Raw genomic sequence first — 72089 nt, 5'->3', positions numbered from 1 at the left:
ATCGAGTGTATCTGTCCAGCAACAAATTTTATTGAGTCACAGGTAACTGTAATAGAAACTGATACATAGACTTATGGCAGTGCATTAGTGCAACAAAAATAACAACAGAATGATGTTACATTCTGTTTCTCAGATGTCTAGAATAAGATATTTAATTTCAATATCCTCAAACTATACAGATATTTCATTGTTATAGTTGAAAAGACATATCTTTCATGTCATGTAAACAGTTTTTACCATTATTTTATTGAAACAAATAGTAAAACACATTTGGGAACTACTTACCAAATGAATAATTGGTACAATTCGTGTCCTAAGTGGTACTGAAACAACTAAAGAAAATAAAAAGACCATGAATAAAGAAAGTAGCCGGCAGTTAAAAATAGTAGCAGGATATGTTTCCCCAACATTAAACAAAAATGGTTAGTATTGTGGTAAGCAGTGACTTAATTTGAACTGCCACACTTTTTTGATGAAGCTGTATTACAGTTACTGAGACATTGTTGGATCGTAGTAAACTGATGCATAGAAACATTTTAACAATGAATACCGCAGACAGCAGGTTATACTTTGAGTAGACATATCGTTTTCTGTAAAGCAATAACATAAATACACTAAACTCAACACAGGAAAAATTACAAATTAATACAATAATTTAATACCAACTAGATAGCATGTAACTACATATTTTAATTTTTAGACACTTCTCATCAAATGACAACAGCTGTGTTATTGAGTGTAAAAGTTATTTTAAAAGCTCTATAATCTCCCCTCTGTTCTTGATTTTTGTTAGTACTGTGATCACAAAAACATAGATTAAGCTATAGTTCAGGGTAAATTACACCTTCAAGTACGAAAAGTATGTGACACAGTTAAGAGGCTATGAGGCAGGCGCCCATTTCAGCAAAAACAATCTGCCCCACGAGATCGTCTGTGGATAAAATAGTACCTACTACACTTTCAAAGAAAGAAAAAAATTTACAGTTAAATATAGCATTAACAACGTCACTAGAAATACAACTTAAATAGTTGTACATATCAGAGAAAAAAAGAAAAACAGTTTTAGTCTTCATAGGTTTGAAAAAAGCCACTTAGCACCTAAATATGGTGGTTGGACAGGAATTTGATCTCTACTTTTCGGTGGCTTAATTACAAGGATACCTCGTTTGGGTATTAAATTTACATGAAAAGAGTATGTTTCATAGGGTGAACAGCAAATAACTAAGAATAAAAAGTCGAGCATTGTGAAACAGCGCAGTGGTCCACCACAGCCAGATGCGAACTATCCATCATGACTATTTCTGTCTTTATCGGCATTTCTTTGCCCACATGGAAGCGCGCTGGCAGCACCGATACAGCCTGCTATCCACCGTTCCCCATTACAGATCTCTCTTCGTGCTTGATAATCCAAAGTACATTAAACCAGAGGAGACAGTAAATCGCAGGACGACAGACTTTTTCACCACTTAGTCACAAATTGAACAAAGACGAAGAGATACGCAATGACGAGGGCAACTCCTGAAACCACAAGTTGGCGATCGATTTCGACGAGTCCTGCAGCTGTGAAATTCCGTTTTGTTCCCTGCTACGTCACATGGAAGATGGCATCCACTTCGTCAGAGAGTGATGGTGGCAGCACTGGCAGCATCCACACGATCACATCGGCACGTCTTGCCGCGTCCTTAGCTTTTTCACAGGACAGCTCCAGACATACTATCTTCAAGCAGTGGTAGGCTAGCCATGACATCGACGTTATCAAAGATTTGCTGTACGGCAGTAAACGAGTAATATGTGGTTTCTCAATGACGATAACCACTTCGTATGAGCTGCAAATTGCACCAATAGGCAACATGCCTCTCGCACATGATACAACCTTACTGACGACGTGGTAGACTGCGGCGCTACTTACAATGGTGGAGGACCAGGTTGATACATCTCCTCCAAGAGATGTGCATTAAGACTCCTCAATCTCACCCACAGCTCCACCACCAGCAATACGAACTGGAGAACTACAACAGAATCTACAAACAATGGGAACATCATGTGTAAAGACACAATAATGGAGCTTTGAAACAGACTCAGTGCAGCGCCACTCGTCAGTGCAACGTTAACGAGTATCAGAAAGAAAGATATCAATTTACTTCAAGTTGCCTGCTTTTGCAGATATGTGGTCGTCTACAAAACTTGAGCTCTTCAATAGAGGAGCGTATATGGTGAAGCCTAGTTATAGGTTATAGTGCATATCCAAAAAAATCAGAATGAGCTTCCCTTCTGCTATAATGACATGGTGATGTAAATGGTAAATGGTATGGAGGGTAAACTAACATGCATTCAAAATTTTCACACCAATACAATTCTGAGATCAGCACAGTAGTGCACAACTAGGAACCAGAATGATGTCATACAATCACGTGTAAGGCCCTACAAATTCACTTACAGTGGATGGGTGAAGTGGTGTCTTCTTCCACAGGAGCTAATCCTAATACTAGCCACAATTTGCATAATGAATCCAAGATATAGTATTAGGAGTGACCTGGATAAAATAGGAGCAGAAGCTGGGCACACGAATGTGGGGTTTGTGGAGGTCTTTCACTGCCATGATCAGCCCTGGGTAAACACTGCTGTAAGGCATGTTAACACTGAGCTGAACGGGATGCTCCAGATCCCAGCAAAGTCTCATATGAGTGTTGATCCAGTTGATGCTATTGGTAGGTGGGGTTACACTACACATGGCCTGCACCTTAATAGGAAGGGGAAAGATAAGTTAGCTTCTCTATTAGCAAATACTGTAAGGGGGGCCTCAATCACACAAGGGGTGATCCCTGTGGTTATTGAGACCAGGCAGGCGGGTTTTTTTAGGTTAAAGCCAAACTCCAGACAGACAAAAACCAAGGAAAATAGAAGAAAAGAAACTTTATGCACAGCAAATAGGAATAAAGCTAAGGATGGTATCAACTTACCAAAATATCAGGGGAATAAAAAAATGTCAGTATAAATGGGTATAAGTTAGCATCTTACACTTGTAGATCTAGTATGGATAAAAGAGGAATTGCCATTTTCATAAAACAAGGATATAAGTACAGAACTGTTGAAGTAAGCAAATTTTGTGTTGATCAGCACTTTGAGGTTTGTACATGTGAACTTCAGCTAGATAATGTTGTGTTGATATTAGCAACAATGTACAGGTCTGCACTAGGAGTTGGGAGCTATTCATAAAAAGTTTGACTCCCTATTATCCTGTCTGTCAGACAAAAAGAAGAAGTTATTAATCTGTGGTGATTTCAATGTTAACTTTCTAAGCAATTCTGATAGGAAAAGTGAACTAGACGTGTTGTTAACAACAGAATCAGTGATCGACTTCGCTAGACAGGACAGTAGTACACTAATAGATAATGTATTTGTACAGCAATAGGATGTAGAACAAACAACATTCTTTCCCTGTGGTAAATGGATTTTCTGACCATGATGCACAACTGATTAACTTACAAAACCTAGCAGGGCGTACACTTCAGAAACCATTAAGTAAAGGTGTGAGGGTGATCAACGTGGTATCTATAGATCAGAGAAAGTTTTGGAAATGTAAACTTGGAAGATGTGTATAATGAGCCAAATGCTAATGATAAACGTAGCATATTTCTTGATAAATTTATATCCCTTCTTGAACATTGTTTTCCAAGGAAAATTACTAAATGTAACACCACAAATTTTTCAAAGAAACCTTGGATTATTACAGGTATTAAAGTGTCTTCAGAAAGAAAAAGAAAACTGTATGAGACAGCAAGAACTAGTAAAGATCCAGAATTAGTTTTACACTATAAAAATTATTGTAACATACTGAGAAACGTTGTAAAGAAATCAAGAAATATGTGTGTTAGAGAAGAAATTAACAACTCCAGCAATAAAATCAAATCAGTATGTAATGTTGTTAGAAGGGAGACAGGAAAAGTAACCACTGGGGTAAGTAGTATTACTGTTAAAGAGAATGAGACCATCTTAACCAACAGTACACAGGTAGCCAAAGTATTTAACAATCACTTCTTAAGTGTAGGAGAAAAAATTGGTTAGAATAGTTCAAAAGAAAAAGCCAGGCAGTACATGGAAGAGTCAGTTTCGAAAACCTTTAGTCAGATTAAGTTTCATCTAACAAACTTTTGTGAAATAAGGAAAATTATTAAATCTTGGAAAAATAAATGTTCTGATGGAGTAGATGACATCTCTAACGAGTTATTAAAACAACGTGGAACAATTACAGCTGATGTTTTGAGTCAAATATGTAATGCGTCACTGACTGATGGTATTTTTCCAGACAGGTTAAAATAAGCCATTGTCAGGTCGCTCTACAAAAAGTGGGGAAACCACAGATGTCAATAATTACTGGCCAGTATCCTTACTTACAGCATTTGAGAAAGTAATGCACTCAAGTGTGCTTAGCCATCTCAACAGTAATGGGATACTTAGTAAATCACAGTTCGGATTTCCGAAATGCTGTTCGACTGAGACAGCAATATACAATTTCACTGTCCACATAATAGAGTCTTTAAATAGTAAAATGTCACCAGTAGGAATATTCTGTGACTTATCTGAGGCATTTGATTGTGTGAACCATGACATTATATTAGAGAAATTACAATTCTATGATATAAATGGAATAGCATATGAGTGGTTTAAGTCATAGCTATAGAACAGGAAGCAAAAAGTCTCTTTATATGCTTCAAATGATTCAAAGGAATTTGCCACTTCATCTAACTGGGGTGAAATTACATTAGGTGTTCCACAAGGTTCGATCATGGTTCCCCTCCTGTTCTTAATATATGTGAATGAACTCCCTTCTTATCTGAAACAAGATGCTGAACTGACACTGTTTGCTGATGATACAAGCATAATTATGAATCCAGTAAAAGAAAGTCCGTTAGAAAGTGATACAAATAAGGTCTTGGGAAAAGTTATTAATTGTTTTTCTGCGAATGGGCTTGCTCTGAACTTTGAAAAAACACAGTACATCCAATTTGCTGCTGTAAAAAGTATAATTCCTTCAACAAACATAACACATCAAAAGAAGTCAGTAGCCAGGGTAGAGCATACTAAGTTTTTGGATGTACATATAGATGAGAATCTTACTTGGAAAACTCATATTTTGGATCCCCTAAAGCGACTAGGTTCAGCAACTTTTGCAATCAGAATGATTGCCAATTTTAAGGATGTAGAAATTAGTAAGCTAACATACTTTTCATACTTCCACTCTCTGATGTGATACGGAATAAAATTCTAGGGCAACTCAACGGTTAGGCAAAATGTATTCACTACTCTAATGAAAGTAGATAGAATAATGTGTGGGATTCATAGTCGCACATCTTGTAGGCATCTATTTAAAAGGTTAGGAATTCTTACAACTGTTTCACAGTCCATTTACTCAGTAATGAAATTTTTTCTCAACAACATGAACCAGTTTCAAATCAACAGCGACATTCATGATTACAACACCAGAAAAAAGAGAGACTTACACTGTCCTTTACTTAACCTATCTTTGGCACAGAAAGGGGTAAAATATGCTGCTATAGAACTTTTTGATAAATTACCAGATGAAATAAAATATCTGACAGACAACAGTAATAGTTTAAAAAAGAAATTGAAATCGTACCTCCTTGACAACTCATTCTATACCATAGATGAATTCTTGAATATGAGTAAATAAATCTGGAGATTTAATATATGCATTTTGTGCCATTTAAGGGAATGGGATAGATAACAGAAATATTTAGGTAAAACACTATAATGAAAAAAAAAAGAACTTGGATCCTGTGAGCTTTTCTTGTGCATTTGACCATTCCACATCATAACGGTTTTTCCGTGCTATTAATCAACGGAACAAGGAACTAAGTAACTAACAGCAACAATGTGAAGCGGAAATTTACCATAGCCACGATACCTGCATTGTCGCTGTGTTTGTTTCTATTATAAATTTGTTTAGTCTTTTTACACACTGTACTAACAAGTTAACATTGTTAGAAGCTAGATCAGTTAACTGCCGTTGCTCTTTTACTATGACATTTTGACTCCAACAATCTGTCCTTGTGCACTAGAACGGTGTTCGTGTTCACTCTTATGTAGTGGTGGTAGCGTTATTAGTGTAATCCTTTCACAAGCTCATCATGTCTATTCATCGACATAGGTTCATTTGCTAACACCAATTTTTCCTCTTTACAATTTGTGAGATACACATTAAAGCCAATTTCATTCCTGTAATACATGTGCATCCATGCTTCCTGTTATCTTTCCATAATCCCCAAACGAGGAGATGTAATCTTCAACAAACCTTTAGAACATATCTGAGTTATCGTTGCATTATGTCCATTCATTGTGAATAATGTTTGCCTGCTTAGTTGTTTGGAAAAATGCTTGCCTACTATGCAGCAGGCCTGGGTTCGATTCCCAGCCACGTTGGAGAATTTCTCCGCTTGTGGATTGGGTGTTGTTTTGTCCTCATTATCACGTCATCATCACGGACGCGAAAGTCGCCCAGTGTGGCGTCACCTGAAATAAGACTTGCACCCTGTGGCCAAACTTCCCTGAATGAAGCCTCATGGCCAACGATGCACATGATCGGTTTATTATCGAGGACAAGAGTCTTCATAAAGTTGTGGATAGCCACGTTTAATTTTTGAAGATTGGAAGCATAATCAGCTGAAGAGGTATCTGCAGTGTAGCAGTGGTTATCAATTTTGTTCCTTAATAGCTTGTAATGTTATAAACAGAATGAGTTACTTCAAATACCCGCAACCTTTGTAAGAAGAGCCTGTAGAAGCAAAGGATTTTCGAAACAAATGATAGTTAAAACGCTCCTGTTTTTCAAATGGTCTGATGACATTTTGCCTCTCTCTTCTGCACTAATTTTCATCTCTTCATACCTACTGTTCTCAGTATCATTCGTCATCTATTTTAAGTATTTTTTAACTTTCCCTAACTGTACATTTTCTGTTTATTGTTTCTTCCCCCGCCAGTCAACAAATTTGTCCTTTTTTCTGATAGGAGTTCCCAATTATCTTTGAAGCATATGTTTCCAAATTTCGTCAGTCGTACTAATTTTTCAGGTACACCATATTGTAATACACATATTCTTCTCATGTCTTCCATCAGTTGTCTTATGAAAAAAGTCTGTGTCAATGAACTTCAGCAATGAGGCACTGCCATTTCTGGCAAAAAACGCTGACTCAGTAGCTGTCAGCACTTTTTATCTGCAGTGTCATCTTACTGCTGAGACTATTCACACATCACATTCCACTGACAGTAGTTACGGCCCTTTCTTATCTCCAAGACCGTTCCAAGAGTAATGTCATCCATCCAGCCACATGACAGCATCAAGGAGGGGTGGCAAAGGGTAACCCCCGCCCTGCCTGCAGTCTGGCAATTTTCATGACTCACCCACCCCAACATACCACCCCAAGTGTTCCTGCTCTACAAGCAATGGCATGCAATTTCAGCTCCCTATCCCTTGAGCATTTTTTTAAAATAATAATGTGATTGTTTGCTCAACGTCATTTGCTGTGTACAATGAAGTGCCGCCAACAGCAGCGGGAGTGTTCATCTGTTAAGAAGAAGCCTAGCTGTATTTATTACATCAATCTGTCTCTAATTATCATCATCATTATTATTATTATTATTATTAAGTTTGTGTGCTTCATTACCCTGAGTTTTTTGCTACAACTGTTACAGAATCTGACAGAATGCCCACTATTGTTAAACTATGCCATCATATGAGCAGAGCAGCTTCTATGACTGCTTCATCTGATGCCGAATGAGGATACTCAGATGCTTCCATAGTCGCAGCGCACAGGATGCCTTCCAATCCTTTTGGACCTGATGTCATCATTACCAGTTGTTTTGAAGTATATTTCAAAAAAAGGTTCTTAAACAGAAGCATGTCTCTGAAAAAGTGTATAGTTACTGAAGTGCGGGAGACTAGTCAGTGGAAGCTATGACTGTTTAAGTTAGAACAGGTGCAGCAAAATCAGCATCTCTCAGAAAAGTTTAAGGCCAGAACTGACAGTCGGAAAGATCTGTCACGCTCTATGGATGGAGGCAGAAAAGAAGAAGAATCGTAAGACGGGGGTGGGGGGGGGGAGGGGGGAGATATATATTATTACTGACTTCATTAACTGTTATACACAGGAACTGGAGTGAGCAGGACGAATTTGTATATGTTGGGTAAGCAGCCAATATGTTTAACTGCGAGTGCAGTATGAGTTGGGAAGCCCAGTTTATTAGAGGTAATATTCTTAAAAGCATCAGAAATCAGAAAGTATAGCCTGAAAGAGATAAAAGCGTACTGTCAAGTATCACACACTACTAACATCCGTAGGACCTCAAAAGGACGAATGAGAGACTCAAAGAGTTAGGAATACAAGAATATTATTGAACTAGCATAAGAAGAAGCACATAGCAATATGGGTTGAAGATCAGCAAAAAGGCTGAACAATCTACCTCTTGAGTACATATATTAAGACGACCTGAATGACTAATAGTAGGGTACTGCCATATCTGACAAAAAAAGCTGACTAAGCAGGTGCTCACACTTTTTATCTGCAGTGCCATATTAGCACTGAGACAATTGTACATGTCATATTCTGATAATTGCAGCATAGGCACTTACTTATCCATGATCTCCAAGGTCATTCCAGGAATTGCAGGAGTCATTACATACAGCTGCATCCCAAGCAAGGAGGGGAGTAGAGGGGATATCCCCTTCAATTTGTATGAAGCACCATGGTCCCCAATGCCTCTGCATCCCTAATATCACAATACTACAACTAATATGTATGAAATTCTGTATGTGTTAGTGTTGCTTAAAATGCCTGTCACAGCAGGAAGTGCAAGCAATTACAGTAAGCGTTCATCTATCTATAGTTCTTTCTATGTTTTGTGTGTGTCATACTTAGCTTTTTGCTTCTGTTCTTTATAACAGCTGCAGCAGGTTGTAGGTCTTTTTTCTTTTTTAAATATCCATGCCTAGCGTTCTCTAACTGCGCTTACATCTTGACAATGACAATGATTGATGAAGATGTTAATGTTAGCTGTAGCTACTTGAAAAAAAAAGTTTTTTTTTTTTTTTGGCCACAGCATGATGTGACATGAGTTTTGATGACGAAGTGACTGAAGCAACTTGCACGTGATTGGCAAGTTGTGGCTTTTGGGGGACTCTGGCTCTCCGGCGCCAGTCCCTAGAAACGGCATAAGGTTAAATCGGTCAGGGGGAAGCCTGGACGGCTCGCTTAAGAATTGGCAGCGGCGAGCAGCGCGAACACAGACAGATTTCGTGTGCAACATGGTAGGCAAGTTCCTAGCTTACTTTGTGAGCTTAAGTTTTACGGAACCTCATCGACCGCGTGTGTGGGTTGGAGGCAGTTATGCCCTGGATGGAATCCTGCAAGTCGCTGCTCTTTCATACCTAAATGGAGTTTAGTGTTGTTTTCTTATTTGAGTAATTGATAATGTAAGGCCATGCCTGTGCTGAATGGAATTGGATCTGTTATATTAATGCACCTACCAGTGTGTCATCGGTCAGTGTTACTAATTGCAGTTTTGTTGTAGTCTATCTGTCATGCAAGTGTAAGAAAATTCCCTGTGATAGGTTTCGTGAAGGGAATAAATTGTGGCAAGATCTGTGCGGGAGACAAGGTGGGACATATGTGCGTTTTTGTTATTGTACCAGTAGGCGCCAATATAATTACTCGTGAATACTAGTGCTTTTTAAGAAGTGTTAAATTTAACCGTACTGGTAACTGCTTTCCCATTAATTAATTGAGTTTTGCGCGCTGGCCATTCTTGTGTGAAGCTTTATTTGCGCAGGTTACGTTTCCTTTTCATGTGCACCGGCAGGGCAGCTTTGGCGGCAAACGAGACGCTCCTGTTCCCCAAGCCCAGAGCAGAGGCGAGTGTATTTGTTGGCATGGCGGCACTTCCGTGGTCACCATGCCAACAAAATCGAAAGTAAATAGTTCTCTGGGTTGACTGGCAGTCTGCCATCCCTACCAGCCGTGTTGTGGTGGTTTAAGTAAAGTTGATCGTTTAATATGTGACTTGGGGGATGTTGCCGTTCATGATGGAATCAGTAGTGAGATCTGTTTGGTGAATTTAGAGAGCTCAAGAGGCTGAGGCTTGTTTGTCAAGCCTGAGGTTCTTTCTCATTATACCTCTGTAACTGTTCTTCTAAAGCTGGCACTTTTATTACAACTTTTCAGCTCGTTAAGTTTCAGACCTGTTACTTATCAATATAAACTGCCAAGCCTTACCTTGATCCACAGTAGTTAGCTACGACACCTGCTTGAAATTTCACTGCTCATTCCTTGTTGATCTTGATAGCCGTCTGCTGCAGCTCACATCTTTCTTTGAATTTTGGGCAATTGTATAGTTATTAAAGGTTGTGGCAAAGTTTCTGTTGGTGTGTACCAGTTGAAGTACATTTCAACTGTATGTACTACAACTTATCGTGGTTTTGGGCAGTCGTGTATTTATTAAGGTTGCATGGGGGCTTAATTAAATTAGAATGCAAATATATGTATATATATATATATATATATTTTTTTTTAGTAGCTGTATGTCCGATTACGCAAGTCTCGTAAACGGCTGGCCCTGACTGGTTTTAGTACGCAATCTGACTGCTTAGAATGACAACAAAGAATGTAAGAAAATTTCTGTTAGCACAATTAATTAATTAAGTCCCCAGCAACTATAAAACCTACGAAACAACAAACACAAGTGTAGCTGTTCTGTATGTGGTAGTATGACTCAACGCACATCTGGCACGGTTCTTCTTCAACAAGACAAGAATTTTTAAATACCAATTATACTGACGTGATAAAAGAAAATTAGAAATACTATAATTGCGCAAGAAAACCAGAATTACACTCTAATACAAGAACACACGCCAGATGCTTTGTTGACTGAACCTGTAATGACACATTATTCAGGACGCTGAAGGAATAAAAGAAAATACTGTTTATTACCTCCATATATATTGACGAAATGCACTCTGACCATCACAATATCTCCATTAGAACATCTGCTATCTCTCCCATCAAACCACTGCATAAAACATGGAACAACACTCTCCACTCCCACATCTCACTCTGACTTCACGACAAGCAGTGTCCACTACAACTTCTCGGCGAGAACTGCTTGCCGCTACCTCTCAATAAGCACTGCCAATGGAGGCGGCGGAACAATACTCTCTGGCGCGATCTCTGGCGCTGTGGCTCAGTGTAGCCACCTTTCATATGCCCCTCCTCCACGGGCTAGAATTTGATGGTATTTTTGCCAGCATTGGTGGTGAAAATACCACCAAATTCGTCAAAAAAAAAAATACAGACAAAAATAAAAGATAATATTAATACGTAAATATCATATAACTAGATAAAATTTTGGCTTTGCACTGACCTTACAATAGCCTAATATATAAAATACAGTAAGGAATACAAATTCTTTCATACATATGACTTTACATAATAGTTTACACAAATATCATGTGGTTAAACAATTCAATCGATAGCGTCAGCAATGATGAATATGAGCAGGTAAGAGTCTTATAACTTTTCACAAACAGTAATACACAAAAAATTAGTTTATACAAATATTCACATAAAATGTTTTCATAACAAGTAGTTGACAGTTCCAGCAGTAGCACCCAGCATTGTGGAACAGGTGCAGACTCAAACAGGTGACATCATTTCAGTAGAAGCAGTTCATCAGTGGCACCCAGCAATGTCGAATAGGTGCAGACTCCAACAGGTAACATCATTTCAGTAGAAGCAGTCCATCAGTGGCACCCAGCAATGTCGAGTAGGTGCAGACACCATCAGGTGACATCATTACAGTAGAAGCAGTCCATCAGTGGCACCCAGCAATGTGAAGAATGTGAAGTAGGTGCAGACTCCAACAAGTGACATCATTTCAGTAGAAGCAGTCCATCAGTGGCACCCAGCAATGTCGAGTAGGTGCAGACACCATCAGGTGACATCATTTCAGTAGAAGCAGTACATCAGTGGCACCCAGCATTGTTGAGTAGGTGCAGACAGCATCAGGTGACATCATTTCAGTAGAAGCAGTCCATCAGTGGCACCCAGCATTGTGGAACAGGTGCAGACAGCATCAGGTGACATCATTTCAGTAGAAGCAGTCCATCAGTGGCACCCAGTAGTGTTGAGCAGGTGCAGAAAGCAGTCCATAATATTCACTATCACTGATCACACTGTTCATCAGCAGAAATTAAACATGTCCTAGTGGCACCAATCATGTAGAAAAAGTACAAGTAACAGTCCATAATATTTACTATCACTGATCACACAGTTCATCAGCAGAAATTAAACATTTCTAAGTGTCACACATCATGTTGAAAAGTGCAGGTAACAGTTCATAATATTCACCATCACTAATCAGACAGTTCAAGCATGAACAATAGTTTGAATACACATACAAATGCTTTTACAATGCTCTTACACTAAACATACAAATTCTAATAAACACACAAATGATATCAGATAATTGTCATATTACTATTACAAATACTCAAATATCAGTAAACCTATAATATTTATGAGTGTCAGTGCAAGGCACTACAAACAAATAAAATAATATTTAGGAGATAGGTGGGTAGGATTAGGAAAGGAAAACACACAAAACACACTCACTCATCTTTCATCCACATTAAGTACTACTGTGTAATTGAATAGTGTTAACTGTGTACATGCACTTCTGTCAAAATTTCATGTTCATCATGTGTATCAAGTAATAGTGGCAGCAATGTATAACAGTCAATAATAGTTAAGTCAACGTCATAGTCATCATGTCAAGACCAATGTTTGCCAAGCCAGATCAAAATGTACAGTTGCTGAACAACTGTCAGTGTGCCAAGATATGCAACTTCCTCTCTCCTAAAAAAAGTACATACTGCTTGGTGATTTAACAAAGTGTGTGTAGACACTCTTCCTTCCATTTTAGTGTTCTAGTCTGCTATCTTCATCCTCCTTGTTCCATATAGACCAACACAAAAAAAAATATATGCACCTCACTTATTTTACCTCTTATACACCAAAACTCCCATCAACTTCATATAATCTCAATACCTCAATAATACCTCTTCAATACGTCGATACATATAAACCTTATTGCCAGTTTCATTTCACTTCCATAACAACTCTTTCCTCTAGTCAGTTTCCTCGAACAAGTACAGATAAAATCCTAATGCAAACCTCCACATCCCATACAATCCGAAGACACACTGTCAACACACAACCTCTGTGTAATCCATCTGACCAAAATCTTCTACTCATTATGAATTATAAACAAAGAATGCATACATGACCTCTAACAGACTTAGTTCGAATAACTCTCAGTAATTAAGTACGATTATGGAGTGTGAATGATCCTAATATTTCACAGTGTGTACACCACTTCAAGAATTATGGCAAATAGAAGCAAACATGTGGAGTATTTCTTGTGTCAAGTGTCACTTCCTATTTCAATTGCTCACGAAAAATGCAGTGTAATAACTGTGTTGGTATGTCATGTCGTTAGCTTCCTTCCTATTGGCATACATTTATACAGCTTTCATAAAACCTCCAGCTCATGTGACTTCTATGAAGTTTCTTGTACTAATGTCGTTCGTCGAATTATAGCAGTTCATTTTCTTATCTTAAAAATATAAGGCACTGAGCGTAAGCAAAGCAAGCAATAGCGAGTAAATATACCAGTAGTGAACAGAATGTCAACAAGTGGATGCAGCACAATTCTTACAACGAGGCTCTGCCAAATAAACAATCTATAATTAATACAATAGTGTGACCTAAACTCTATGTTTGTACACAGTATATCAGCATTTCTATATACCAAATTAAAGAGTAGTTGTGACAACAAACAGAGATGTATAAGTATACAATCCATACGCATAGCAGCAAACAGGTAATTAGCATCGTATCATCGTAAGCAAATAAATGTTCATATGTAATCTTAATAAATAAACATGAAGGCGCAAGCAGATAAATCACAAAGTATAACTTACATACCTAACCACATCAGCACAATTAATCGGGTGACAATTATAATTTAAATAAATAAGCACAGCAGGCACATAATTAAAAAATATGACATCAGTGAAAAAGCATAGCAGCCAAGCGATGCATAATATACACAAGTTACAACTCAGTTCATTAATAATCATTGTCAAAATCAGTTAATGTACGCAAGCACGTCGCTTCACAAGTAATTTCATAGAACATGTAATTAGCACAAAGTATGAATCACGTAATCGCGAGCAGTAGATTACGTCTAAAGTACGTACCTAAGTGGAAATATGTTACCTGAAAAATAAACTCAGTTAATAATTACCTTTTTAGTTTATTACTTTCTTCTTCGAAATGACATTTTTCCTGAAATTTTCTCGATAGCAAGTCGTCTTAACGTCGGACACGCACAGAATTTACCTGAAGTTCTTAAATATTTTATAGAACCGTATCCTGAAAAATACTGAATGTTAATACATAATTCATCAAGTCATTATAGCTTTATACTGATTTTATTCGGAGAAAGACTGTGTATTTGTTTACGGCTGTCAGTGCATTCGCACTGAGCGCTCGATCAGCTGTAGGCCCGTGACGTAGAAAGCAATTGTTTGCGGTCAACGACTGCCCTGTGCGGCACGCAGACTTGACTGTTGCTTTGAGTATATGCCGCCGCCAAAACACAGTGCGGTATCCTTGTACTCTCTGCGTGTTTACATGTAGCTGTTAGTTTCTCACAAGTATGTCATTCTACAAAAATTTTTCAAAACTATATCATTCCACAAAAATTTTAACGTTAGATATATGATGTATTCCCTTAGAACGTCGTGATTTGAGAGTTTCTACTTCAACAGTGTTATCATGAATAATTTTGCGAATTCTATATGGGCCATTATAAAGCAGAAAAAATTTGCGACACAAGCCTTTTCCTTTGTGAGACAAACGACGAGACTTAATTAACACTTTCTGACCAACTGACACCGAGCGAGGTGGCGCAGTGGTTAGCACACTGGACTTGCATTCGGGAGGACGACGGTTCAATCCCGTCTCCGGCCATCCTGATTTAGGTTTTCCGTGATTTCCCTAAATCGCTTCAGGCAAATGCCGGGATGGTTCCTTTGAAAGGGCACGGCCGATTTCCTTCCCCATCCATCCCTCACCCGAGCTTGCGCTCCGTCCCTAATGACCTCGTTGTCGACGGGACATTAAACACTAATCTCCTCCTCCTCCTCCTGACCAACTGACAAGATTTTTAAACGACCAGGACGCTTAGCTGATTTCTCTCTTCTAGCAGCCACAGATGCAATATTTTGTAGAGCCAGATTCACAAATTCAGAATGCCGCAGTTTCCGTGAAGGCGGAAAAGGAACGATTTCAGAAATGCGATTTGTCGGTGCTTTAATTTTTAATATCAGTATAGGCGGTAAAGAAGTTGAGTCATTAGGAAGTTCATTCAGAATATTTTGAAAAATATGAAGATACTGATCCCACGTTCTGTGATTCTGATGACAATAAAGACGACACAATTTATTGATTTCCTTCATCCATCTCTCTGAAGCGTTAGATTGAGGGTGAAAAAGTGAAATGAAAATTGGTTTAATTTTACGACGCCGTAGAGTACGAAGCCAAATTTTAGAACGAAACTGTGATCCATTATCTGATATAACCTTATCAACATGACCAACTTCTTTATGAAAATGGTTAATGAAAGCATTAGACACTGAACGAGCTGTTGCTTTGCGTAAAGGTGTAAAACACACATATTTTGATGTCAGCTCCACTGCTACGAAAATGTACGCAAAACCATTAGTAGAACGAACCACTGGACCGAACAAATCAACTGCAGCCATGTTCTTTAATTTCGCTGGAATGATAGGAAACAACGGTGCCCTGTGAGAAACTGTTGGCGGCTTAGCCTTTTGACATAATTTGCATTTGGCAAGAACAGATCGAATACGTTTTTCCATATTACTGAAGTAGCAATTTTCTCGTAATTTATGAAAGCATTTTCTGGGACCAAAGTGTGCATAACTGAAATGTGTGTACCAAATCAATTTATTGACCCACTCATCAGGAATACAAACTAACCAAACAGAGTTGTCGACCGATTTTCGTTTGAAAAGAATGTCATTGCGAACTAAATAATGCTGTCTAATCGCTACGCTTTCCTTTCTCCTCCACTTCGCCTTAATGTCCTTCCAGATTGGATCCTTATTTTGCTCCTTAGCAATGTCCTGGAGCGAAGACGAAATAAAGTTCTCAAACGCAACACCTTGAATATACATCAAACAATAATTGTTTTCCTTGCAGTCCTCTTCAGCACTTTGTTTCAAACCCATACGTGCACGTGATAAAGCATCAGCAACAATATTTGAAGAACCCTGTATGTAAACAATACTAAAATCAAATTCCTGTAGGTACAACGCAGATAGTTCACATACACGAGGTGTGGCCAAATCGTCCAATCTAACAAAGTGTCTAAGAAAATTACAGACACCAAGAAAACTAAGAACCTCACGTTTTGTGGTAGGAACAGCATAATTACGAATAGCGTCTAATTTCTCTGGATCAGGAAGAATACCTTCTGTAGAAATAATATGACCGAGAAATTTCACCTGAGAACGACCAAATTCAGATTTTTCCAAGTTTACTGTAATGCCAACTCTTGCAAAGATACGTAACAATGAATCCAAAATCTTGTTGTGCTCACTCCAAGAATGTTTAGCAATAAGAATATCGTCAACATATGAAGTAATGTTGTCACGAAGATAAACAGGTAAAATTTCGTTTAAACTACGAATGAATGTCACAGCAAATATAGTAAGTCCAAATGGTAATTTCCGAAATCACTTTTAGGTAAAATAGTCATATCCGGTTATTTTTTACACGCTCTCTAGATAGATTGATAGTTGAAGAGTTGTTTCGATAGATGCAAAGAATAGTGAAAGAGTAGGCAGCGGTGCAGAAAACTAAAAGAGAAATAGCACCACTACAGCTCGGGGCCCTATGCTCGCTACGGCACATATTCACTTAAGAGTAGTGAATCCCCTGAGGACTTTAATAGCCGCACATAAATTCTAGTTTGTGACTTAGTGGCAAATTTGGCGGAAGTGCGTACGTAAATTGAGCTAACCATGAACATGGATGTATGTCATTCTTAGATTTGCGAAAGATCTTAAATTTCCGAACAGTTAAGAAGTGTCTATAGTCAAAGTTTTCTCCTCGTGGCGACAAAGACCTACCGCGTCTGTCCCAGTCCGAATGTCGATTATTGTCAAGTTCGCGCGCCTGGCGCTCTCTAGTTGCATCTCGTAAATGGAATAAATTACTATCTTCAAAACCCGCTGCTATCGGTGATTCCAAATTTCTTCTACCGTCCTTTCCTACGATTTTGCTTTCAATTTGTTTGGCTTGCTTTCCTAATGCCTCAGATTCCCTTTTAACGCGTTCATTAAATTTTCCGTGATTTTCAACATGTTTATTTACGCTCTGGTACTCTTCGGTTTCTGCAAATGGTAATGGAGCTGTATCATCCGAATCTCTGTCCCCATTTAAACTAAGACTTGTCAGTTTATCTGAAATCTCAACTCTTTCCGATAAGTCACCTATTTGTTCTTTCTGTTTATTTACGTCTTCCGTAAGTGTCGCGACTCGGGTTTCAGTATTGTCACATTTAGTAGTTAACTGTTCACACTGTTGCTTTAAGTTATTTATTCTGTCATTTGGTACGGATTCCTCGATTCTTTCAAGTATTTCTTCCTTATCGATTGCACGTTGTAAATTTACTTCTGAAAATTTTTGTACTATCACGCGATCTTTTTCTTCCTGTTCTCTGTCCTGTTCCTCTTGCCTAATCTCTACTGCAATTAAACTATTGTTGTGAGCATTCAAAATCGGTTGTACTTCTTCTCTGATTTCATTCTTTGATTCATCTTTCATGTTTTTGAAACATGTCCCTGTTCGTGAGTCTAACTGTGTTTCCATTGTTTCCATCTCGGTTTTACTTGTTCCTATTTGTGAGCCTAACCCTCTTATTATTGCACTTAATTCAGATCCCATTGAGTCTATCCGTGACCCCAAATCTAATGTTGCACTCATCAACCGCTGCATATCTTCTGTCGTTAATCTCGTATTCTGAGAATTTTTCGATTGTGAAAATTTTTGAACTGTTTCTGGACTATTTTCCCGACTTATTAAATTGTTTTCAACACCATTATTCATCATACTGTTGTCCTGTGTTGGCGAGTTCGCCATGTCAACAATTTCGTTATTCTGACTATTCATCATTTTTGCCTGTTTCATTGACTGTGTAATCATTTACAAATATACAAAACTCGTCATTATATGAAAATTGCACACAATGACTCTTTATCTCCAACAATACCATTTACATGAAATGTTTCCCTCAAACACGATTAACGAACAATTGAAATAATTGCACTAGATTGTCAAACGCGTATACAAGACAACAAAATTAAATTATGAAATACCATTAGAAGAATGACAATTACCAAATCTACACATGCAATCTAGACTACAATTACTAAACTACAAATTACTACAACAATACTACTGTCTACTATTTTTACAATCAGAAGATTCCAAGGGACGATCCTGGCAGGGTCGCCACGTGTATGGGGGCTTAATTAAATTAGAATGCAAATATATATATATATATATTTTTTTAGTAGCTGTATGTCCGATTACGCAAGTCTCGTAAACGGCTGGCCCTGACTAGTTTTAGTACACAATCTGACTGCTTAGAATGACAACAAAGAATGTAAGAAAATTTCTGTTAGCACAATTAATTAATTAAGGCCGCAGCAACTATAAAACCTACGAAACAACAAACACAAGTGTAGCTGTTCTGTATGTGGTAGTATGACTCAACGCACATCTGGCACGGTTCTTCTTCAACAAGACAAGAATTTTTAAATACCAATTATACTGACGTGATAAAAGAAAATTAGAAATACTATAATTGCGCAAGAAAACCAGAATTACACTCTAATACAAGAACACACGCCAGATGCTTTGTTGACTGAACCTGTAATGACACATTATTCAGGACGCTGAAGGAATAAAAGAAAATACTGTTTGTTACCTCCATATATATTGACGAAATGCACTCTGACCATCACAATATCTCCATTAGAACATCTGCTATCTCTCCCATCAAACCACTGCATAAAACATGGAACAACACTCTCCACTACCACATCTCACTCTGACTTCACGACAAGCAGTGTCCACCACAACTTCTCGGCGAGAACTGCTTGCCGCTACCTCTCAATAAGCACTGCCAATGGAGGCGGCGGAACAATACTCTCTGGCGCGATCTATGGCGCTGTGGCTCAGTGTAGCCACCTTTCAAGGTCTGTTGTTAATCTTTTGTTTCAATAAACAAATGGACATTTATATTTAAAATTTGTACCTTCCCAGTTGATGTGTTTGCAGTATGTGTATTTTATTGCTTACGAGCTTTTCTTATTAAGGGTTATGCATTACTAAGTGGCCTTCCGAAAGCTACAATCAATGGTGTGTCTAGTGATCATTCGCGTATTTGGATTAATGTTGTCCGATTCTGTAAGTGTTACCTACGCTTGCAATCTGTTAGCACATTTAACAGCTGCTATTGTAATTCATTTGGTTGATAACATTGTTGGTTGAACCTGTTTGTACCAACCCCCAGTTGATGTGAATTTTCTTGTTTGGAGAACTCTTACTTCCGATTTTCATGTCCTGCTCTTAATGGTGCAGATGTTAAGGATGGTTTTTAAAGATTTGAGCCTGTTCAAGCTATGGTGCCAATTCTGATTCTTTAATAAGTTTTAAATTGTAATGTTAAAGTTGTTCTAAGACAATAAAATGTATTATGTGGAACAACAAATGAAAAATATGTGGGTCCATCTTCTATGCTTTTCCTTTAAGGTTACCTCAAACCTAGTTTTGAGGTATCACTTGTTTCATTCTGAATATCAGCTATTCTGACATGATTGACAAGTCATTCAGCGACTTCAATATTATTTCATTTTCTCCGATACGCCGAGAGGATAATATGTAATCTTTCATACCTGTTATTCCTGTTAGTCGTTTATTTCCACTCTGGTAATCTGAATCTACAGATTCGCTAGTAATTGTAGCACTATGTTCGTATTCCAAAATCAACTTACGATTCGTTCAGGAATAAACTTAGAATGTGTTCAAAAATATCCAAAAACCAGTTGGGATGCATTTCAAAATCGTATAAATAATCGATAGACTAACTTGCGCAGGATGCTAGCGGCTTTGTGAAACTAGGTTTTTTTTCTTCACGAATATGAATTTGACGCCCCCTGAAATTGCTGTCCAGGGCAGATCCGGACCACTGTACGCCTTTGAATAACACTGAGTATCAATAGGCATGCCGCTGTTTCATAGCACTTTGTGTCATGAGGCAATGTAAAAACGATACAAGAGAGCCACCTTATGAGCAAGTAAACCAAACAAAACCTGCATCATGACTACCTAGTAATCAGATTCGTCCTCCTTTTTCCTTGCAGGAAATAAAATATGTACATGTAAATAAACAGCAGAGTACACACAAGGTTGTAAGTTGCAAATAAGCTGGAAAACATTATGCTAGACAAAGCGGCAGAGAAGTTTACCTGCGTATCTGCTTAAGATGGCTTCTAATGCAGCATTATTACTTATGTACTATTCATTGAGGGAGAGTTTCAGGTCACAAGGAGTGAAAATACTTACTTACTTTGTATTCAGAGTCGAGATCCATATTATAGCTTCCCAAAAGTATGTTACTAAACAACACTGAAGCGCCAAAGAAACTGATATAGGAATCGTATTAAAACACAGAGATATGTAAACACGTAGAAAACGCCTATATAAGACAACAAGTGTCTGGCGGAATCGTTAGATCGGTTACTGCTGCTACAATGGGAGGTTATAAAGATTTAAGTGAGTTTGATAGTGGTGTTACAATCGTCTCACGAGCGATGGGAGACAGATCTCCAAGTTAGCGATGAAGTGGGAATTTTCCCGTACGACCAATTCACAAGTGTACTGTGACTATCAGGAATCCGGTAGAACATCAAATCTGCGACATCGCTGCGGCCGGAAAAAGATCCTGCAAGAACGCAACCAACGACGACTGAAGGTAATCGTTCAGTGTGACAGAAGTGCAACCCTTTCGGAAATTTCTGCAGATTTCAATGCTGGGCCATCAATAAGTGTCAGCGTGCGAACCATTCAACGAAACATCATCGGAGCCGAAGGCCCATTCGCGTCCACTTGATGACAGTACGACACAAAGCTTTACGCCTAGCCTGGGCGTCATCACCGACATTGGACTGTTGATGACTGGTAACATGTTGCATGGTCGGACGAATCTCGTTTCAAATTGTATCCAGAGACTGGACGTGTACGGGTATAGAGACAACCTCTTGAATCCATGGAGCGTGCATGTCACCAGGGAACTGTTCAAGCTGGTGGAGGCTCTGTAATGGTGTGGTGAGTGTCCTGTTGGAGTGATATGGAACCACTGATACGTCAGATACGACTCTGACAAGTCATGTACGTAAGCATGCTGCTTGATCATCTGTATCCATTCATGTCCATTGTGTATTCCGACGGACTTGGGCAATTACAGCAGGACAATACGACAGCCCACACGTCCAGAATTGCTACAGAGTGGCTCCAGGAACACCCTTCTTAGTTTAAACACATTCACTGGCCACCAAACTCCCCAGGCATGAACATTACTGAGCATATGCAGGATGCCTTGCAACGTGCTGTTCAGAAGAAATCTCCACCCCCTCGTACTCTTTCAGAATTGTGGACAGTGCTACACGATTCATAGTTTCAGTTCCCTCCAGCACTGCTTCAGACATTACTAGAGTCCATGCCACGTCGTGCTGCGGCACTCCTACGTGCTCGCGAGGGCTCTAACGATATTAGGCAGGTGTACCAGTTTCTTTGAGTCTTCAGTGTATATTCTAGTACTGGGGCGTTTCTAAATCTTTTGGCTGCTATCCAAAGTTTCGTTTCTTATAGTAAAGAAAGCATATTTGATTATTTCGTTCTACACTCCTGGAAATGGAAAAAAGAACACATTGACACCGGTGTGTCAGACCCACCATACTTGCTCCGGACACTGCGAGAGGGCTGTACAAGCAATGATCACACGCACGGCACAGCGGACACACCAGGAACCGCGGTGTTGGCCGTCGAATGGCGCTAGCTGCGCAGCATTTGTGCACCGCCGACGTCAGTGTCAGCCAGTTTGCCGTGGCATACGGGGCTCCATCGCAGTCTTTAACACTGGTAGCATGCCGCGACAGCGTGGACGTGAACCGTATGTGCAGTTGACGGACTTTGAGCGAGGGCGTATAGTGGGCATGCGGGAGGCCAGGTGGACGTACCGCCGAATTGCTCAACACGTGGGGCGTGAGGTCTCCACAGTACATCGATGTTGTCGCCAGTGGTCGGCGGAAGGTGCACGTGCCCGTCGACCTGGGACCGGACCGCAGCGACGCACGGATGCACGCCAAGACCGTAGGATCCTACTCAGTGCCGTAGGGGACCGCACCGCCACTTCCCAGCAAATTAGGGACACTGTTGCTCCTGGGGTATCGGCGAGGACCATTCGCAACCGTCTCCATGAAGCTGGGCTATGGTCCCGCACACCGTTAGGCCGTCTTCCGCTCACGCCCCAACATCGTGCAGCCCGCCTCCAGTGGTGTCGCGACAGGCGTGAATGGAGGGACGAATGGAGACGTGTCGTCTTCAGCGATGAGAGTCGCTTCTGCCTTGGTGCCAATGATGGCCGTATGCGTGTTTGGCGCCGTGCAGGTGAGCGCCACAATCAGGACTGCATACGACCGAGGCACACAGGGCCAACACCCGGCATCATGGTGTGGGGAGCGATCTCCTACACTGGCCGTACACCACTGGTGATCGTCGAGGGGACACTGAATAGTGCACGGTACATCCAAACCGTCATCGAACCCATCGTTCTACCATTCCTAGACCGGCAAGGGAACTTGCTGTTCCAACAGGACAATGCACGTCCGCATGTATCCCGTGCCACCCAACGTGCTCTAGAAGGTGTAAGTCAACTACCCTGGCCAGCAAGATCTCCGGATCTGTCCCCCATTGAGCATGTTTGGGACTGGATGAAGCGTCGTCTCACGCGGTCTGCACGTCCAGCACGAACGCTGGTCCAACTCAGGCGTCAGGTGGACATGGCATGGCAAGCCGTTCCACAGGACTACATCCAGCATCTCTACGATCGTCTCCATGGGAGAATAGCAGCCTGCATTGCTGCGAAAGGTGGATATACACTGTACTAGTGCCGACATTGTGCATGCTCTGTTGCCTGTGTCTATGTGCCTGTGGTTCTGTCAGTGTGATCATGTGATGTATCTGACCCCAGGAATGTGTCAATAAAGTTTCCCCTTCCTGGGACAATGAATTCACGGTGTTCTTATTTCAATTTCCAGGAGTGTATTTGGCACGCAATGTCATGAAATTGCAGATGAAATATCGGTAAAATTCCCAATCTTTTAACCACATAGTCAACTAAAGCACACAAAATGGCAACGTCAGGAGACTCTTAGGAAATCTGGCGAACGTTGTAACGTGAGGAAGTGTCCCTTTCCAATCACACACCTCTACAAAGTTTGGTGCAGCTGTATTGTACAAATATTTTATGTCAGTCGGGATTACGTCACGCATACCATATTTGAATAAAGTGAAAAAATGATAATGTTGAGTCCTGAACCTGCCACACTTACTAATTCTAATACAGCCTGATGAGTACATTTATAGATGTGAAAAAATAGTGCAAGTTGAAACTGGTGGATGAAAAATTAATGCAAGGCGGCAACAGACCACTGGAGAAACTAATATCCTCAGAAAATAGTTGTTTCAGAAACTTCGTTGTGTGTCAGAAAAAGTATTTTTATACTTTAGGTCGCAAAAGATTGAAGTGGCCACATTCTGTTTTAGTCATGATAGAAACTGATAAATAGCAGAAAATCAATAACTGTTGCTGTGTGTAGCTGGCTATATAGCCGATTATGGCTACATTCTTGAAACACTAAATGCAACTCTGTTTTTCAAGCCATGGTATTGTCTTTTTAATACTGAATGGGCATAACACCACAGTAACAGTGTGATACTGATCTCGTCAACTAATTGTGCCAAACCATTATTGGCAGCACATCTCTCAAATTGCCACTTTAATAGATGTCAGTAATTATGTTAGCTTGACTAATTCTGTAAAACGCAGACTGAGTGATAGCGACGCGATAACAGAATGTATGGACGCATATAAGAGGCAGCAATGAAATTGCAAGCAAAAATATTAATTTCATACGATCAATAACAGCAAAGTGCTGTTACGAAATGAAGTCATCTAGAAGAGTAGACAAACATCTCGAAACAAGGTTAATATTAATGACGCAACCGCCTATAAAGACGAGACAGAATAGTGACGTCGTTCCAGTACGTAAAAACAGGTTGCTGAATTTTAACTTTCGAGAGTAACTAAAGTTTCGTACAGAAATTTGCAACGCTTCATGTTGTGAGACGGTTTAGTAGCAGGAGTGAAATAAAATTCTTAAAGAAACAAACACATCAGTCATGAATGCATCGTACCAAAAATCGGCAGTACAATTTTGTGTTGTCTTGGCTCCATTATACAAATTGTGGCTAATACTAGGTTTAGCTCCTGTGAAAGATAACACCACTTCAAACAGCAGTTGCTCAAATAGCTGGAGACATTGGTTAAATACTGTAATACGGCCTTCTGTGTTATGGCTGTTTACTGTAGTAATGTCACTGACTTATTGGTATCGACAAATGGAAATACCCCCTACTTTACCTGCTTTAACACATGCTGTTTATTTTGTCTTACTGACTATATTAGATGGGAAACTAGTGTTGACCTTTGGGTTATGCATTATAACTAGACTTGCACATGTTCGATCCTTCATTGACGATCTCATGTTTGTGGATGGACATGTTCCTGCAAAGAAGACTGTTTATGGTAAAGTCATTGGCGGTTCTCTATTCGTGATGAACGTCATGCTGATCAGTAGCATTGTGGTCAGCATTTATCCAAGCTCGGAAGGAATGTTACATACCGTGCTCCGATGTTCTATAGACTCAATTGTGATGCACCAGTTCGTACTGCTGGTCCTGGAACTATGGCTGAGATTCAGGAATCTTAACGTGTGTCTATTGGACGATATGTTCCGTTGTTACCTTCGAAATCCACTGGCAGTAGCGCAGTCGTCAGTAACGCCAGAAAGACTGCGTCTTTTACGGGAGGCTTTTGTCACTTTGGGACGCGCTGCCGAGGAACTGATGGAACATTTTGGACTGCTGGTGGCCATGGATATCGCACAGTCTGTGTTAGGTGCCACATGTAGTGCATACGAGGTGCTCGTTATCATAGCGAAGCCACAGCTTATGGATTTCCTGCCCTACTCCAAGAGTGCAATCGCAGCGGCTATGTGGTTTGCATACCACAGCTTCAAGATGATGACTGTGGCGCTGTCGTGTGCTGCAGTCGAGGACGCGGCCAGACGTACCGATGTGCTGTTGAGGAGGTTGCCAGTGCTGCCGCCGTCACTCTCTGTCGAAGTGGACGCCTTTCTGCGTGTTACGTCGCAGGACTCACTACTGCGTTTCACAGCTGCAGGATTCGTCAAAATCGATCGCAACTTGCTGGTTTCAGCACTTGGCGTCGTAATCACGTACATCGTAATCCTTTGTGATTAACTAAAACGAACATTGTGTCTGCTACTTTGATTTTATGACTTTTATGTGTACCTTAATTTGTTCAGATCTGTATTTCGTGAACCATATTGTTATCTTACACTCAGTGATTGATACTGTTGATTAATTACAAAGTTACTAGCTATGCCATAATATCGATCCTGTACTTCAGAAGCATTGTAAATGAATGTGTGTGCAGTGATGGCTTAGCTAAATATAAACTGACAGGACAGCACGAAACGCTAATTAATATGCATTATAAATGTGTTCATTTTAGGCAAAAAGATAGACATCCTCGAAACTCTACAAGTACACAAACACCAAACAAAACAACCAGAATCCATCTTACATGACAAAAATGACAATATTTGCAATAATATCATCTCTGTTTTCAGCAAGTGCCTACTTTGTTAAATTTGCAATGCACACATACACACACACACACACACACACACACACATACACACAAACACACTCACACCTACACACACACGCAAGCACATATACATGCACATACACACACACACACACACACACACACACAGAGAGAGACAGAGAGATTAATGTTTACCATAAATATTTAGTTAAGTTACGATGACAGCCCCCAAGTATGCAAATGATTGACTTCATTTACAAGTATATCATCACACCAACAGCTTTTACCCCATGTCAGCTTGAAACTATATGAACACCAACTAATGGCACAATCTGTGCATCCATCTTCATATTTTAAAGCATTAACCAATGTATCACCCCAACCTTAAGGCAGTTGTTACATGTAACAGATATAATCCTGCTTTGGAAAGTTTGTTCTTATCCAATCACTCTTTCCACCCTCTCTCTGCCTCTCACTTCCTCTGTCTCTTTCTGTCGCTTTGCATCCAGCCTTTCATTTCTGACTGTGAATCCCAAACAAAATTGTTATTTGTGTATAATTTCACCACTGTAGCTAACATAATTATTACACCTAAAGGTTGGAACCTGTCAATTTGTTATATAAACGAGTATGAAGTTTAAGCTATAAAATTAATTTACATATAACGTGAAAAATTTATTCCAACGCATGTTTTCAATTCCTTAAAACAAAGATCTCCCAAATCCTTTAAAATTTATTCTCTTATACTGTTGTTTCTGAATTATTGTTTTGTTTCTCCAATTAGACAGTGCCACAAACTCCTCCAAAATATTGTAATACAACACACATACATGTCATATTAACAAATATAAAGCCAACTGGTGATGGAGGTTTTACCTTTTGTAACGTACCCACTATGTTATGCCATTGTTGTTTTCTGTTATTGTAGTTGTAGAGATATGAAATTATTGTAGCGGTTTGCTTAGTCAGCCGTACTTCGGAATTTTTGACGTTAAATGGAGCCTGAAAGTTGCGTAATAAATACTTCGCGTGAAGTGCGATTTGCGGCATAAACAAAAATTAATTGCGGAGATGCAATCCAATGTATATTAACAGAAAAGCTTTAGAACAATGCGCACGACTGACTACACACATTCAGAGGGTACGTACATTCGCGTGCGAGTGGTTGCGATCTGATGATAAAGATCTATCTTAATTTTTTTTTCGTAAAATAATTACGTCGTAACACACTCGCAGATTGCGAACGTCCAATCAAGGTAGAGGCACGTACGGTCTATCATTCCCAGTGGCCTGGGTAAAACAATTTGCAATTATTTAAATTTAAGAATATTTCTTTTTCTATCGGACTCCTATTTTTATACGAAAAGGACAATTGCAGGTTCTGAATGTCTCGGCAAAAACACATCGGAATTAATCTTAGCAGCCACCAAAGGAAAGTAGTGAGCACAATCACGTACCTCTATTGTTGAGCAGCGCCGTCGTGAAGATCGTCGCCTCCATCTAAAATTCGCCTTCTCGAATTAACAGAATAATTTGTACTCCATTCGTATGGGATTTAGGCTTGATCTTGACAGAAATTATAAAACACGTTTTTCATCATTTGACACCTTCATTTATCACACACACAGACACGAAATTATACAGTACGTCATTACGCCAGTACATCAGAACAAAAAGTCGTTAATACTAGAAGTAATAAAAGAATCTCGAATATTAGTCCTTTGTCTATCAAGGATAAAACAGTTTTTCAGAGTATTCCTCTGGTATGACAGTCGAACAAATTCTCTTCTTGTATCTTTGAGATTAAATTACAACATTTTTTAGTTCCTTTTCATCGCCCCCTTGGGGAAATTGTCCGATGAAATGTCAATTTTTCGGGCAATGAGCCCAAACACTTAACACTTGACTGTTATACACACGTAATGTGACTGCACTGTCAGTGTCTTTCTTCCCATATCTTCATTCTACAAACATGGTTTTGATGCCAGTTCTGACACATGGCAATGAGGACAAAACATATACATTAGGATATACAGAACACAAGTATAACATAAACTTACATACTATACACACTAAATCTTTTACATTGTCCTTTACATCGTATTTCAGATAAAATCATCACATCTGGATAATTATACACAGAATTGTTAGATAATCCTTTTACCTTCTTTATCTTCTTTTCTTTCTCTTTTATGTCGTACAGTATACACAAAATTATTTTATTATCTCTTTGTACATTGCATTATACAAGGGTATTACATTGTTTTATACATAATATATCGCCGTATAAACAGCCTTCTCGTTCGCATGTTGACAATAAAATTCATTTTCCCTAAGTCTTTGTCTCTTGAGTAAAAAAATTTCACAGGAAAGTCACATATTTATTGGAGTGTATGCATCTAGTGTGTGGGGTTTAACAAATAAAAATAAAATAATAATATAATAATAATAATAAATGGAAATAATAATAATAATAATTGTTTGGATAAGTAATTGGCAGATTAAAGTTTGTTTCGCCTTTAAGATTGGAATTGAATTTCTTAATATTTCATAAGATCTTACGTAGCATTGTTCATTGAGGTCACACAATAAAGTAAATGCAATTTACGCCATGAATTTATCGAGCTTCTCACATCCGAAGATGTACGGAACGTATCCAGGGCTCATTATATATTTTTTGTAGACAAAGTCTGATACCTGAGCTCAGCTTCAATCATGACAATGGGGTGACTAAAACTACTAAAACAGAGAAAAGCATACGATTAAATAAAACATATATTCGTTTTAACATATACATTACGATATAAATTACACTTACGTAAAATTATAGGGAAATAATTGCAGATCATTTACAAATGAGAGCGACTTAGTAATTCTGCGCCTCTTTTCTGCAAATAAGTATCAATATGGCTAACTGTGGAGCGACAAAAATTATTACGTCCTTCTAGGATAGCGAATGACGTAAGAGTGCTGATGCCTACTGGCTGCGACAAGAGAGCGGTGTTAATTCTCTTGTCTTGAAAAATCGATACATATAATCTAAGTTCAGTAAATTAAATATCATCTGTGCTCGAGTGCAAATGGTTCCTTAAACTGCCCCCCAAATTGCGAAGGCAAAGGTGTACCACCTGCAGCTGAGCAATTTGTTGACGTATTTTCTTTATTTGTCATGTCATGAATCATAAGTTATTACGTATCATGTTTCACAGATTCAACATACATAAAATATCGTAAATCTATACAAATACATAAATAATATTTACATACAAGTTAAATGAAAGTGAAAAGAAAAAACAAAAATATTTTATAATTGAAACCGCGAACTTGGGTTTTTTTGTGTAGGAGGGCGTCCGGCAGAGTGATCAGGGGTCGTAACCCGAGGCATGGTCACAGTGTCCCCCTCGCCCGTCAAGGAATCAAGGAATCAAGGATGGTAAGGGGAAATCTTTTGTGGGAATTTTTTATTTATTTCTATTTACTGTTTTTAATCTATTCTTGATTTGGTTTTACTTTATACCACAACAAAAATAAATGAACCTAGCACCGCATCGTGCTCTGCGTAAAGAAAACAATATCTCGGCACTTTCCTACACCGAGGTAATGTATATGGGGAAAACGAAAAAAAAAAAAAAAAAAAGTGCTGCGTACATGATGCAGAAGGGTGTGTCGCTACTCTCCTTACGCTTCATCATCCAGGTACGTCTTCACGTATGTCGTATGTTTTTCCACTGTGAATCGAACTTAGTCTTGTCAGCTCACTCAATGGCTTTCTCCTTCCTGTTGATGATCCAGCTGTGTGGAGGGTCGTGTAGGGCACTCCCTAAGTAATTAGAAAAATACTGTCTGTATTTTGGGTTCCGTACGATCTTGCAATGACATTCTTGTAGATAGTTCCTAAAAGTCGAATACATCTTTAGGTACATCGTGAAATAAGCAGTGTACCGCGTGCGCACGGATCCACGTGACAGCGTTGGTCTTGGTGCGCGGGAAATACTGTTGATCCGGAAATAGTAGAAACCGAAGTGTAATGTGTTCCGAAGTCACTCGTAGAAAATACGACAAAATTTGTCGCGCCGAGCGCCATACTTCTTCTGCCGCACCACATGTGAGACGGTGTTCGTCCCGCAGTCTACACATAGAGGCGATTCCGCCATGTTTATCTTGTAGAGGCGTGATCGGGTGATCCGTTTACCATTGACTGTGATGTACCATGTGGGACGGACGTCTGTGGCTAATGTAACCGCGTGAATCGTCTTCCACACCGTCTTCCAATTAGCCTGAGGGCTTTTGGTCTCCACGATGTTTGGTGGGCGCTTCTGCTGTAGGAAATGATATATATCCCACGCCGACGCCTGTTTCGCCGGTGGTACTGCGATACGGACATAGCTGTGTTCAATGTAAAAGTTCCCGAAGTAGTAGGATGGTGGGGGTATGTCTTGCGTCGTCAGTGGGGGCATAAGGGAGGACGGAGCTAAGGACTCCAACAGCAAACCTGTCAAACTTTCCGGGTGGTGGTGCCAGAGCTTGGTGTGTGAGCTGACATACAGGCCCACAGCTCTGTCGTGGGCATGTGGGCATGGACTAGACCAAGACCTCCCCTTTCTGGGGGAAGGGTCAGCGACTCGTAACTGACTTTGAAGAGCATGCCTGTGCTGACGTAGGCTCCGAATGCTGCTAATAGACGTCGAGCCATCAGTAACGGTATTGGAAGAACACGCGCTATGTGTGGAAGGCGCGATGCGAGGTAAACATTGGCAAAGTGTGTCCTTTGTAGACTGTCGAGAGTCCGCAGACGAAGGTTGAAGATCTGGACCCGAATTTGTTGTAATAAGTGGCGGTAGTTAAGAGCCGCAGTGCGCCGAATGTCGTCGTGAAACTCTATTCCGAGACATTTGATAGTGCCACAAAGCTGTAGGGGTTCGACACACGCTGGGGTCAACCCGTCTCCTATGGCCATGGCGACCGATTTGGCGACGTTGAGACAGCTGCCGGAAGCCACACCGTACGTGGTAATCCATTCTAGTGCTCTGATGACATCGCCGCGATTGCGGAACCAGGTCGTCTGCATATGCTGTACAGCGAAATGTGACGTCACGTAGGGTAAGACAGGTGAGGCGTTGACGGAGGCCACAGAGGAGCGGTTCCAGTGCCAGAGCATATAGTAACGTCGGCAAGGGGCAGCCTTGGCGCACGGAGCGGAAAATCGGGAGGGACTGCGAGAGACGCCCTAAACGAGCACTTTGGAAGTCGCCCTTCGGAGGAGGCGCATCACGACGTCTGTGAATTGCTGTTGGTACTGCATGTGCTGGAGAACGGACGTTATGTACAGGTGACTCACCCCATCAAAAGCTTGACTAAAATCTAGTGGTGCCAGCGCTTCCGGGATGCGGTGTGCCCTGGCTAGGGCTATTAAGTCACGGTATCGACACAGTGCTGTGTGGATTTTGTTGATACCCCCTAGGAAAGTCTGATCTGGTGAGATGACGTAAGGTAGGGTCGGTCGTAGACGGTTTGCTAATAGTCTGGTGAATATCTTCATGTCGCAGTTGACGAGTGTTAGCGGGCGGTAATTTTGTATTCGAGCCCCACCTTTAGGTTTGTGAACCGGTATAATTATTCCTTCTACGAAGGTCGCAGAGAGCGACACCGCGGAGGACATAAGCTCCCGACAGATGTCTGTCAACTTGGGAGCCAGTAAATACTGAAAAGCTCTATAAAACTCCACAGGGTGCCCGTCGGGGTCAGGAGACTTATTCGCCGCTCCTTTACCTATGGCGTCGATAACTTCGTCTTCCGTAATGTCGTTCAATAATTCAGTTTGTAAATCCTGTGGGACAATGCCGTAAACCAGTTGTGAGACTGCTGTCACCGTCGTCGGGTCGGAACATTGAGCAGAATAAAGTCGTGCGTAATGGTCGAACAAGCCTGCAGCAATATCGCGTTGTGTGGTGTCATGACGGCTGTCCTCAGTGGTGATGGCATGTATCAGCGCCCGTCTTCGCAGTGTACGTTCTCGGATGACGTGGTACATGGTGGGTCGTTCCGTTGCGAGTCTGTCTTGTGTTCGTGCTCGGACGATCGTCCCTTCGAGGTGTCGGCGCGTAAGGGCTACGATCTGTGCCTTCGCACGCTGAACTGTCAACTGTCGCTCCGGTGTGGGTGGCAAGGAGGCGCATTCGCGAAGGACGGTGAAATAAAAATCGAGGTTCTGCCGCCTCCAAGCAGCAGTCTCACGACCATACGTAATAAAGGTTCTCCGTAGGGCCGGCTTGGCGCAGTTTAACCACTAACTAATCGACGTAGGATTTCTCGGGAGGCGGCGGACGCACGAACTCCACGTGTCTTCGATGGCGCGCCAACAATCCGGAGAAGCGAGATGGGCCAGGTTCAATTTCCAGGGATGTCGGCTCCGCCACACCCGTTGGCGACGAAGGCTGACGGCACATACATAGGCCTCGTGATCAGCAAAGGCTACAGGCCACACCTCCGCGTCACTCACCGTTGCCTCGAGAGGACGGGAGGCATAAATCCTATCGATGCGACTAGACGAGTGATTCGTGAAATGGGCGTATCCCGATCTATTTTCTCGGGCATGTTCCCATGTATCCACCAGCTGGAGATCGCCGATGAGTGTCCCAAGTTCGGGGCACGGTGAACGGCGTGGCAACTGATCTTTAGGTGCTTGGGTGCAATTGAAATCGCCCCCTAATATCAAGTCATCGTGCCTGCCCTGAAAATGCGGTGCTGTTCCTTCTGCGAAGAAGATCGATCGGTCACGACGGCGATTCGTTCCGGAAGGGGCGTACACATTGATAAACCGGACGCCTTGCACCGTTACGGCCATTCCTCTAGCGTCGGGGAGATATCGGGTTTCGTCTGCCTCGAGGCCCTCTCTGAGGAGATCTGCGACCCCACTGTTAGTTGGCGTGGCGTGGGACACATGAGCCGTATAACCATACATAACCGGGATATCGGCGACGAAGACTTCTTGGAGAAAGACAATGTCGACGTCTGCTGCACTGAGCATGGCTGGAGCAGCGACAACTTCGTACGTGTCCGAATGGGGTTAATGGTGATGGTCGTTAAGCGATAGGTCTGCAGATCGTCTCCTGCAGTGGGAGCCGTCGTCAGTCTCGCCGTAAAAGGTGGGGCCTGTAATCTGCAGGCCGCGTCTTCGCCAGCATCTGTTGCTACTCGGGAAGGGCGGGGTGTGGGAGGAAAGACCCCTCTCCTCATCCTCCACAGCGGTCGTAGAATCGCCTTCAATGCCATCCGCCCAAGGTCCGTAAGTTAACTGTGGCTGCGGTCGAACACTTGTGGGCTGAGTGACTAAGTGTGAATCCGCAGTTGTTTCTGGTTGTGTACCAACGGCGGGCGCTGTGCTTGCCATCTGTTTGCCCGTGAGAGCGAAATCGGGTTTGTCAAAATCAGACAAAGTGACAGGTGAGGGCGATCCTGTGTCATCTATTTTCCTCGTCGTTTCGTCGGCCGTCCGGTCGTCAACTGGAGAAGACGTCCGTTGGAGGCAATCGTCTGAGGGTGTGCGACGTCGCTTTTTATGTTTATCGGTGATCTTTGTTTGCGGACGTGGGTTTCTGTGTCCGAAAGAGTTTGTGGTTCCCGTATCATATCCCCCTCAGGAAGAAAGGCAGAGGTCGGTACAACCCTAGCGTCGAGTTCCATTCTCTCGTCCGAATCTTCATGTGGTGTTGATGGGCGGCGTTCTTCAATCTCTGCGGACACTGTAATGTTGTTGGTCAATCCAGGACTGGCGACAGGTGTGCATTCTAACGCTTCTTGTCTGCCAAGTGATTTGTCGTCTGTCATGACGGTCGAACGTGTCACCCCTGCATAATTGAGGGGGAGGGCCGTGGGCGTAGGAAGTGGTGCTGAGTCATGTAATGGAATTTGTGTAACCCGACGCTGAATACACGCCGAGCGCACATGACCCTCCTAGCCGCAACCAGAACAAGTACGAGGTTGTCCGTCGTACATTACTATTGCTCGACAGCCACCTATGACCAAGTAGGATGGCACATGTTTCTTTAATTCAATTTTCACTTGTCGGACGCCGTTGAGGACCTGGTACGTCTCGAAGGTGTTCCATTTTTCGGCCACGTGGCTAATTACCGTCCCGTAAGGGTGGAAAGCTGAGGTAACTTATGTCCGGTGGCACTTTGAAAGGGAGTTCGAAGACTCTTAGTGTGCGTAATCCTAGTCCAGCATGGTCAACAGTAACCTCTCCGATGTGACCATCGGAGTGTTTGAACTTGAGAGTGTTCGCGCATCTGTTCACAACTGCGTGATATAACTCGTCATCGATCATCTTGACGTAAACGACGCTACTTGTGATGGATAGGTGGATACCAATGATGTGCTGTGTTGGTATTTGAACTTCGACACGGATGAATTGTTCGTCTTCAAAGGCTCGTGGTCGTGCATAGTCGGGCTGGAAGCTGATCTTGATGGTAGCTATTCTGTACGAATGAGCCATGGCGACTCAATGTCAACGGATGCGAGTATTAGCTGCGGCGAGGAAGTAAACAAACTACGCGCGCTCACGACTCTGCGGACGGGACGTAAACAAGACGTCCCCGCCGTTCACCGGCCGAAACCAGACTATACATAGACTGTAACATTCATTTCACAGTTCGTATTCACTTGTGCTTAGTCACTTTGTAAAAAATTGTTGGGTATATAGTCCATTGTTCTCTTTCACTTCAAAATGTTATTACACATTTTCATTCAATAAATAAAATTAATTAATGTTTTGTGCATATTCAGAGATATGTGAACGTATTCTCTGTAGAATGTCACTTGTTAGAAATGGTTTAAACTGTGCTAACGTCTTTGCACTTTAAAATAAATATCACGTGTCACACGTTTAGTTTACCTTGAGACGAAAGTACTTGAAGAAATAAGTTGGAGACTGACAATCCCGTAATAAAGCGTGCTGTGGCAGACGTAGTTAAAATGAGGTTTCGTCTTGGTAGGAATACATGGTGTCAGTGGTTCCATGCTGACCAGTCCGTGTTACATCTACTCAATAACCTCCAATTTCGTCTTCCGAAAGGCGTATGTCGTTTCCTGGATATTGTGTCGTCGTTTTCTCGAAAAGTGTGCCGTGGTTTTGCGACTCACGTCACCTACAGTGTCCCATCATGAGCGCAGTGAACCTTAGTGAACCGTTTTTTAACAATTTGCGCACAAATTGTTCATACGTTGTTCGTTGCAAAACAAAATGTTCGTTTACAACAGAGAGCACAAAACATAACAAATATCACTTCACATTGAGTACAGTTTTCTGTTTCATATTTACATAGATATAAAAATTTTCTGTGAAACATGTACCTATACATTTACATTACATTGTTTGGTAATACATATACATATTTTACAATTTTCAATTGCATTGAACTAGATATTTACAAATACATATGGGTCAGACATAGAAAAAGTTATCTTATATGTTATAGGTCTTTTTTTAAAATAATGTTTTCCTTTTAAGTATATTTTCCTTTACATCGGTACTAAACAATAAGTGTTCTTCCTCATTAAATGTTTCTTGCAACATTAACTTTCATAGTAGGATAGAAAACATCTTGGAGATGATCTGTCCTGAAAAGTCATGATTACAATAAGACATGACACATCACATCCACAATCAGTTCCAAATTAGCACATGCACGAAGTATCATTTCCAAATAAAATAAGGTATATAGCCTTGCTCAATTAATCGCAAGTGTCAGTTCCTGTAGAGTGTTTTTTGTTCATGTTTTGTTCATGTGGATTGTTTGTGTGAGTGTGAATAGCAAATCAAGTGTCTATCATGCCAATTAATATATCAGGTTTAGGGCAGAAATTATCTCTGGTCATTTAGTCTGTCAGCTTGTCTGCAGGTTATTAATAAATATAATCAGTAGCTGTGCTTTGCATGAAAATTGTTAGTTCTTCCTGTGTCTTATCTTCTCGCGGCTGCTGTTGTTGCTGGTGCTGTAAAATGTAGATACTTAAGATTATAGCTTATATCTTCTTCTTCTTCCAGCTTGATGTACCAGATGTGACTTACCGTGTTGTTGTTTCAGCATACTCTACTAAGGGCTAAAAGTATTCATATCTTCGTGAGGGTACAAACCTAAAATTCTCTTATTCTTGGGGTTTTGTAAAAGATATGCTCGAGGGTGTGGTATATCAATGATTGTGTAAGGACCTTCCTATAATGGACGCCACTTAACATTACGTTTTAGAGGTGATGACAATTTGTAGTGGGTCTTAGGTAAAACTTGCATGCCAAGCGTAATGTTTCGCATTCTTTTAAGATTACCACCATAGTTCTTATTTCTAATGTCAGCTTGTTCAGTAATTGCAATGAGTACTTGCCTTACCTTTTCCTTGCGTGAAGGTTTGGTGTTAGAAAATTTTGGTAGTGGGTTGCTCCATTCATTAGTTTCCTTTGTGTCAAACATGATTTCTCTGGGAGTATAGGGTGTGTTGTATATATTTAAATTGTTCTGTATTTCCTCAAAAAGTGCTAGGTAATGTATCCACTTTGTGTGCTGTGTTGAGGTGTAAGTCCTCATGAATCTGTTTAATTCTCTAAAACTTCTCTCACAAGGGTTGGCTGATGCATGAAATTTTGAAAGAAAGTTGCTCTTAATGTTATTATCCTTTAGAAATTTTCTCCATGTGAATCCTGCATAATACGTGGCGTTATCTGATAGAATGGCTTTAGGTTTTCCACAGTATGGCATGTAATCATTTGTGAATCTTCTGATGATGGTGTTTGCTGTGGGTGACTTAATGGCAAAAAGTTTGATGTGCTTAGAAAATATGTCACAAAATGCTATAATGTATTTACAACCTCAGATGCTAGTTGGATGAGGTCCGCTAACATCTGTACAAAGTATCTCTCTAGGTCCAGTGGGTTAGATAGAGTGCAAATCTGTTCTGGTGGATTGATTTAGTGGCTTGGATTTTTGACATGTGAGACATTTGCTGGTAACATCATGCATTTTTCTTCTCATGTTTGGAAAAAAGCAATATGTATGTAATTTGTTTAGACATTTCTCTGTTCCATAGTGTCCCCAAACTGTGTGTGTGCAATGAGATTGTGTATAGAATCTTGTGGTATGCAAATGCACCAGTTAGTAGCATTTGTGTGTCTTTTGTAGAAAAGAATGTTGTTGTGTAACATGTATCAGTCTTGTAAAGTGTTGTTGTATTGTAGTACTACGATTTGTTTTATTTTGTTCAAGTGTGGATCTGAATCTTGTAGTGTTGCCATGTTCTTGCGTATGTCTTTGTAGTATTGTGTATACTGTTTGTCTTGCATGAGTAGTATTCTGTAATCGTGTGTGTTCTCAAAGTCTGTATTCTTATGGTGTAATCCTTGTGGTTGTCTTGAAAGTGTGTCAGCTATTATGTTGTCTTTTCCCTTGATGTGCTTGATTTCCAAAGAGAAATTCTGTAATGCAAGTGCCCATTGTGTAAGTCTAGGATGAATGAGTTTACATGACAAAAGGAAGGTAAGTGCTTGATGGTCACTGTATATAATGATGTCTTCCATACAGATAATAATTAAACTTTTGAAATGTCCATAAAATAGATAATTTTTCCAATTCTGTGGTGGAGTAAGATCTTTCACATTCCGTTAAAGTCCTACTGGCAAAACCAATGATCTTAATATGTTCTGAAGTTTCTGTTTTAACTACTTGAAATAAACAAGATCCCAAACCAATGTTTGATGCATCACAAGCAATACAAAAGTTCAAATTGAAGTCTGGATGTTCCAGCATGTTAGAATTTACTAAGGCTTCTTTGATTTTAGTAAAGTCATTTTCACAGTCTTGGTTCCAAATACATACCTGGTTCTTCTTTAATAAGTTTAATAAGTATCTGCTCTTGAGTAATTGTTTAGGTACGAATCGTCTGAAAAATGAGCATAGACTGAGATATGATTTTAACTGTTTCTTTGTAGTGGGACTGGGGAAATGTCTGATAGCATCTAATTTTGAAGGGTCAGGTTTAATGCCTTGTGTGTTGATGATGTGTCCTGGGTATTTCATCTCAGAACAAGCAAATTTAGATTTACAAAGATTGGCAGTGATACCAGCTTGTGTGAATCTGCATAGTAAAGTGTTTAGGGTATCAGTATGTTCCTTCCATGATTTTGAGGCAGTCAGTATGTCATCTACATAGTGTGTAACAGTTTCTAGTAATTCATCACCGAGTACAGAGTTTAGTGCAGAATGAATACTCCTGAGCTTAAATTTAGGCAAAATGGTAATACACAAAATTGTTAAGTTCTACCACCAAACATAAAGGCTGTATATTTTCTAGATTCTTTGCTTATTGGCACCTGCCAAAACGAATTTTTAAGGTCTATTATAGAGAAATATTTTGCATCCAAGAATTTCTGAAGTTGTTCATCAAGATTTTCTGGTTGTGTCCTCATAGGTAAGATAATTTGGTTGATAGCTCTTGCATCTAATACTAACCTGATACTTCCATTGTGTCTTTTCACTACATGCAAAGGGCTACAATATGGAGATGTTGATGGTTGTATAATATTCCATGTAATCATTTTCTTTAGTTCTTCCCAAACCGCAGGTTGTGGACTTATGGTAATAGATTTGGTGAGGCTTGACTTCAATTGTATACATATATGTGTTGATCCAACCTGGCTAACTAGTGAAAACATCCTTATTCTTAAGTAAAATATGTTTAGGCTGGGATCTCTCCTCTTCATTAATAGCATCACATTCTGATAACGTAGAATTAATTTGTGTAAGTTCATCATTCACTACCTCACTGTGTGATACAGGTTGTTGTGTGGAATCTACGTCAGTCTCATGTATAATTTGTATCTTGTAACCAGAACAGTGCTTGTTATGGTCTACTAGTCGAGTGTCCAAGTTCAAAACTATATCTCTGCCTTCATACTTAAAATAACAAAGGCCTCTGGAGAAGTCTATTGTGCAGTACTTCTCGCAAAGAAAATCAGTGCCCAGTATACAATTGGCAGCAAGGTTTTGAACAACTAGGAAAGGCCATTGTACGATTCCATTTCCCATATTAACACTCACAAATACCTGCTTATTAACCCTACTTGACTTATTACATAATGCAGTTAATATTAAACAGTTTTGAACTGGGAACTCTGGTATCTTAGAAGATTCCTTCATCATAGTATAAAAATTGTGAGAAATCACACTGACAGCAGCTGCTGTATCAATAATTATGTTACTAGGTATACCTCCTACAATGCCTGAGGTGGAAGACAGTACAGATCTTTTCTTTACATTGTGACATTGTGTGTTGTCATTTATCAGATCATCAGCTAAGTTTCCACTTTCATTATATCTTAGGAATAGTGTAGGCAACTCTTGTTGTGTAAATGTTAATTTTTCTTGTTTCACAGTTTCACTAGCAAGTGTGTATTCAAACATAGTTTCTAAATTGAAGTTGCCCCCCAAATGTTCCTCAGTCACGACATGGGGTTCAGTAATGACTGGTTCTAGTTTACCTGGTTTGTCTGGTCATTGGCAAGTGTAGTTGTAGTTTCATTAGCTACCTCAATAATATTTACATTAGGATATTGTCTTTGCCAATCACCTGTTTGTTTTCGGTTGTCTGATGTCATTTGTTGGTTTGTGTTGGTTGATTGTGCAAAATTCCCTTGTGGCTTCTGAATATGATCTTGTGGTGGTGGTTGCTGTGTTTGTCACTGTCTCGCATAATACTGGTTGTTGTTCCGGTTAAAGTGCAGTGTAGGTGTTCCATTTCTTGTGTAATCTGTGTTGTTGTTTCTTTGCCAGTGCTTCTGTTTGGCTTTGTGTCCGCTGTTGTTTCCGTTATTCCTTCTTGAATTAAAATTGTCGTTTCTTCGTTTTTTGTACGGGTTCTCTCCCTGTGTATAGTTACAGTTGTTGTTTGGGTGCAGCTGTGAGTTTTGGTGATTGTTTTGCATGTTTACTGTGTGTTGTGAATTTTGCTGCGTGTTTGGTAATGTGGCAATGTAGACATGTTGACTCCTCCTGCGTGAGTTGTGTGTTGATTCTTGTTCTTCATATAGTAAATCAACAGCATCTAACTTTTCCAAGAAATATTCAGGATCGTCGTCCGGTAAGTACAGTAATTTCTCTTTAATATTAAAAGGAAGTCTTGCTTTCAGTGATCGGATCACATCTTTTGGTTTCACTGGTTCATTAAGGAAGTGTATCATGTTTAGGTACTTCTCGAAATATCGGCGCAGATTGCCGTTTTTAGGATTGAAGTGTTCGGGTTCAGTGACTTGTCTGCGGATACGTTCCTGCACAGTGGGTGACCAAAACTTATTCAAGAAGGCGCGTTCAAACTGCTCGTATGTTACACGTCTGTCGCTTTCATGGTAAGCCCAGACAGCAGCGTCTCCTTGAATGTAATCCACAACGTGTGCAATGCGTTTGTGGTCGCTCCACGAACGTGGGAATGCGTTCCTAAAAGATTTCAAGAAGATGACAGGGTGTACAGCGTTTTTGCCTGGTATAAAAGGTTGGAATTTACGGTGCTTGAATAGACTTTCTTCTTCTTTGTTACGTGTTCGTCTGTCTCTTTCCGTGTAACCATTGAATTCTTCCCTGTATGTACATGGTTCTTCATCAAAATGATAATTGTATTGTATTTCAGGTGATGGGTATCTGATACTATACGTGTCAGTGTATTGTGTATTTGAGTGTTGAAATTCGTGTGTGTACATGTGTTCATTTCCGAATCGAGATTTTCTTCTGTGTGTGTTAAAATGTGTAGTGGGTGTACTATTCTGTTGTGCTTGGCATTGAGATGTCTTTGTTTGCATATCGTCATCGATTACTTGTCTATTGTTGTTCATGTATTCCACTACAGAATCGTGCACAATATGTGGCAATTTGTGCTGTATACATTCTTCAAAAATTTGGTCTTTTTGTGCTGTCCATTCTTTAAATTGTCAATTAATGCGAGAGAAATGGGGTTCAGCCTCTCTTTGTATTGTTGTGTGAATCTGTTTGTGAATGTCAACTACGTTTGTTTCTATTGTATTCACCGTTAAGTTAATTTCGTCACATGCGTGGTTGTTTGATTCTAATTTGCAATTAATAGTTTCACAGGGTTTTGTCAATTCATCGATGTGATTGGCATTGTCCCTTTGTCGTAACTCCAAATTTTCAAATTTTCCGTAAGATCATCGACCTGTTTGGAAAGACGTGTATTAATTTCATCTACCTTTTGAGTCAGTGTGGCGAAGTCTACATTTATCTTATTTCTGAAAGCTGCATTGTCTGTCATTTATTGTGTTAATTTTTCGTCATTTTGTCTTTGATTGGTTGCTACATCTTGCTTAATATTGGATATGCCTTCCAAAATTGAATTCAGTATAGCGGCAAAATTTTGATTGCAAAATGAGCTTGCCACCGCCGCATCATTAGATGTGACGTGGTCTCTCAGGTTTGGTTCTGAATTGCTCCTTTCGGCGTTTATGTGTGTGTGTGTAGCTAGCGGGTTATTTTGATGTGTTTGCGTGTCTGTATTAATTTCTGTGTCTGAATGTGTCTGTGTATCCATGTTTGCGTTACTTGATTGTTGTTCCGTTGTGTACTAGTGTCGAGTTTTTACCATATCGTGAATAAATTTTGTACAAGAAAAACATTGTTTAAACGCGTAATGTGAAAATGTACTTCCTATGTGTGTGTTTAAATAACTGAGAATGATTGAGAGATGACTTCAAAGATCGAAAGTAGCATATGTGTTAATGGTGACCAGCCCCGTTGTTTGAATTGTGCAATGTCGGCCATATTGTGCAATGTAACTTGCGTATTGTTGGATCGGAATGTAATCGTCTGAATAATGAGATTTCGCGGAATTTGGAAAACATTACTGAATGGAAACTGAATATTGAATTTAATGCTGAGAAAAATAATTTTGAATGAAAAATGTGCTTGGAATCAATTGTGGATGCGCGAGTCGTCTTGATGCGAAGATTCCAGTCCACACTGTCTCCATATTTTATTCGTTTTCTTGAATATTCTCGTCACATTAGTTGTTGCCGGTCAGGATGTACATGAAAAAGAACAATTAGTTGTAGTACAGATACAATAATGAGTCCTGGCACACTGTCGCCAGTTTAACAAATAAAATTATAATATAATAATAATAATAAATTGTAATAATAATAATAATAATTGTTTGGATAAGTAATTGAGAGATTAAAGTTTGTTTCGCTTTTAATATTGGAACTGAATTTTTTAATGTTTCATAAAATCTCACGTAGCATTATTCATTGAGGTCACACAATAAAGTAAATGCAATTTACGCCGTGAATTTATCGAGCTTCGCACGTCCGAAGATGTACGGAACGTAGCCAGGGCTCATTATATATTTTTTGTAGACAAAGTCTGATATCTGACCTCAGTTTCAATCATGACAATGGGGTGACTAAAACTACTAAAACAGAGAAAAGCATACGATTAGATAAAACATATATTCAATTAAACATATACATTACGATCTGAATGACGCTTACGTAACATTCTAGGTAAATAATTGCAGATAATTCACAAATGAGAGCGACTTATTAATTCTGCGCCTCTTTTCTGCAAATAAGTATCAATATGGCTAACTGTGGAGCCACACAAAATATTACGTCCTTCTAGGACAACGAATGACGTAAGAGTGCTGATGCCTACTGGTTGCGACAAGAGAGCGGTGTTAATTCCATTGTTTTGATTTCTCTTGTCTTAAAAAATCGATACATATAATCTAAGTTCAGTAAATTAAATATCGTCTGTGCTCGAGTGCAAATGGTTCCTTAAAGGGGCTAGCAGAGGTGTCTGGGGCAGCAAGAGGCGTTAGTTCTTGCGTAGAGTTGCTTGTGCTTTCCACTGCTTCCCCCTCTTCTACCCCAGGGTCTGCTTAGTGACATCCTTTTCGTATTTTACTATTGTCTCGTCATGAGTAATATAAACATGTAACAAATAAAAATTCACATAGATTAGTACTTAATACTAATATATATATATACACTCCTGGAAATGGAAAAAAGAACACATTGACACCGGTGTGTCAGACCAACCATACTTGCTCCGGACACTGCGAGAGGGCTGTACAAGCAATGATCACACGCACGGCACAGCGGACACACCAGGAACCGCGGTGTTGGCCGTCGAATGGCGCTAGCTGCGCAGCATTTGTGCACCGCCGCCGTCAGTGTCAGCCAGTTTGCCGTGGCATACGGAGCTCCATCGCAGTCTTTAACACTGGTAGCATGCCGCGACAGCGTGGACGTGAACCGTATGTGCAGTTGACGGACTTTGAGCGAGGGCGTATAGTGGGTATGCGGGAGGCCGGGTGGACGTACCGCCGAATTGCTCAACACGTGGGGCGTGAGGTCTCCACAGTACATCGATGTTGTCGCCAGTGGTCGGCGGAAGGTGCACGTGCCCGTCGACCTGGGACCGGACCGCAGCGACGCACGGATGCACGCCAAGACCGTAGGATCCCACGCAGTGCCGTAGGGGACCGCACCGCCACTTCCCAGCAAATTAGGGACACTGTTGCTCCTGGGGTATCGGCGAGGACCATTCGCAACCGTCTCCATGAAGCTGGGCTACGGTCCCGCACACCGTTAGGCCGTCTTCCGCTCACGCCCCAACATCGTGCAGCCCGCCTCCAGTGGTGTCGCGACAGGCGTGAATGGAGGGACGAATGGAGACGTGTCGTCTTCAGCGATGAGAGTCGCTTCTGCCTTGGTGCCGATGATGGTCGTATGCGTGTTTGGCGCCGTGCAGGTGAGCGCCACAATCAGGACTGCATACGACCGAGGCACACAGGGCCAACACCCGGCATCATGGTGTGGGGAGCGATCTCCTACACTGGCCGTACACCACTGGTGATCGTCGAGGGGACACTGAATAGTGCACGGTACATCCAAACCGTCATCGAACCCATCGTTCTACCATTCCTAGACCGGCAAGGGAACTTGCTGTTCCAACAGGACAATGCACGTCCGCATGTATCCCGTGCCACCCAACGTGCTCTAGAAGGTGTAAGTCAACTACCCTGGCCAGCGAGATCTCCGGATCTGTCCACCATTGAGCATGTTTGGGACTGGATGAAGCGTCGTCTCACGCGGTCTGCACGTCCAGCACGAACGCTGGTCCAACTGAGGCGCCAGGTGGAAATGGCATGGCAAGCCGTTCCACAGGACTACATCCAGCATCTCTACGATCGTCTCCATGGGAGAATAGCAGCCTGCATTGCTGCGAAAGGTGGATATACACTGTACTAGTGCCGACATTGTGCATGCTCTGTTGCCTGTGTCTATGTGCCTGTGGTTCTGTCAGTGTGATCATGTGATGTATCTGACCCCAGGAATGTGTCAATAAAGTTTCCCCTTCCTGGGACAATGAATTCACGGTGTTCTTATTTCAATTTCCAGGAGTGTATATATATATATATATATATATATATATATATATATACATATATATATATAGACGTTGTTCAAATGTAACGTGGGAGTCAGACTTTATTTAGTGTGACAGGAAACTTTTTCTATATGTCTTGGCACTTCGTTGGGTGTGCATTTAAACGTAGATGTTGCTTTGCATTTAAATTGTCCTCCTATGTTACGCCGTTAGCCAATAATGCGTCAGATGGGCATAAATGCAGACGCAACAGTCCGTTTGATGGCGCGCGGCGCGCCGTTTGGAGCTCAGCAGTTGCGTGGGCACACAGAGTAAAGCGTCCCGGTTCATACTTTTCAGTATCTCGTGCAGTGTTCGCAGAGTTTGCGAAAAACCAACCGCACTTGTTTCAACCTGCCGTACACCTTGGCTGTGGGAAGGGACCACTGGGTGCCTTCTAAGTTCACTGCACAAAAGGTAAGTACTGCACTTCACTATTTGGCTTGCAACGCTACACTGCCCTATATAGTGCACAAACACTCGTACCGTAGCAGGCTTCCTCGATTCACTATATCTCTTTTACCTCGAAAAAAAAAAGTTTTGTGATATGAAACGTATTTTCACTTGTCTGTTTGCGTATAGTTCACAGGTCACTGACACTGAATAACTCATTGTCATTGGGTAAATATGCATTGTCCTATCAAAATATCCACGGGTATGCTGCCGGTCTATAGTGTCCAACGGGCACAATATTTCGGCATTGTCCTGTTCATTATACAGTTCGTTCAGAAACAGAACTGTAGCTCATGATACCACTAGCTTGTCTTTTATGATAAATGTCCACGTTCGTTATTTGTTCCTGTGTTTCTATACGGAACTATGTCGGCGTAACTTTTGCTCACAACATTTTATTACATAAATTGGTAGGTGATCGTGTTCTCAGAGAGTACGTGCCTCTAATACTACATTTCGCGGTCGCGACACTGTCTGACATCTCATAGAGCATAGGAGAACACGCTTGAGAACAACAGCACTTTGTAACTTTATGTCGTACTGCTGATGCACTTATGTACTGAAGTGACAACACTAGGACATGAACGCACTATAAGTGCTTTTAGAAGTTGTCTCCAAATGTGGCAAAATCTGTTCATTTTTCTACCTGTGAGTTACTATGTGGGAGGGGGGGGATTTTTTTTCATCCTTTCGTCACCCAAGTTTGTAACGACGCATGGTACACACATCAAAAAACAAACAAATAATAAGAGAAATAAGAAAATACGTACATAAATAAATCACTATACTTAAATTGCTAGGTAGTACAGACAACAGATTAATAATGAAGCTTGGCTGCTGTACGCTACTTCCTCTAAAGTCTGTGCTTGCGTATATGGTGTTCCTTTGTGTTCATGTTTGTGTTACTTTTTCCTTCCATCAAATATCTTCTGCTCAGACTGGACAAAATATTATAAACTTACCAAAAAAAAAATTAAGTGTACTGCATCCCTCTAAAGTCAACGTACATCCTTAGCGTTTTCATACAGAAAAAATAGATTATTAAAATCATCTGGCGTTACTTAGTGTCACGTAGTGTATTTCTCGGTGATCTTGGTAACGTTTTATAAAGTCAATCGTCAGTCATAGTGACATTAATGGAACTTAGTGGCTTTTCTCCGACTATTGAAGTCTCGCAGTATCTCGCCGAGCGCCACCTGTAAATAATTGTGTTTGTTTCGACGTTACCTCATTTTTTCGGCTAGTTGGTTTCCTGTAACTTACCTTGTACAAACTCTTTAATTTGTTATAAGAGACGGTGTTATGTTTGCCTCAGTTAACATTCACAAATCGTATATCAACATCGTACTTGCATTCATACATGTATATAAAGTTGGAAAAAAATTATCTGCATGACAGTAAGATCACACAAGATGTTATTCATGAATCCTATCTTTAGGTGCACTTTCCTTAGATTAGGTTACTGTGCGTATGATATATAGTACGCTAAACTTTCATTAGCAGCTAGAAATCATTTTTATAACTGCAGCATATAAAAAAAATTAACATCATTTTTTATGCGATACATTTATAGATAAAACCTCGTGGTGTGGATATAAAAAACACACACTACTTTCTCAGCAACCTATAGTGTACTTGCGTCACATATTTATTCTTTGTGCCTTAGGGAGTCCTATATTTTTCTGTAATTTACCCTGTACCTTATTGATTTGATACACAAATGACATAAAAAAAAAATAACTTACATCTATATTGTTCCGAGGTCTGTGCTAATTGTTCGCTCCAGATACCTCCGTATATAAACTTAAAACTAAAATACCACTGAGACCAAACAAAAACATTCCGTCAAACTTACAAGTACACTTCGTGTTAAACATCGCTAGTCACCAAGTGACGAGTATGTCCTAGCTTACCTGTGTCTTGCGTCCACGTTCACTGACAAATGTAAACAATAATAGTGAAATGTTCTTATTCACTTAGCTGCATAAGATGTACTTTCTTTATCCTAATCGTGTTCGTTCTCTGTTTTACAGTAACTTATTTTGTACGTGTGCACTAATAGGTATGGTTTGTGATAATTATAGTAGAATTTTCTTAAGTCTCTGTGTGCATACATTCCTTTGATCTTGTCACTGTGAGGGTAGGCAAGTAAATAACATCCGTCGTGCGAAATATGTACAATTACGTATGGACCAGTATATTCTATTTGCCTCTTAGCGTTTTTCTTAGCTAACAAGGAAGATTTCACATGAGTTTTGAGTAACACCTTTTCTCCGACTGCAAATCTGGTAACACCACGTAGCTGTTTATCATAATGCTTCTTTAGGCGTTGGGCTTGTTGTGTGATAGAGATTAATACTTGCCTTATTTTTTCATTTAGGTCTACAGGTTGTCTAGGAACAGACGGGATAGGGTTCACCCATTCATTATTTTCTTTCTTATTGCATATCAGATCAGACGGAGTAACTGCAGCATCGTATGGTGGGAGATTGTTTACGACCTGCTCAAAAACGTTTAAATATTCATAGGATTTGGATGTGTATCGTTCGACAAGATTTGTCGTTCCTACTCTTGCCTTTTATTAAATCCACACAACAGTTCTTTCCGTTAATATACAAATGACACTTTCCAGATTCCAGATCAATTTTAGCACACTTTTCCCTTAAGAAATCCATGCCGAAAATGCACCGTTCTATCAATCCTTCTACTACTAGAAAAATTGACTGAAAAATAATGTCTTCAATCTGCACTTTGACCATTGTTTGCATTTTAATTAGCTTGAAATTTACCTCCTATGGCTCTTAATATCCTACAATTTTGTACTGGATAGGTCGGTAAAGTTATGTGAATGTTAATCTCTTTAAATAGTGCCTTGGACATCACACTAAATTTCGCACCAGTATCCACAAGGATACGCTTAGGTACCTTTCCTACTATGGCCTGTAAACTAGCTTGTACTATACCATCACCTTCACATGACTGTGGTTCTTCCTACTTGGTCAATAAAACACGCATGTCCGTTTCATCCTGGTACCTCAGCAATTTACTATCACGACGGTATGGATCGCCCCCACGACTATCTATGGCCAACATTGGGGAGCATAGTGAGGACATGTTTAGTTTAACGCTCCGCGGTTCACATCTGTTTGCGTTTCGTTTGCGACTTCAATTATATTTACCCCGGACGCGTTGTTCGTTAGCTGAGTGTTCCTGTCGTGGTTTTGCCCTGAGTTTAGCGGCATATTGTCACCTAGTGTTTGAGATTGATAGGCTTTGCTGTTAACTGGATATTGCCACTGCCTACTTTGATGATCGCCCGTGAGGTTGCGTCTAAATTCAGGTTGGAAATTATTGTAACTGTTTCCCCACTGGTTCCTATGGCCATTTCTGTTCCAGTTACGTTTACGGTCATCGGAATAACCAGAAAAATTCCTATCACCGTTTTTTCTTTTTCTATTGTACTGTGGATGGTAGGTCTGGTTGTAGCTGTTGCCGTAATTTCCTCCCGAACTCGGGCCTGGCGTCTGTGCTGTCGGGGCGCGATCGACAAAAATCCGCTCGCGAGTCAACCGCGCACTCTACATTGTTGACGCCGAAAGGCGGCTGGCGCTGCGCAGGCTGTTTGCTACCGCTGCCACGAAAATTGTTTTTGTGGGCTTGATTTTGCCTGGCATCCTCATTAATTAAATCGATAGAATCTAATACAGATAGGAAATATTCGAGATTGCTCTCTGGTACTTGTACTAATTTTTCTCGGATACTGAACGGTAATTTTGCCTTCAGAATGCGTAATACGTCTGTGTGTGTGACGGGCTCGTCCCAGAAGCGCGTTTTATTTAAGTATTTTTCAAAATACTTCCGGAGTGATCCAAATTTTGGATTGTATTGCTCCGGGTTGAACAGTTTCCGACATTTCCATTGCCCGTAGGGCAACATCGCCTTGCATATATCCAGTTACATACTGTATTTTTTACTTTTCAGACCAGGTCTTAGGCAACTCATTCTTAAATGACTTTATAAAAATTACCGGGTGGGCGGATTTTCTTTCTGGGATAAACACTTGGAACTACCTGTATTTTATAAGGCTTTCCTCTGACTGAACAGCCGACGAAGTTGGTTCTCTCTCGTTCGTCGCGGTAATGTTGGTTACCGTAACGACCTTGGTTTGGTGAAAACACTGGTACATCGGGATAAAGGTAACTGTTTGCTGCATCGTCACTCTTACCTGTGCGTCTGTCATCAAATCCCTCTTCTGGATGTTGTTCTCTCTCGTTCTATGTATGGTGTTTACTCTTTAGTTCCTCGTCTACATGCTTTTTCCAGTCAGGTAAGTCCTGTGTCAGTCTTTTGTAACTGAGCTAGGTCAGTTTGTAGTTTAGTTACGGACGTGTTCTGGGTAGTGTACACCTGTTCTACAGTATGAGCTATTGCTTTTTTCAGTTCCGTCTCTAAAGTATGGTTGATATGTTTGTCTTTTTCCTCTAAAAATTCGTCAAACTGCTGTTTTTGTTGTTTCGTCATGTCATCAACTTGGTCTACAGCCTCCTGCATTTTGACACTAAGCTCGGTCTGCTGTAAACTCAGCTTCCAAATTTTCGGTTAAGGTGCTGATCTGTTCTGGCATATCCTTAACTGTGGACTTTAAGTTGTCAATGTCTTGGCTCATGTAATTTAAATCTTCGCGTACTAGCTTTATCACTTGATCCGCTACCCCTCTTTTTGACTGGGTCAGTTGAGTCGTCAGGTTGTTTTGCATGTCGGTCAGGTTCTTCGCGTCATTTTCTATTTTGTCCATTTGTGTTCTAATATTTTCTACACGCGTATTTACAGTACCTATTTGTGCTGTAACATTATCTATCTGCGTGGTGACATCTTCTGTGTGACAGTGCATTTGTGCTGTAACATTTTCTGTGTGAGCGTGCATTTGTGCTGCAACATTTTCTACACTTGGGTTAACAGTACCTATCTGAGCTGTGACGTGAGCTGCAAACTGTGACATTAAATTCGTCTGCATCTCTTTAAACATGCGCATGAGGTCTGGTTCTACTGGGTCTTGTTTATTGTCAGTATTCGTGTCTGTTTGTGTAGCCGACATATTGTCACCCGTCGCTTGCGCCTGAGTACTGCCGGTCGCTGCGATTGTGTTTACAGTATTCGCAGTACTTTCTGCCTCAAGGTTATGTAAAGGTTGGACTATAGGTTCCTCATCTGACGAACTATCCATGGTTTTGGTTTGAGATCTGAGTTTCATCCTGCCGATTCACAACACAGAACAGCGTGCAGCCGAACTTCACTATCACTACAGCTCGTACTACATGTAAATAAATCACAGATGGCTTTTCGCTCGTCCATGAAAATTCATGTAGTAAAATATGTCTCTGACAAAACAGAAGACTGATAAATGACTCTTTTCGCGCGCAATTAATAAATTTTTTCCTCCATCTTGTGATGCATTTACATGTAATAGTAAATGAACTATTGCAATTTTTACGTAGAAAATGGAAAAGAATTTGGAAAAAGGAACTGATGCGTTCTACGCAGTGGGTGTCGAAAAAATGAAGAAAAAACAATCCCACATGTACTTTCAACTAAAGCGTAGTAGTGCTGCTGCTCTTACCTTACGTGTTTTTTCGGACGGTTTTGTAGTCAGAAGAATTAACATTAAATGGTCAAACACTTTTCTCTCAAAAAATTGGTAATTTCTACGGGCTTTTTCTTTTTTTGGTACGCAGCTCGCGTAACATGCAACAGAAACAATGAGTTGTAGTAGCAATAACGGATGGCAAAGATGGCTTAAATATTTCAACTAAAATTTCTACTGATTTTTGCTGAAATAGTCGTTATGGCACTCGGTCGCCATTGTCACGTACCCTCTCTGTTATGCTGTTGTTCTTTTGTATTATTGTAGTTGTAGAGATATGAAAATTGTAGTGGTTTCCTTAGTCAGCCGTACTTCGGAATTTTTGACGTTAAAAGGAGCCTGAAACTTGCGTAATAAATACTTCGTGTGAAGTGTGATTTGCGGCATAAACAAAAATTAATTGCAGAGATGCAATCCACTGAATATTAACAGAAAAGCTTTAGAACAACGCGCACGACTGACTAGACACATTCAGAGGGTACGATCTGATGATAAAGATCTGTCTTAATTTTTTTTCGTAAAATAATTACGTCGTAACACACTCGGAGATTGCGAACGTACAATCAGGGTAGAGGCACGTACGTTCTATCATTCCCAGTGGCCTGGGTAAAAGAATTTGCAATTATTTAAATTTAAGAATATTTCTTTTTCTATCGGACTCCTATTTTTATACGAATAGGAAGATTGCAGGTTCTGAATGTCTCGGCAAAAACACATCGGAATTTATCTTAGCGGCCACCAAAGGAAAGTAGTGAACACAATCACGTACCTCTATTGTCGAGCAGCGCCGTCGTGACGATCGTCGCCTCCATCTAAAATTCGCCTTCTCGAATTAACAGAATAATTTGTACTCCATTCGTATGGGATTTAGGCTTGATCTTGACAGAAATTATAAAACACATTTTTCGTCATTTAACACATTCATTTAACACACACACAGACATGAAATAATACAGTACGTCATTACGCCAGCACATCAGAACAAAAAGTCGTTAATACTAGAAATAATAAAAGAATCTCGAAAATTAGTCATTTGTGTATCAAGGATAAAACAGTTTTTCAGAGTATTCCTCTGGTACGACAGTCGAACAAATTTTTTTCTTGTATCTTTGAGATTAAATTACAACATTTTTTAGTTTCTTTTCAGTTTGAAACGCGTCGTGGCGATAAATAAACAGTGACTTGTAACAGTTAACTTGTTGTTTCATTTAATTTATATGCAGTAATGAAATTTCGTGAATACATTTGTGTATGTAATCTTTTTGAGCAATTAACATTGCAACAACGCACGTTAACGTGAGCGCCACATTACAACCATTGCAAATGTGAAATTATGGTACATTAATAACCGCTGTAATCGCCAGAAAACTGAATACAACCGTGAAAACGTGCATGGATTGAGTTTCAGGGGTTTCGTATGACAATTTGTGTGTTAGTAGATGACGTTAGAGGTGTTCTCGCATGACATCTCGTACGTTCTCGACAGAAGACACATCTGGTGGTCGAACAAGCCAAGGCAACATGTCGATACTCTTACAGCATGTTGGGTTGAAATAGCAGTATGTCGACAAGCATTATCCTTTTGGAAAACACCCCCTATAATGTTGTTGATGAATGACAGCACAAAAGGTCGAATCACCAGACTGACATTCAAATTTGCAGTCAGGGTGCGTGGGACAGCGTTCCTGCTCTCACACGAAATTGCAGCCCAGAACATAACTCCAGGTATAGGACCAGTGTGCCTAGCACGCAGGCAGACTGGCTCAGTTAGCCTCCTTCTGACCAGCACACGGCCGTCAGTGGTACCGAGGGAGAACCGGCTTTCAGCACAAAGCGCAACAGTCCTCCAACTTGCCCTCCAATAAGCTGTAGCTTGACACTACTGAAGTCGCAAATGGCGGTAGTTTGGTATCAGAGCCTTTGGCAAGGAGCTGTTCTTAAAGTAACAGATTTGCAACAGTTCTTTGTGTCGTGTGGTGACTGCTGCTGTTCGAATTGATGTTGCAGATGCATTACGATGCGCCAGAGCCATACGCCGAACGCGATAGCTTTCCTCTCGGTAAATCCACGTGGCCCTCTTAAGCACGTTCTTCTTGCGAACGTACATTCCTATGCTCACTGCCACGAGTTTTCATACACAGTAGCCGTTCTACAATATTTTTACCACCGCTTTTTAAGTAGGGTGAGTCTGTTGCTGATGATGGACCACCAACCACACCGCACAGATATAAAATGACAATATTTACAGTATTGGTATCATAATATAATTAATTTGTTATCTGCAAGGTGGTTAAAACATAGGCACTTGGTGCAGGGAGTGGCAACTGACCCTTAACATAGACAAATGTAATGTATTGCGAATACATAGAAAGAAGGATCCTTTATTGTATGATTATATGATAGCGGAACAAACACTGGTAGCAGTTACTTCTGTAAAATATCTGGGAGTATGTGTGCGGAACGATTTGAAGTGGAATGATCATATAAAATTAATTGTTGGTAAGACGGGTACCAGGTTGAGGTTCATTGGGAGAGTCCTTAGAAAATGTAGTCCATCAACAAAGGAGGTGGCTTACAAAACACTCGTTCGACCTATACTTGAGTATTGCTCATCAGTGTGGGATCCGTACCAGATCGGGTTGATGGAGGAGATAGGAGATAGAGAAGATCCAAAGGAGAGCGGCACGTTTCGTCACAGGGTTATTTGGTAACCGTGATAGCGTTACGGAGATGTTTAACAAACTCAAGTGGCAGACTCTGCAAGAGAGGTGCTCTGCATCGCGGTGTAGCTTGCTCGCCAGGTTTCGAGGGGTTGCGTTTCTGGATGAGGTATCGAATATATTGCTTCCCCCTACTTATACCTCCCGAGGAGATCACGAATATAAAATTAGAGAGATTAGAGCGCGCACGGAGGCTTTCAGACAGTCGTTCTTCCCGCGAACCATACGCGACTGGAACAGGAAAGGGAGGTAATGACAGTGGCACGTAAAGTGCCCTCCGCCACACACCGTTGGGTGGCTTGTGGAGTAGAAATGTAGATGTAGATGTAGATAATTACAACTTCGGATGTGCCTATGTGACACAAGCTGCCTGCCTTAAAGAACCAAGACAGTTCTGTTTGGTTATAGCTGCTGACTAAGAGCTACCTTTAGCCCTCTGCTGAAATTTCAAATGGCGATTTCAGGCCGTAAACTCAGCCAATAGCGTGTGTGGGCGGCAGGTCTCATGTTCGGACTCAGGAGATTCGGCAGAGCAGAACACAGTTGCTTCATTCTTTTGTCATCCAGACCTCCAGTAAAAGAAACATCTTTTTTTGGGAGGCAGAATCTCTGACTCTGTGCCCGATGACCAGTCATTAACAGAACTTAACATAATCTGCTTTAGTTTACAACGTTATTTAGTTTGTTCATTCTCCTAGGTTGGTCTACACATAATACCTCCTTGCCCTAAGCATGCCCCATGTATCCCATTGACTGAAACGTATTCTCTTTATTTGACTTAATTTCGTGTTTTATCATTTAACATTAGCATTGGACGCCAACCTGATAAGTCCTGATCACTCGACCTCCTGTACATTGCCGTCATAAGTGAGATGCAACAACCTCCTTCTTTCTATGCACCTGTACATTCCATAGGATATTGTGCTTGAAACAAAACAAATGTATTTGTATAACAATAATTTTTATTAAATCTCATTTATCTGTAATAGCATTGATACACAGTGTCATGAAAGTCCATTACTGCAGTGAACATAACAGAAGTACATTATATTCTGTGTTTCAGATGTCTAGAATAAGACAATTTATTTCAGTAGTCTCAAAGTATGCAAATATGTCACTGTTGTAGTTGAAAACACATTGCTTAATATAATTTAAAGAGTTTTTCTTTTATTATTTTTAAACAAATAGTAAAACATATTTGGGAACCACCTATAAAATGAATAAATGGAATAATTTTTTTAGTGGAACTGAAATAACTAAAGGAAATAAAAAAGAGAATAAGGAGGGTATCCCACAGTTGAGGACAGTAGCTGGAGATGTTTCCTCAAACTAAAATAAAAGTCTTTAGCATCGTAGTTTGAAGTGTTTTTAATTTAAACTGGCTCAATGAAGAGAAAGCTCAATAGTTGGATCAAAGTAATTTGATGCATAGTAACATTTCAACAGTGAGTAACACAGACAGTGGACTGTACTGTGTATATCGTTTTGCTGTAAAGCAATAATATAAAGACAGTAAACTGCACACGAAAGAAACTCACAATTTAATGCAAAAATATCACACCAAGTACTGTGCACATAGTTATATATTTTAATTTTGAGACTGAACTCTTCAAATGATCCCCTCTTCAGATGACTAAAGGATTTTACCCCAATAGGTTACCACGTTGTATATCACATTGAAACTTATTTAGTTAGCTCTATTGTTCAGTTAAACGTCTCTGTAATGAAAAGATACATCAGCATAGAAGGTTATAGTTTGTTGAGACATTAATTAACATCTAATGATGTCACTATAAAAATATTTGGCTTATGTCATATCTGACATAATGAATAAAAGCCTGTATGGCCTACTAAGTTTCATAGTGTAATGATAGTTCCAACAAAATATGATAAATGTGAATAATGCACACTAATAGAAAGGAACACCAATGGAACAGGCATCAATACCAAGGGATTTCTTATAACAGTGACAATATATTCATTACAGCACATGGAGCATTTTCAACTTTCGCTGATTTAAGTGCAGAATGTGCAGCTAGATTCCAGAAGATCGATTCAGCGAGAATACCAAAACATTAGAGCTAAGTTTATGCACGAAAAATGGTCATTTGCCCCTAAAGAAGTTGTAATACCATTAAAAAATAGATTGTTTGTGCACTGATACTTAACGCTAGTTATAACCTGTTGTAGTGTAGTCACAACTTCAATATAGAAGATTGTGCCAATTATGCTGCTGATAAATGGCTTTTTCTCCAGAATACTGTGTGAATTTGACTGTTATGATATCATATCTGGAGAATATTTAATTCTTTACAGCCTAAAAACGATATTAGTGTTCACTCACGAGATAAAATGCTAAATGTGGTTAATTTCTTATGTCATGGTATACATAAACCCCTTTACTACTTTGAATGATTTGAACATCATCGTTTGTGAATAGCACGTGTGGTATCTCTATTTATCAATGTTTCTGAACATTTTTTGGATAAAGATTGTTACAACTGAGCTAAATATGTGTTCTAAAACACACCACAGTTCCTTCACCTCCCCTTAATGATATCAGCCTTTGAAAGTACCCTATCACAGAGAAATTTTCTGTACTGGAGAAATATTTTACAGCAGTTGAGATGCCACACCTTCAAGATACGGCAATAAAATTCTAGAACTATTTCAACTAAAGAAAATGGAACACTAGAGGCTAAAACCTAATTCAAAAACTTTAGAAATTAATGATTGTGAAAATTCGCATATATATTTTACAGGTAATCTAAGGACACTCACGAGTAAGCAGAAAATGATAACAGTCAGTTAGACAGGTATTATTCCTAATTCTTGGTAACTGTTGACCAGTTGCATTAAAGAGCTTTTGATTGTCACCAAGGTGTCGATTTCAACGCAAACTAGGTGTTTGTAGGTGCCTCACAAAACAATGTTCCACTAAGTTATCCTAGCTCTACTGCAAATGGCAGCGGTTGGTCGTGAAAAGTAGTGCCAATTTTGCCAGTCAACTGGTTTCTATGGTAGCCAAGGCTTTAAACAGCATCCAGTACGAGCAATGGTGATCAGTTTCTCACTTTTTCGACCTCAAGCAAGGGGTTAACATGTCTTTATGCGATAGGTACAATCAGCTTTTGGGGCAAATGGACCAACATTTTAGAGGCCGTGTTGTGTCATCATACCTGAGTGGTCAGGTCTCAGGCCTCATGGGTTTAGAGACAGCTGCCAGTTTATGATGAGAAAAAATATTTTGTTGTGATAACTCGATTAATGAATATTAAGGTGATAGTAAAATAAAGGTGATAGAAAACCTCAGTATCATCTATGCTGCCACTGAGTTAACGCTAAGGGCTCATCTGAGTATAAAAGTTACGTTAATGCTTTGTAATCTCGCCACTGTTCTTAATATTTATTAGGAGCATGATCGTAAACACGCAAATTAATTTATGGACCAGGGTAAATTACACCTATAAGTGCGAAAAGTAAGCGACCTGGATGAGAGCCCACGAAGCAGGTGCCCATTTTTGCAAAAACAGGCAGTCCCACTAAATTATCTATGGATAAAATACTACATTTGGAAAAGGAAGATAATTATTTACATTTAAATACATCGTGAACAACGTCACTAAAAGATGTAACTCAATCTCAGAATGCAAGAAGTTGGATATAGGAAATAAGTTGTATCCATATTAGAGAAAAAAAAACCAACTTTTCGTATTCATAGATTTGAAAAAGCCACAGAACACTTAATTATGGTGCGTAGGCAGAAATTTGATCTATACTCTTCAGTGGCCTTAATCACGTTCACAACATGTTCAGGTACTAAACCTGTGAAATACAAAGTATGTGTCACAGTGTGAATATCAGATAACTAATAATAAAAAATAGTCCACTGTTCTGACTTAGCGTCCTGTTCCATAAAAGGTAGATGTGAGCTGTCCACACTAATGTGGGGGGTGCGCTGGCAGCAGCGATACAGCCTGCTGTCCAGCCTGTCCCATACAGATCACTTTTTCTGCTTGGTGATGAATAATACGTTAAATCAGATACAAGAACCAAGGAGCAGGACAACAGACGCTTTCATCAGTCAGTTACAGATTGACCAATGACGACGAGGTATGTAATGACGGCAGCAAGTGCTGAAACCAGAAAATGGCGATCGATTTCGACGAACATTCAGCTGTGCAATTCAGTTGTACTTTCTGTGACGTCACACGGAGGAAGGCCTCCAATTCGCCAGAGAGTGAAGGTGGCAGCACTGGTAACCTCCGCAGGATCACACCGGTACGTTTCGCCGCGTCCTTAGCTGCCGCACAAGACAGCGCCAGAGTTTCTATCTTGAAGCAGTGGTACGCGAGCCATAACATCGACGTCCTCAATGATTTGCTATATGGCAGTAAACCAGTAACATCTGGTTTCTCAATGATGATAAGCACTTTACATGAGCTGCAGATTGCACCAAAAACGTCATATGCGATGACAGCAGCCAACAACAGGTGAACGTGTTCCTCCAACTTCTCAGCAGCAAGTATCAAGGCCATGAATGCCTGTCTCAGATGACTGAGCCTCACTGAAGACGTAGCTGACTGAGTCGCTACTTGCAATAGTAGAGGACGAGGATGACACATCTCCACCAAGAGACACTCATTAAGACTCGTCAGTCTCACCCAAAGTTCCATCACCAGCTATACAAATTGGAGAACCACAACTGAATCTACAAACAATTGGAATATAACGTGTATAGACACAATTATGGAGCTCTGGTACAGACTCAGTACTGCGCCACTCGTCAATGCAACGTTAACGACGATCAGAAAGCAGGATTTGAATTTACTGCAAGTTGCCGCCTTTACAGAAATGAGGTTGTCTACTAACTTGAACTCTTCAATAAAGGAGCGTGTGTGTTTAAGGCTTGTTACAGTAAATATCCAAAAAATCTAAAGCAGCTTCCCTTCTGCAATAATTAATACGATGAAGTAAATGATTAATGGTATTGATGGTAAACTGACATGCATTCCAAAATTTTCACACCAATACAGTACTGAAAACAGCACAGCAGTGCCCAACCAGGAACTAGAAGGATGTCGTACTTTCGTCCGTAAGACACTACGAATTTTGTAGGAGTGTATGGGTGATACAGGGTCTTCTTCCACAGGAGCTAATCCCAATACTACCCACAATTTGTATAATGTTAACAATACGAATCGGATATTTACTATAGGCTCGTAGAATGATATCTGCCTTGTCGCTGCGTTTCTTTTTATTATTGTAAATTTGTTTATTATTTTTACTCACAATACCTACAATTGATCAGTGTTAAAACCTGGACTAGTTAACAGCCATCACTCTTTCACTCCAGCAACCTGTACCTGTGCATTGATTCATATTTGGTTGTGGTAGCGTCATTAATATAATTCTTACAAAAGCACATAATGTCTATTCATTTGCACAGCTTCATTTGCTAACACCACTTTGTCCTCTTTTCAGTGAATGAATTATACATTAAGTCGAACCAGCTTCATTTCTGAGATAAGCTTCCACACCTCTTGTTACCTCACCACAATCCCCAATGTGGCCATCTGAAAGAATTCGTTAAGGTAACGTAGCTGTTGGAGCCTGTTAACGTCTTGCTTTTATTCTGAGAAGTCGGCTGCTCTTGATTTGATATAATTAGGAGATGTGATCATCAAGGAACGTTTCTGTGTTATTGCTGCATTATGTTCATTCATTATGGAGAACAATTGTCTTCACAAGGCCTGGGACAGTAGAGTATAATTTTTCCAGACAGGAACATTAATAAGTTAAAGAGGTAGCTTCAGTGTAGCGGCGGTTATCGACTTTTGTTCCTCAACAGCTAGTATGACAATGAACGGAATGAGTCGTTTGAAATGCTCACAAACTTTGTAACCAGAGCCAATGAAAGTAAGGGGTTTCTCTAAACAAATACTTGGAACGTGTCTGAAATGCATTTGACACTTCGCATATCTCTGCCTGTACTAATTTTTCATCTCTTCTTACCTATTGTTTCTCAATGTTCTTTGTTACTTATTTTGCATGTCTCTTATCTTTCCCTTACTTTAAATTTTCTATCTGTTGTTTCTTCACCCAGCAGTAAATTATTAATAAATGTGTTCTTTTTTCTGATAGGGATACCCAATTACCTTTGAAGCATTCTTTCCAATTTTGTCAGTCAAATTAACTTTTCAGATACACCACCTATTAATACCCATATTCATCTCATGCCTACCATCGGGTGTCTTCTGTGCTTCAGTAGCAGAGTACTGCCATCTCTAGAAAAAAATGCTTACTTTCTTATCTGCAGGGTCACATTATTGCTGAGACTGTTGTGCACATCGCACTGAGCAGCATCAGGACTTTCGTATCTCCAATGCCGTTCTAGGAACATGACTTCCAGCCAGCCACAGAACAAGGGCAAGGAGGGGTAGCTAGGGGTAACCCCCATCCTGTCTACACTCTTGGAATTTGCATGAGCCACCCAGACCACCCCACCCCTCACAACTCCAAAGGTTCTTGATCTGCAACCAATGGTATGCAGTCTCAGCTCCCTACCCCTCACGCATTTTTTTATAATAATGTGATTGTGTGCACAACATCATTTACTGTCAACAGTGAAGTGCCGCCAGCAGCAACAGGAGTGTTCAGCTGGAAAGAAGAAGCGTATCAGTATTTATTAAAGCAATCCATCTGTAATTATCGTACTTATTACTATTAAGTTTGTGTGCTTCATTACCCTCAGTTTCTTTGCTTCAAATGTTACAGACAAACAGCAATAGGTGCAACTGACAGGATGCCCAGTACAGTTAAACTATGCCATCGTATCAGCACAGCAGCTGCAATGAGTGCTTTATCTGATGGTGAATGAGGATATTCAGACGTTTTCACAGTCACAGCTCATAGAATGTCTTTCAGCTCTATTGGTCCTGATGTGACGTTGTTATGCCATAGCAGCACTTGACTCTCATCAAAAATGGTTCAAATGGCTCTGAGCGCTATGGGACTTAACTTCTGAGTCCCCTAGAACTTAGAACTTTATAAACCTACTTAACCTAAGGACATCACACACATACATGCCCGAGGCAGGATTAGAACCTGCGACCGTAGCGGTCGCGCGGTTCCAGACTGCAGCGCCTAGAACCGCTCTGCCACACAGGCCGGCTGACTCTCATCGCCAGTAGTTTTGAAGTACATGTACATTGTACCCTATCTCAGAAATGATTTCTTACACAGCAGCATGTAACTGACAAAGTGTATAATTACTGAGGTGTGGAAGGCTAGTCAATGGAAGTTATGACTCTTGAAGCTGGAACAGGTGCAACGAGATCAGCACTTCTCAAAATAGTTTAAGACAGTAATTAACAGTCTGAAAGAGCTGTCATGGGCTATGGGTGGAGGCAGAAAAGAAGAGGAAGACTAAGGTGAGAGGTATATGTTGTTACTGACCTGTTATTGTAAAGCTGAGTTAGACACAGCATATGGAGTTAGCAGGACGATGCTTTAAGTGCTGGATAAGCACTCAACATGTTTAACTGAGAATAAAGTACGAGTTGGTGATAGGGTGTTAGAAAGAACGTCCAGTTAATTAGAGGTAATATTCATAAAACATCAAAAGACAAAAAGTATAAGCTGAAAGGGATAAAAGCGTATTGCCAAATATTATGCGCTATTAACACACAAGGGACCTCAGGAGGACGAATGAAAGCCTCAGAGAGTGAGGGATACAAGAATACAGTTAAACCAGCATTAGAAGCAGCACATTGTTCAGGGAAAGGGGTCGAAGATCAGCAAGAGACCGAACAATCTAAATCGTGGGTATATATATGTTCAGGTGACCCAAATGACTAGTGGGAGGGTACTACCATTTTTGGCAAAAAACGCTGACACAACAGCTGCCCACACTTTTTTTATCTGCAGTCTTATGTTAGCACTGAGACAACTGCACATGTCATATTCTGCTAACAGCAGAATAGGCACTTCTTTATCTCCAAGATACCAGGAATCGTTACATCCAGTTGCATGTTAACCAAGGAAGAGAGGGGATAGTTCCTTCAATTTGCATGAAGCGTCAGGCTGCCCTCTGCCTCTACACCTGTGATACTATAGCTAATTTGTATGAAATACTACGTTGTTTAAAATGTGGATGTGCAGGATGTGTTAGCAATGTGTCATCTACCTACAGTTATTACTGTATTTTGTATGGATTATACTTCGATTTCTTGCTTTTGTTTTCTCTTACAGCAGCAGCAGGTTTTAGGCATTTTTAAGTATCGATGCATAATACTCTCGAACTGCATTTGCATCAAGACAGTGACAATGATTGATGAATATGTCAGCTGTAGCTATCTGAAAAAAAAAAAAACCTGCCACTCTTGCACCAGCTGCACATCATTGAGTTATCTGCATTTACTCTTTTTTGGTCACAGCATGATGTGATATGAATGCTGATGATGAAGTGACTGAAGCAACTTGCTGTTGTTATGGTACTCTAGAAATAGTAGGCAGTTGTGTAATATTAATACTTATAGTTTAAAGAAGTGTGTTGCTGTGGTCACAGCAATCAGCACGCCACATCCAGCTCCTAGGTGCTTATCAGTCTTGCAGTTTGGTATTCAGTATGCCACCTAAGTATTTTAACTTCATGACTATATATATATATATATATATATATATATATATATATATATATATATATATATATATATAGGCAAGACAATAATACTTCCTGTAGAGGTCGAAAATATATATTTACAGCGACTGATAAGTAGCTAATAAAATTGTGAGAGAATCATCATAGCATAAGATTGTCAAGATGTATACAAACCCTACCTGCTGTGAGGCAGTGTGAATATTAACACCATTGATGAGGAATACGGGGAGAAGTAGGAAGTAAGCTTAACTAATAATTCTTGTTTCCTTGCAGGTGTGGCGAAGCTGTTATAGCAGCAGCCACTTAATGTGAACATAATGTTGCTCAGTAAAACTTACTGTTTGAACACAAGTGGTTTTAAGCATGTCAGTGTCGGTGTCATATCAAATATGGAGTCCTGCCCAGTCTTATCATTTGACTACCCTTGATTTAGTGATGTGAAAGTAATATTATCCATGGATTAATGATGTTGGCTATGCGATGTATCAATGCAAATGTCATCGATGTTCCACAGAAACGTTTAGTTTCTGTTGGTGATGCTGGATTGATGTACAGTCTCTGTAGCGGACTTCCCTGGTGCAGTTAAAATATTTGATAACATACCCTACAGCGTCAGGCTTGGGAGTATGTTAAATGCCAGCTATGCAATAAAGCATGAGTTAGAGGGTCGACAAAGGTGTCAGTCATATGTCCACCGATTCTCTGAGACATAGTGTTGTAATGTAATGGAATTAGGCCACAGACTATCTTCCCAACAGAAGAACACTTTGCTCAGTTCTATGATGCATGCTGGGCATCATTGGAGGTGGAAGCATATGATTCAACATTTCCAGGTGTGGGCACAGAACTATGACCTTACTTTTAATTTGTTTGCACACTCAGCTACATGGAAAATCTTATAAACTCTGCATCCCAATGTAAACAAACAGTCGCCACAATGACTTAGTCTCATATTAAGTGACTGGTTCTTCAGTGATGAATCTGGAAACCAGAAGAACAAGATGAATGGTTCATTACTCCCTCATAATTGACATTCTTTCATTATTTGGTCCTCTGGGTTGCAGGAGCATGTAGTGGGACGCGAAACTGAAGCGTCACCCATCCACCAGTGTCAGCCGAGTTTGCAGGTGAATATAAGTTAATTTACTGTTCTGTTTATGTATTTTTTGTAATATTTGTAATGGTTGTGAATGGTCTAAAGTTTGTATTTATTTTTTATGTTTCATGTACGGAGAGGGCGGCGCAACGAACGGAGACAGCATCTTCACTACCGGGACCAGAGAGAAAATTGCTGGCCACTATACGTCGCGGGTCGACAGCCAAAGAGCAACAGAAGATTCCGAAACCGAGTTGTTGCGTCGTGCTTCTAAAAATTGAAAATTAAGAATATGTAATGTTTCTACAACAATGACGTCATAGAAAGTTTAATCATGTTGTAAATGTTCAGTTCTATCTTGTCACGGCTCAGGTTCACGTCTATATGTAGGAAGATAATAAACTAGTGGATGCTACTAAAGTTTAAATACGTGTTCCGAGAATTTATTTATGAAGAATTATGTTAAGTAATTTATTTGACAAGATTATTAATTTTGTCAACGTTCATCGCGAGTTTGAGTCTTGAAAGTTTATTCAATGTGGTTCTAATATCTATTAAAGCAGATAACCGGCATTAATATAATTTCTGAGAAGAAACAAACGACATCTAAATTGAAAAAGTTTACGCAAACCAATTGGACTGAGTGGCGTAATTCTGCGCATACGACTCAAATGATGATGTTTTAATTACAGTTTCGTTCAAGAACCATTCAGAGACAAATTTAAAAAGAATTTAAATAATTTTGAAGTGTGTTGTAACTGACGTAGGTGACGAAGTCTGCACATGGTCATATGTCAAAAGAAAATCATTTATACAAAACTTACGTCGTTACACAACACCGTGGCGACTTTAAAAACAGGACTTTTGTGCAACTAAGGCACACAGGTACAAAACAATTAAATAAACAAGAGTCTTTCGGAAGTCAACGCGAGTCTTCGTGGAGCCTTCACCAGCCAGCGGCGACTTCGCGGGTGTGGGCAGCTGACGGAGCGCAGCCAAGCAGTACGGTCACGCAGTTATTCCACGAGAAGGCGCATTTGTTGGGCAGCAGCTGAACGCTGCAAACCCCGACAACCCTTTTTCTCCCTAACCTAACAGGCCCAGTGCGTCAGCTGGGGGGCGTACCACCGGCTGATATTAGAGGTGTTGCTGAGGGTTTCGCCTGTCAACGGTGGGCCGGGCGTGGTTGCAGCCAGTGACGTCTCCGGTGTTCGACTCAGCGTCCTGCCGGTTGCGGAAGCGGGATCGCAGCATCTCAGCGGCTGTATCGACGGCTGTTACTTCTGCAGCCCATAGCAGCACACTGATCACCGAGAACTACAAACTACAATATTAGTGTCCGGTGAGTCTGTTTTAAGTTGGAAGTGGAGTGTTGTACATAGGGAGTGTGCTTTTAATAGGATTGTTGATTACAAGTCTGCGTGTGTAACTAGTTAATATCTTACAATAAGGTCGGGAAGTGAAATGTCAGACGAAGAGCAATCTGTGTCCGATAGGAGCATGAGATCCCTTTTTAGGGCGATCGCTAAATTAAAACACCCTAACGAAGAATCTATTGCTAGATTAAAAGAGGAACTAAAACAGGAATTAAAACAATCTAACGAAGAATCTACTGCTAGATTAAAAGAGGAACTAAAACAGGAATTAAAACAATCTAACGAAGAATCTACTGCTAGATTAAAAGAGGAACTAAAACAGGAATTAAAACAGTCTAACGAAGAATCTAATGCTAAATTAAAACAATCTAACGAAGAATCTACTACTAGATTAAAACAGTCTAACGAAGAATCTACGGCTAGATTAAAAGAGGAACTTAAAGGGGAGCTAACAAAATCGACAGACAGGTTACAGGAACATCTTAATGAAACCAGTCGAGAATTAAGTGGTAAAATAGAGGTTTCTAAAGTTGAAATGCAGGAAAAACTAGTAGGACTTAGTAATAAGATTCCTGATAATTGTAAAAGGTTAGAAGAACATATACAGGAATCGTGTGAGGAGAAAGCTCGCATGCGAAATGATTTTACTGACTTAACCAAGAGACTAGATAATATTAATGTCTTAGTTGAAAATGAAATAGAGAAAAATAACGATAAGTTACGAGATGAATTTTCTATGCAAACAGAAACTGTTCGTAGAGAATTACTAGAATCTATTAAAGAGGTTTCTACCAAACCTGCAGAGATTTCTTCAATAGATAATGTAGAATTAGAGATATTAACTCATCGAGTAGAAAAAGATCATACTGAAATAGAAAACATTAAATTTTTAATTACCGAAATATGCAGTAAGCTTCAGACTTCCAAAGATAATAACATTGACGAAGGTACAGAGCGTTCACATCGTGAACACAGAGAAGAATCGGTATTAGCTAATCACGTATCCAATACAGAAATGCGAATACAGGAAATTACTAAACGGTTATCGGAATTAGATAATAATGAAAACATTTCAAGTAGTAGAAGTAATAACGTAATCAGAAACAACAGTTGCATCGTGTTTGCTAGCTCGGACAACAACAACACAAATAAAGAAATCGCGGCATGCAAATCCGACGCAACTCCGTCACTGCAATCTAAATAAAATCCAACTATGTCTCTCGCAGAATGTTGGGATGATATAACGACAAATTCAAATGTAGCAAGTCGATTTCCTGCATTCAAACCAGGAGGCGAACTTCACCCTATAATCTTTATAAAAGCTTTTGAAACTTCATTATCTCCTAAATGGAGTAGTGAAAAACGGATTCAATTTGTAATAGGACGTTTAGAAGCAGAAGCTGCAGAATGGACAGTACTGCATAGAACTGAATTTAGGGACTGGGATGATTTTGTTAAGCAGTTTAAACAAAATTATTGGTCAAGAGGAAAACAACAACACTTAACTTTAGAGTTGTTAGACCCTCCTCCATATTCTAAACGGTGGGGAGGTTATAGGAATTATTTCGAATGGCATTTAAACCATGCTAAATTAATTGAAGAACCAATTATTGAAAGTCAGATTAATACGAGTCCTAATTAGTAGGTTGCCGTATTATGTAAAGAAAAGAATGATAGAAAGGGAATGGTCACAACCTTGCGAATTATTAGGATATTTAGAACAGTTAGATATACTTAATAGAGAAAGGTAAGACGAGAAATTTAGATTTGGTAGAAATGACAATCCTTGAAATAATAATAATTCAGAACCACGAAAATTTAACAACAACAATCATAGCCGGTTTTGTTATATAAAACGTAAATCTAAACATAAAGAGAGCCAACAAAATCGTGGTAATAACTCTAAAATGCGGAAATTACACAATAACGATAATGAGATAAATCATCCTCAAGTAATTAATGAAGGTCAAGTTGTAGGTGACGTTATCATAGAAAGTTCGGAAAACTAGTAAAGTCCTTTAGTACGGGTCAACTAAAGGGAACTGTTAGTCAAAATTATACAAGACCCAATTGCAATTTATCATTAAGCTGCCAAAAGGAAGGTGATTGGCAACAAGATTTACTTCAGGAAGACAATCAGATAAGGGAGAATATAACTCATAAACCTGTTATTAAAGGTTATATTAAAGATACCGAAGTAAATATTATAACTGATTCAGGTAGCGAAGTAAGTATTTTATCTAAAGAATTATTTCAACTTAAAAGAAAGTATTGGAATTTCCCAACCTTACCTGTAACTGGGGTGAAAATTATAGGAGTTACTGGTAAAAGAAGTCAAAATATTACTGAGGAAGTTTATTTAACTTTTGAAATTTCTAAACAATTAATTGCTCACTCTGTACTTGTCGTAGCCAACTTAAATGTGGCCATAATTTTAGGTATAGATTGGCTGTGTAAATATAAAGCTATATTAGATTTTAAAGACTCTTCCTTAACCATCCATAAGGAGGCATGTGCTTTTAAAGTGAGGTTTTCTGATAATCGAGTACCTGAAAATAGCTACGAATCCTTACAGATTAAGTACACACAGACCATGAACCTATTAATAGATTCTAGTGATCTTGAATATGAAGTATACCGATGTGAGGCTAGTAATAGTATCGAAACCGAAGTGAAAGAAAAATGTTATTCTACGAATTGTCTACCCGAACAAGAAAAGGAAGAGTTGGAATCTTTGTTGTTAGAATTTAGAGCCGTCTTCTCAGATGAACTGGGGAGAATCAAAGATTACGTTTGTAAACTTAAGATTAAAGATCAAAAACCATTCTTTAAGAAACCTTATCCTATTCCAGTACAATTAAAAGAACCGGCTAGTAGAGAAATAAGTAAGATGCTAGAACAAAATATTATCGAACCATCATGTAGTGCTTTTAACAGTCCTTTGTGGGTAGTTAAGAAAGCTACTGGTGGGTTACGACTGGTTCTGGATGCTCGTGAATTAAATAAAATTATAGAGATGGAAAGAGACAGACCTAATCCTAAGGAGGACGTACTTCTTAAGATTGCTGGTTCAGGAGGATTTACTTATGTGTATGTTGTAATGGAATGTTGGTCCAAACATGTGAAGCTATATACTTTGAAACGAGCGAATACCGCAAGCCTTATACACTGTCTTACCCGAAATTACTTTGTTAACTGGGGCATTCCTAAACGACTTACGTCTGACAACGGTAGTGCCTTTTTAGTCAAAAGTTTCAAGATATGATAAAACAATATGGAATCAAACATATCTTAATTTCGAAATATCACCCTCAAAGTAATTTAGTAGAAAGAGTCATGAAAGAAATAGGACGATTATGTAGAACTTATTGTGCACATAAACATACTCGGTGGGCCAAACTAATGTCTGAATTCGAAAAGATATTAAATGAATTGCCTCATCTAACGACAGGATTATCACCTATAGAAATTTTAGGCAAACGAATTATAGGTGAGCCTTTACTAGCTGCTCTACCTTGACCACCAGTAAATGAGATCCAACAATGCATCCCAGACGAAAAAGTTTACGAACAGTTTGTTAAAAATGCTGAACGGAGAATTAAAAGTTATAATCAACATGCTACAGAACCCTCATTTCAGGTAGGAGATCTTGTATTAGTACGATCTCATCCTAAAAGTTCGAAGATCAATAAGGAATGTAGAAAATTCTTCTTTATCTTTGAAGGTCCATATGTTGTACATAAGATTGTACATCCCAAAGCGTTACTTCTTATGGAACCTTCATCAGGTGTAATTAAAGGATATATAGTGTCGAGCAAATGAAACCCTTCATTCCTAAATAAGTTAATATTTAGTATATGTTACATACGGAAGAGCGTTCATAGTTTATTCATGTGAAGATTTTCGTTATAGTTACGTGTTATTTTTAAAGAAATGACAGGAAGTTCAAACAAGTGTACTACAATAATCTACCGGTACTTCAAAAAGGGAAAGATAACTAAAAGGGGATTCATATGGAAGAAAGTTTTGTTATTAGGTCAGAAGGAATTTTGTATATTTTAATTTACTCGGATAGTAGGAACCAAAGGGGATGGTTAATAATTTTAGGGACCATGGGCGTCCAGAGCTAAATGGCTCACGAGAACATAGCAGAGTGCCTTTAATAGAGATTTGTAATAGTGTTAATATAGAACATACCAAACGGGGCTCTCTCGCTTGTTTCTCCTAATTAAATTGCCATTACCCAACAAAGTGTCCGAAGGTAAAGAAATCCATGCCGAGATTTTAAAGAAAGTTTTGCTTGATTTCTTCTTGACCTCAGGCATAAATAAAGCATTAGGGAAAAGAACGACATAAAGTAAATAGTACTATTAGTTATTGTGAGAAACTTATTAGTAATATATATTTTGGAAAGAATAACTCTAGTAAATGAATAAACCTGAAACTAACCTATCACAATTTGAACGCTCTGTCCTAGTGTAACAACATTAAAGAACATACTTAATTATTATTTACTAGCAACTATTAAATGAAAAGGAGTAATCTCCATACATTCGGTTGTGAATTACCATATTAGCACAATTGAAAGTGAATGACAAATAGTCACAACTCTAAGAGCAAGGACTTTAGATTACGGAAAACGTGAGAAAAATGTATAATATTAACAGTTAAAGATTGTATGTAGAAGAAGTTTTATTTTCGGTTAAAACCTGACAAACTGAGCTTGTGGGTGGGGTATGTAGTGGGACGTGAAACTGAAGCGTCACCCATCCACCAGTGTCAGCCGAGTTTGCAGGTGAATATAAGTTAATTTACTGTTCTGTTTATGTATTTTTTGTAATATTTGTAATGGTTGTGAATGGTCTAAAGTTTGTATTTATTTTTTATGTTTCATGTACGAAGAGGGCGGCGCAACGAACGGAGACAGCATCTTCACTGCCGGGACCAGAGAGAAAATTGCTGGCCACTATACGTCGCGGGTCGACAGCCAAAGAGCAACAGAAGATCCTGAAACCGAGTTGTTGCGTCGTGCTTCTAAAAATTGAAAATTAAGAATTTGTAATGTTTCTACAACAATGATGTCGTAGAAAGTTTAATCATGTTGTAAATGTTCAGTTCTATCTTGTCACGGCTCAGGTTCACGTCTATATGTAGGAAGATAATAAACTAGTGGATGCTACTAAAGTTTAAATACGTGTTCCGAGAATTTATTTATGAAGAATTATGTTCAGTAATTTATTTGACAAGATTATTAATTTTGACAACGTTCATCGCGAGTTTGAGTTTTGAAAGTTTATTCAATGTGGTTCTAATGTATATTAAAGCAGATAACCTGCATTAATATAATTTCTGAGTAGAAACAAACGACATCTAAATTGAAAAAGTTTACGCAAACCAATTGGACTGAGTGACGTAATTCTGCGCATATGACTCAAATGATGATGTTTTAATTACAGTTTCGTTCTAGAACCATTCAGAGACAATTTTAAAAAGAATTTAAATAATTTTGAAGTGTGTTGTAACTGACGTAGGTGACGAAGTCTGCACATAGTCATATGTCAAAAGAAAATCATTTATACAAAACTTACGTCGTTACACAACAAGCACTGATCGTGTTCAAACACTGTTAGCACATCCTGATAAACTCTGTTCCAGGCAGGTATACACTTTTCTTAAAAATCCAATTTCATCGGCAATATCAGCTATTCCAGGAGATTGTGCATGTTATTGAGAGAGTCCCCCCCATGAACCATGGACCTTGCCGTTGGTGGGGAGGCTTGTGTGCCTCAGCGATACAGATGGCCGTACCGTAGGTGCAACCACAACGGAGGGGTATCTGTTGAGAGGCCAGACAAACATGTGGTTCCTGAAGAGGGGCAGCAGCCTTTTCAGTAGTTGCAGGGGCAACAGTCTGGATGATTGACTGATCTGGCCTTGTAACATTAACCAAAACGGCCTTGCTGTGCTGGTACTGCGAACGGCTGAAAGCAAGGGGAAACTACGGCCGTAATTTTTCCCGAGGACATGCAGCTCTACTGTATGATTAAATGATGAAGGCGTCCTCTTGGGTAAAATATTCCGGAGGTAAAATAGTCCCCCATTCGGATCTCCGGGCGGGGACTACTCAGGAGGACGTCGTTATCAGGAGAAAGAAAACTGGCGTTCTACGGATCGGAGCGTGGAATGTCAGATCCCTTAATCGGGCAGGTAGGTTAGAAAATTTAAAAAGGGAAATGGATAGGTTAAAGTTAGATATAGTAGGAATTAGTGAAGTTCGGTGGCAGGAGGAACAAGACTTTTGGTCTGGTGATTACAGGGTTATAAATACAAAATCAAATAGGGGTAATGCAGGAGTAGGTTTAATAATGAATAAAAAAATAGGAGTGCGGGTTAGCTACTACAAACAGCATAGTGAACGCATTATTGTGGCCAAGATAGACACAAAGCCCATGCCTACTACAGTAGTACAAGTTTATATGCCAACTACCTCTGCAGATGATGAAGAAATAGATGAAATGTATGACGAGATAAAAGAAATTATTCAGGTAGTGAAGGGAGACGAAAATTTAATAGTCATGGGTGACTGGAATTCTTCAGTAGGAAAAGGGAGAGAAGGAAACATAGTAGGTGAATATGGATTGGGGGGAAGGAATGAAAGAGGAAGCCGCCTTGTAGAATTTTGCACAGAGCATAACTTAATCATAGCCAACACTTGGTTCAAGAATCATAAAAGAAGGTTGTATACCTGGAAGAATCCTGGAGATACTAAAAGGTATCAGATAGATTATATAATGGTAAGACAGAGATTTAGGAACCAGGTTTTAAATTGTAAGACATTTCCTGGGGCAGATGTGGATTCTGACCACAATCTATTGGTTATGAACTGTAGATTAAAACTGAAGAAACTGCAAAAAGGTGGGAAATTAAGGTGATGGGACCTGGATAAACTGAAAGAACCAGAGGTTGTACAGAGTTTCAAGGAGAGCATAAGGGAACAATTGACAGGAATGGGGGAAAGAAACACACTAGAAGAAGAATGGGTAGCTTTGAGGGATGAAGTAGTGAAGGCACCAGAGGATAAAGTAGGTAAGTAGACGAGGGCTGCTAGAAATCCTTGGGTAACAGAAGAGATAATGAATTTAATTTATGAAAGGAGAAAATACAAAAATGCAGTAAATGAAGCAGGCAAAAAAGAATACAAACGTCTCAAAAATGATATCGACAGGAAGTGCAAAATGGCTAAGCAGGCATGGCTAGAGGACAAATGTAAGGACGTGGAGGCTTGTCTCACTAGGGGTAAGATAGATACTGCCTACAGGAAAATTAAAGAGACGTTTGGAGAGAAGAGAACCACTTGTATGAATATCAAGAGCTCAGATGGCAACCCAGTTCTAAGCAAAGAAGGGAAGGCAGAAAGGTGGAAGGAGTATATAGAGGGTTTATACAAGGGCGATGTA

The sequence above is a fragment of the Schistocerca cancellata genome, chromosome 2 (assembly GCF_023864275.1).
Source record: "Schistocerca cancellata isolate TAMUIC-IGC-003103 chromosome 2, iqSchCanc2.1, whole genome shotgun sequence".
NCBI classification, from domain to species: domain Eukaryota; kingdom Metazoa; phylum Arthropoda; class Insecta; order Orthoptera; family Acrididae; genus Schistocerca; species Schistocerca cancellata.
This window is presented reverse-complemented; position numbering follows the sequence as displayed.